The 72,089-nt window shown below is 44.6% G+C and overlaps 1 protein-coding gene and 1 long non-coding RNA gene across 2 annotated transcripts; one reads left to right on the plus strand and one right to left on the minus strand.

The window, feature by feature from the left end:
* Nucleotides 1-15,349: 15,349 nt before the first annotated feature.
* MSL2 (MSL complex subunit 2) lies at nt 15,350-27,308 on the minus strand. The gene is made up of 2 exons (XM_077488681.1): nt 26,102-27,308; nt 15,350-18,097 (listed from the first exon to the last, which is right to left on the minus strand). Exons 1-2 carry the CDS (start codon nt 26,241-26,243, stop codon nt 16,488-16,490), a joined length of 1,752 nt encoding a protein of 583 aa, XP_077344807.1. The 5' UTR covers nt 26,244-27,308; the 3' UTR covers nt 15,350-16,487.
* Nucleotides 27,309-34,818: 7,510 nt separating this feature from the next.
* Nucleotides 34,819-53,418, plus strand: LOC143990236 (uncharacterized). The gene is made up of 2 exons (XR_013277235.1): nt 34,819-35,015; nt 53,081-53,418. It is a non-coding gene; the product is annotated as an uncharacterized LOC143990236 (long non-coding RNA).
* The last annotated feature ends 18,671 nt before the right edge of the window (nt 53,419-72,089 follow it).

Raw genomic sequence — 72,089 nt, forward strand, 5'->3', positions numbered from 1 at the left:
CAGCGCCTGCAAGAAGAGGCCGGTTTGAAGATGTGTTGGTGACTTCGGATATGAGGTCATTCTTTCAGCCGACCCATCGACAGGTGTCATCCGGATCCAGCATCAGGGAACGCCTAGACCGTCAGGTGTCCGACTACATTGGGTTAACGGCCGATGTGGACGCTCTGAGGAGTGATGAACCCCTAGACTACTGGGTGGGCAGGCTTGACCTCTGGCCAGAGCTTGCCCAATTTGCAATCGAACTGTTGGCTTGCCCCTCATCCAGTGTCCTGTCCGAAAGGACGTTCAGCGCAGCAGGGGGGATTGTGACCGATAAGCGTACTCGCCTAGCTCACCACAGTGTTAACTACCTCACATTTCTAAAAATGAATGAGGCATGGATCTCGGAGGAATTCAACACATGTGATCAGTAGACCATGTATATGTCTATAAACAATTTTTGGAATCAAGCACACAGACCTTCTTAATTCATTTGGCTCACTTCCCTGACCCAAAAAAGCACACCGTACTATATGCCCCTACCCTCCTCTTTGAAGAGGTTGAGCGGTGTCATATTTCTACTGGGGCTGCTTATTATGAGGGGTTCCCACCATCCCTGTGCTGTGCTGACTTCCTCCTGGGTGTTCTTATTATGAGGGGCTCCCACCATCCCTGTGCTGTGCTGACTTCCTCCTGGGGGTTCTTATTATGAGGGGATCACACCATCCCTGTGCTGTGCTGACTTCCTCCTGGGGCTGCTTACGGTGCTGCTGTCAGCGCTGTATGTCACGGAGCTGCTGTCAGCGCTGTATGTCACGGAGCTGCTGTCAGCGCTGTATGTCACGGAGCTGCTGTCAGCGCTGTATGTCACGGAGCTGCTGTCAGCGCTGTATGTCACGGAGCTGCTGTCAGCGCTGTATGTCACGGAGCTGCTGTCAGCGCTGTATGTCACGGAGCTGCTGTCAGCGCTGTATGTCACGGAGCTGCTGTCAGCGCTGTATGTCACGGAGCTGCTGTCAGCGCTGTATGTCACGGAGCTGCTGTCAGCGCTGTATGTCACGGTGCTGCTGTCAGCGCTGTATGTCACGGAGCTGCTGTCAGCGCTGTATGTCACGGAGCTGCTGTCAGTGCTGTATGTCACGGAGCTGCTGTCAGCGCTGTATGTCACGGAGCTGCTGTCAGCGCTGTATGTCACGGAGCTGCTGTCAGCGCTGTATGTCACGGTGCTGCTGTCAGCGCTGTATGTCACGGAGCTGCTGTCAGCGCTGTATGTCACGGAGCTGCTGTCAGCGCTGTATGTCACGGAGCTGCTGTCAGCGCTGTATGTCACGGAGCTGCTGTCAGCGCTGTATGTCACGGAGCTGCTGTCAGCGCTGTATGTCACGGTGCTGATGTCAGTGCTCTGTATTACGGTGCTGCTGTCAGTGCTCTGTATCTCCTGCACCCTCTTGTTTGCCTACCCTGGTCCCTGACCTTCCCTCTCCTCCATTGCCTTCATTAGCTCCATAGTCCTGAATTGTCAGAACAATTTCCCAAATAAAAAAAAAATGCTTGTAGTTATCGATCCCAAATTCACCTCATACATGTATTATGCTATTGTCCAGGTGGTGGGACTACGTGCTACCCCCTAATAATTACCCCGTGGCCGCAAATTCGACCTAAAGGTTTGCGAAATTCGCCTCCCATTGAAGTCAATGGAGCCCGCGGCGAACGGTCGTTTTCGCGAACGTTTGTGTCCGTTCGCGTTTCGCGTTCGCGAAACGTCCCGTCGGAAGTTCGTCCATCACTACTGGTTAACCCCTGACTGCAACACCATCCTCACCGAATTGGTGCCGAAGAACTACAGGATCCTAACCGAACATTGGAAAGGAAAAAAAGGAGGAGGCCTAGCAGTGATCTTCAAATCTTAGCTGGTGCTCACCAAACCAACTTCACAGAACCCGGTGCCGTTTATGGAGACACTGATGCTACATCTTCAATCAACACCCCATGACACCACTCATATTCTACTATGCTACAGACCCCCGGGACCAAAGTCCAATCTCCTTTCACCCCTCACTGAATTCATTGCAATACACACCCTAAAATTCAAAAACTTCCTGGCACTAGGAGATTTCAACCTCTGGGCAAACGATCCCCAAGATCCTATCGCAACCGCCTGTATCAAGCAGCTGGAAGAGCTGGGTCTCCAACAACTGATAAAGACTCCCACACATGGGTCAGGACACACCCTGGACCTCATTTTCAAACAAAATATTGACATCAACATACTCGACAACATGACATTGCCATGGACGGACCACCGCGCCATCAAATTCAAAATCTCCTCCAACATCACCCACGAAAAACAGAAACCTGCAACAACAACGCATTGGACCAGATCACAGAAGAAACTGTACTCCGAAACCTTCAAAACCACTCTAAAAAGATATCTACAATGAATTTAAGCCATTCATTGGAGCAAACACTCAACTCCCTGAACAAGGCACTACTTCAAATCGGCAGACTCAGTAGCCCCTAAACGCAGGACTCTCATCAGGAAAAAAAAAAACTTGGGATGGTTTAATGGCTCCCTCAATCTACAAAAGCAAGAACGCAGAAGAGCTGAAAGAACATGGAGAAGAAATCCCACGAGGAAAACCACTCAAACTACAAAGGACTCACAGAGAATTATCGTAAAGCAATCTTCAAAGCTAAAAAGGATAATTTCTCATATACAATTTCAACAGCCTTAAACCGCCCTCGCAAACTTTTTAAAATAGTCACTCAATCATTGAACCCGGTATGCCTAGAGCCCCCACCAAACGAAACCCAAGATTACTGCAACAAACTGTCTGACTTTTTCATCGACAAAATCGAAACATCAGGAAAACTATTTATCAGAAGAAAACAGCCAATCTCAGCCATCAAAAGCAAAAAGAGAATATCTACACCAACATCCCACTACCGCCGAAGTTTTCGCTGACCCCAATTACCGCGGACACCACTAAAAAACATCACCAATAGACTCCACGACAGTACATCACCAATTGACATCATCCCCACAAAACTACTGAAAGAATGTTCCGACATCGTGGCTCCCACTATAACGCACCTCATTAACCAGTCATTCTAAGAAGGGATCGTTCCAAGCACCCTCAAACAAGGCATCGTCAAACCCCTGCTAAAGAAACCTAACCTCGACCCTCAGGACCCAAACAACCGTAGGCCTCAACACCATTTCCAAGATCATGGAGAAAGCGGTAGTACAACAGTTACAACGCCACCTGGATACACACGAACTCCTGGACCCACTGCAATCAGGCTTCCGCCCGGGCCATGGAACTGAAACAGCTCTCCTCAAGATTTGGGACGACGCCCTAGAGGCAGCGGATGATGGAGAATCATGTCTCCTGGTACTGTTAGACCTCAGCGCAGCATTTGATACAGTAGACCACATTACTCTACTCAGCCACCTCACAGAAGTTGCAGGAGTCAAAGGCTCAGATCTTCAATGGTTCGCGTCCTTCCTAGGAAATCGTTTGCAGACAGTAAAACTAGGAGAATTCCCGGGCATGTCGCTTGCGGAGTCCCTCAAGGATCGCCTTTGTTGCCAGTCCTCTTCAACATATACATCCGCCCACTCCTGCAAATCATCAGAGTTTCAGACCTCTGCTTCCACTCATACGCTGACGACACGCAACTTTACTTCCGTATCACCGTACAAAGAGACCATCACCAACTAGAAAATTGCCTCAATTTAATAGAAGACTGGATGACCACCAACTTGCTCAAACTCAACGAATCAAAAACAGAGCTTCTTATCCTACACTCAAACCATAACTACGTAACCAAGTCCTCCTGGACACCACCCGCCATCTTTGGGCAAACCATCTCCCCAAAGACCAAGGCTAAGAGTCTCGGGGTCATTTGGACAAATGTCAATGGATGCACAAATAGGAGCAGTAGTTAGTGGTGCTCACCATCTGCTATGCCTGCCACGCAGACTAATCCCGTTCATCCCACAGAAGGACAAAGCAGTGGTAGTTGGAACAGTCATTAATTCACGACTGGACTAAGCAAACTCACTATAGGATTACCCCAATATCAACTTGCACGATTACAACTTATCCAAAACACGGCGGCAAGGCTGATAACAGGAAAAAAAAACCCTGGGAATCAATCTCCCCTTCCCTGAGGAACCTACATTGGCTAACCGTAAAGAATCGGATCACATTCAAGACCCTCTGCCTCATCCACAAATGCGTGCATAAAGGCGCTCCTCAATACCTAATTGAGAAAATAATTTATTACACACCAAACCGCTGTCTACGATCATCTAACAAAAATCTCCTCCTCGTTCCCAAAGCACGGTACAAATCGAAGGGGGATCGGACATTCGCTGTCCAAGGACCTCGGCTATGGAACACTCTACCAACCAACATCCGCCTGGAAGAAAACCACCAGGCCTTTAGGAAAAAACTCAAGACCTTCCTCTTCTAGTTCATGACAACTAAGCTCTTCACAGCGCCTTGAGGCGATTCAGTTCGCATTGTGCACTTTACAAATATTTTCATTCATTCATTCATTAAAATAGTTTATTGCACAGCTATGTCTTCTCGCCGGACTTCTCCGCTATCTTCTGCTAGCTCTTTTACTAGCGGAGGAGCCCGGCTTTCTCCTTTGCCGCCGCCCTCTTCTTCCGACTTCAGGGTCTTGTCCCCCTCTTCGGTTCTTCTTGCCGGGCCACCGTGCCTTCTTCTATCTTTTTTTACAAGCAGTGGCCCAGGCTTCTGTCGCTGCTGTCTTCTGGCCTTCTCTTCTCGAGCTGTTGCCCCGTCGCTGTCTCTGGTCAAAATGACAGGGATGCGGCGTGCGGCAACCTATATAGGCACATCGCCGGATGATGTCCCCGCCCATTATGATGTCAGTCCCAGCATCCTCTGGGACTGGGACATCATCCGGCGATGTCCCTATATAAGACGCAGCGTCCCTGTCCTTGTGACCAGAGACAGCGACAGGGCAACAGCTCGAGAAGAGAAGAACAGAAGGCCAGAAGACAGCGGCGACAGAAGACCGGGCCACCGCATGTAAAAGAGCTAGAAGGCGGCTAAAAATCAAGTTCATTTTTTTTCCCCTCATTAATGTACACACAGCACCCCATATTGACAGAAAAACACAGAATTGTTGACATTTTTGCAGATTTATTAAAAAAGAAAAACTGAAATATCACATGGTCCTAAGTATTCAGACTCTTTGTTGTGACACTCATTTAATTCAGGTGCTGTCCATTTCTTCTGATCATTCTTGAGATAGTTCTACACCTTCATTTGAGTCCAGCTGTGCTTGATTATACTGATTGGACTTGATTAGGAAAGCCACACACCTGTCTATATAAAACCTCACAGTGCATGCCAGAGCAAATGAGAATCATGAGGTCAAAGGAACTGCTTGAAGAGCTCAGACAGAATGGTGGCAAGGCATAGATCTGGCCAAGGTTAAAAAAAAAAAAAAATCTGCTACACTTAAGGTTTCTAAGAGCACAGTGGCCTCCTTAAATAGAAGACGTTTGGGACGACCAGAACCCTTCCTAGAGCTGGCCATCTGGCCAAACTGAGCTATCGGGGGGAGAATAGCCTTGGTGAGAGGAGTAAAGAAGAACCCAAAGATCACTGTGGCTGAGCTCCAGAGATGCTATCGGGAGATGGGAGAAAGTTGTACAACATCAACCACACATGAAAGCCTGCATGGAGTTTGCCTAAAAAAAAAAAAAAAAAAAAAAAACCTGAAGGACTCCAAGATGGTGAGAAATAAGATTCTCTGGTCTGATCAAACCAAGATAGAACTTTTTGGCCTTAATTCTAAGCGGTATGTGTGGAGAAAACCAGGCACTGCTCATCACCTTTTTTTTTATAAAATCTGCAAAAATGTCAACAATTCTGTGTTTTTCTGTCAATATGGGGTGCTGTGTATACGTTCATGAGGAAAAAAAATAACTTAAATGATTTTAGCAAATGGCTGCAATATAACAAAGAGAAAAATTTAAGGGGAGCTGAATACTTTCCGTCCCGCTGTATATATGAAAATCACACATGCAGAGTGGTGCCAGCAGCAGGAAAGAATAAATCTTCAGGTCAGTGTGAAGCATTTCTGAAATGCAAGGAAACACAGATGTGAATGGAGCCTCATTGTTCTTGTGTTAACGCACCAACTTTCAGGACCCATTCACATCTAGCATAGTGGCAGAGCACGTTTTTTAATAGTTTTTCCCGTGCCACGCATAGGGCAGCCTGGTTGATTTCAATGGGCTGCACTACATGTGGCTCATGGGACATTTTGGCGTGTACCTGTACGTCGGTCTGTGCATGTAATAGGGTGGGTAAACCCGCTGCACGGCAGGGGAGCGCACGCGTAGGTCCGGCGAACTAGATGTCTGCCATCACAGTGAGGATCCCCGTTCTGACAGAAGACAACACTGAGATCTGCTATTCCTATTGATCAGGAACAGAAATCTCTGTGCTGTCCCAGTAAGCCCATCCCCCACACAGAACACACCCAGGGAACACAGTTTACCCCTTGATCGCCCCTTAGTGTTAACCCCTTCCCTGCCAGTGTCACTTATACATTGATCAGTGAATTTTTTTTTTTTTTTTTTTTTTTTAAGCATTGATCACTGTAATGTCCCTGATCCCAAAAAACTGCCACAATGTCACAGTCCTGCTAAAAAAAAGTCCCTAAATCTATCCATTATTTTGTAGACGCTATAACTTTTGTGCAAACCAATCGATATACGCTTACTGGGATTTATTTTTGTTAAAAAAAATAAGAAAAATAAAAATGTAGAGGTGATCTAATACCACCAAAAGAAAGCTCAATTTGTGGGGAAAAAAGTACATCAATTTTGTTTGGGTACAACGTCGAATGCCCGCGCAATTGTCAGTTAAAGCGACGCAGTGCCGTATCTCAAGGTCCTGGTAATTAAGGGGGTAAATACTTCTGGGGCTGAAGTGGTTAAAAAAAAAATGCACCTGGAAGTGGGTAGGTAGGAGGGTGGATGATGCAGGGTGTATGATGAGGTCAGCGGTCAACTTCTTCCTGTGTCATGAACTATAGCCTGTCCAGAAAGTAAGGCAGAATTAATGGATATGCGTTTTAGAAACAGCCATGAAGACCTTTAATAGAAAGCTTTGAATTTTTTTGCAAAAGAAGTACGTTAATGCTACATTGATACATAGGGGAGCTGGAAATTAGGAAAAAAAATTATATACTGCAATGTTAGAACTGAGGACGTTAAGGACATTAAATAAAAAGCCTTCCGTGTGGAGAAGCCCCCCTAACACTTACCTGAGTTCCAGCGATGTCCATGAATGTCTCAGCCGTCCGAGACTCCCTTTCCTGATTGGCTGAGACACAGCAGAAGTGCCATTGGCTCCTGCTGCCGTCAATCAAAGTCAGCTAGCCAATCAGGGGAGTGAGGGGGTGGGGCAGAGCAGGGCATCCGTATCTAAATGGACACCAGCTGGGTGTGCTGTATAAACTGTATGTAGCCTCAGCTTTATAATCATTTACAGCACTGTGTTCCGGGTACGAGACAAGACCTTTCCATCTCACACCTGGAACAAAATATGCAGAGTGGCACTCAGTCATTCACAGGCAGTTTTGTATACAAATATTCCTCTTGCAGAGTCAAAGCTACCTATGAATGGCTATGGGCCACTCAGCCTAATGCCGCATACACACAACTGGACTTTCCGGCAGACTAGATCCGACAGACTTTCTGAACGAACGGACTTGGTCACACAAAAGCACACCAAAGTCAGATGGATTTGAACGTGATGACGTATGACCGGAATAGAATAAGGAAGTTTATAGCCAGTAGCCAATAGCTGCCCTAGCGTCGGTTTTCGTCCAGACTAGCATACAGACAGATTTTTCGACCGGACTCAAGTCTGTCGAAAAGATTTGAAACATGTTTTAAACCTAAAGTCTGTCTGATTTTTAGACACCAAAGGTCTGATAAAGCCCACACATGATCGAATTGTCTGGCGGATTCGTTCCATCGGACCTTTGCTGCTGAAAAATCCAGTCGTGTGTACGCGGCATTACTATTTTGTTCCAGGAACACGACAGGAAGATCTCATCTTACCTCTGGAGCACAAGTCTGTATACCTTATGTAGCTGATGCTACATACAGTTTATAGAGGATACTCAGCAGCCACATAATAATTTAGGAAATAGTTTGGGGCAGCTTGGCCCAAACGATTTAACCACTAAATAGAACAAACAGTATTTTGTTTTATATAAAATTAGTTAGAACCCCCCAAACATTATGTTTTTTTTTTAAGGAGATCCCTGAAATCACACTTATTGAGGGAAGCCTTCCACACCTAACAACCGTCACCAAGCCACCCTCATCAAACCATTCCCCGCATCTATTACCTTTTGTAACACCTCCCCCCCCCCCCCCTTAGAATGTTAGCTCTACAAGCAGGGCCCTCCTGTCCCTTCTGTATTGAACTGTACTGTAATTGTGCTGTCCCCCCCTCTACACTGTAAAGCTCTGTGTAACCTGTTGGCTCTATAGAAATTGTGTGTAATTTATATTTACACTGTACCTTTACATCCCTCGTGACAGCAATAGGCATGTGACAAGTACTCTTTATGGAAAGATCTGGGGGTCTATAAGACCCCAAATAGCGCTTGTGCTCTTAAAAGCATTCGATCACACCAAAATCAGCATTTTAAAATGCTTTTGATTTTTGAAAATGGTGCTGTTGATATTCAGGTAAACTGGAAGTGATGTCCGATCCTCTCATCCAGATTACCAGGCTTTGTTTGGCCCTCTGATCAGGATGGTTGATTGGGTCTCAAGGTGGGATGGGAGAGCCAGAGCAAGTCACTAGGATTGCTTTTACAAGAGAGCCAACCACTGACTCAAAGACGGTAGTGGGATGATGCCTTCAGCAGCAGGCATCATCCTGGTATAACCACTTGAAGTTCAGCAACTTGTCGTCACGTGGTTAAAGTGAGCATAAAGCTGGATGGCAGCTTTAAGTGACTGTTTGCAAAGAAAGGGGAGGATGTCCTGATATGGAGTTTAGATGTCACCTTCTTCATCTCCATTTATTTTATTGTCCCATGAAGAATCGGGGATTCCTATATATTAAAGTAATTAAAAGGACCCTGATGTGGTTAGCTGGAGAGAACCTGCAAAAAACTTGAATCCAATCATTAAAATGTTAGCATTTCTGAACAAATCATAGAACTGTCCACTGCCCACAAATGAAGGAAATGTTTGGGAAACTCAGAAAACCACATCACGAAACATTAACGAAATACAATTTGGTTTTAATAAGACATCACAGAACCTCATATTTAATAATTAAAAATAAAATAAAAAGAAAGGTGCCGGTGCTGGCAAACAATGACAAGCAACACTAAAGTATTAATTTTCCACCATTTATGCATTATCAAAAATAGTTTAAACTCTTCTCACAAATAATAAAAAAATGAGAGGAAGGGTAGAGTGGGGCATTTATTACAGACCAGACATGTACATTACATCTTCCTATGGCTTTTGCCTTGACCTGCCCCTATGCACAGATATACATTAGGAATTATGTATAGCAGTCTACCTCAACACATTCACAAACAGGACAAAAACAAAAAAAAAACACCAAGAGTGTGTGACCAAGAACGTGTGGATCAGACTAAAGGTTCTCTCATAATTGGGGTATAATCTCTTAAATAAAATGGAAAACTTATTTGGGGGGGGGGGGGGGAGAGAAAGGGAAACAGTTCTGCTGGCACGTGACTGTGCATATGGTACAACTGTGGCTGCTGAGAGGTGCTCTGAAGGAATGCACAGTGCATTATGCTACATTCCAGCAGGAGGAATGCTATCCAATTTACACACAAGTACAATACTTACTGAAACCTACAGGCAACTGTAAGTCATAGGTAAAAGAAATTACAAAAGGGGGAAAAAATAAAATTGTAACACCCCCATCTGATCTTGACCCTGGTGAGGAGCTTTAATGGACAGCAACTTGATGTTTTGGATCATTTCATGTTGTCACCTTTGTAATTTGCTACCAAAGGTTTCATTTGTTTCACCATCTTATAGTACATTTCCACTTTTGTGGCCAAATTGTGATTATTTTCATTCGGGATTTATATGGTGCCACCAGTTTGTGTAGAGCTTTAGAATATACAGGCAGACTGTACAGTTATACTATTTAAGGCAAGAGGGCTCGCCAACACCTATTTAATGTTATTTTTTCCTATAGCAGCTTCTTACCTTTATACTTGTTGAAATATCTTACCCAGTCTTTCCCTTCTATATAATGTGAAGGAGGCTAGAGAGTTATATTTACCATATTTAACCCTGTCTGTACTGTGCGGGCAGATCACATTATTAGTTATAAACTAGATGTGCACACAGTCTGTCCTAAAACAGAGTTAAGGCCAACCATAGAGTGATTTTCTTTTCTGCAATCATGGATTGCAGGAAATAAAAGCGTTTGATTCCCCCATCAACACACAAAGCGTTAACAGGGGAATCCGTTTCCGCTGAGCTAAAACAGGCACTGGCCATAAGCACATATAAAATGGCAGGCTGGTTGTACTGAAGTCGATCAAGTTGGGTACATGCAGCCTGCCACCCATACATGGTTCGAATCTTGGCTGGTTTCTGCTGAACCGTCTCGATATTCAGAACAATGCAATCTGCCCATAGAGTCCAATGTATAAACCAGTTCCAAAAGACACAAATAGGATGGTAGGACATGTTTCTAGATTTTTATTTTTTATTTTTTTTTAACTATGCTGGGTGAATGGGAACGCAGACATACAGTAAGGGTTTCTCAACTTTGACTGCAAGGTGGAAATACACTTTAAGCCAACAAACTATTATATTCAAGGTAGAAATTTAAAGAAAACAACTATAGTGCCAGACGAAAGGCATATTCAATTAATCTTGATTTTGTTGCTCAAGTTGTGAACTAGTTGAAGTTAAGGGGAGTAGATTATTGTGAGTGAAAGTCAATGCAAAAACTGCACAAATACCAACTGTATAGACAATATAAGATTACCCATAGACATATGAAAGCGCCAACTAAAAGTGTGGATAATCTGGAGTGATCTTTCATAAATCATCTCTACTATACAAATAAAATAAAGTGTTTACTAAATATGCAGGCACTAGTGCCCAGTAATATCATATTGACAATTCCAGGTACAAGTAATGCAAGTGTAGTGTGATAGTTTTACTATCCCACTATGGCTAAACAGACATGCAAAAATATTGTTTGTCCCACAGAAATGTGCAAAAAGATTTGATCTGTACAGATCTTTTTTTTTTTCAAATATTCTGAAAATTGAAAGTTTCTTCAGATCACTGACTTATGTCTATGGATAGCCTTAGAATACGTGTCTGATAAACTGATAAGCATAAGAAATGTGACTATTTTACAAGAGCGCAAAAGGAGCGGACCTGCATTTCTTAAAAAAAAAAAAAAAAACTGTTCCAAGAGAGGAAAAAACTCACTCATTCCCTAACCAAAACCCACATCTGGAGGAAACTTCCGGGACTGATACTGCAGACAAGAACTACATTTGATACAGCAGGTTGTACCATTCTTGGACATAAGGAACCACACAGTCTCAACTTTGTTACATAACAAAGTCTAACCTGGAAATGTGAACTACTGATGAAAAATGATCAATTGGAAGAAAGAAATACTGCAATGGATGAGTAACGAAAACTCACAGTTAGGACACAATTTCATTTTTAAAATGAGTAGTTAGAGCCATGGATATAGCAACTTCGGTGTAGCTGGCAGGACCAGGAGAGAAAGCCAGACTACTTGCTTCTGTAGTAGATGCAGAGATGATTCTGAGAGAATACTAGCAGTGACATAATAAAGGCCACATGAAATGGATCCATAAACCCATTTCAAAGTTTGCTTTCTATCTGAAAAATGACGATAAGCCTTTCTCCAAACTACACCTAAAATATACTTCTCCAATATAGGTTTTATCATAATATATAAGATATATATATATGCTTTGTAAATATGTAATACACAGCTGGACAAATACCAAAATGCAGAGAACCCATGTGCCTAACAAGTTAGTTTGCCTTTTTTAGTCATTTATTTTTTTAAGGTGAAATGCAACCCTTGTACACTTTTCTGGCCAAGTCCACACTAGAAATCAAGGATGTAAAAAGTAATGTTTTGTAAACAGTAATTACCATTTTTTTGGTATTTTTTTTTCTTTTATAGCATTTTCATATTCTTGAAGTTTCCACTGCGCCCAGTCAAGAATGATCCAATGTTGCTAGTTGATGTGTGAAATGTAAAGCAGGGAACTGTAGATATAGACTGACCCCATGGCATTGCAAAAAGAACATTTCTAGTAGGGCACGTTCAGAAACTCATACAGATATAATAGAGGTTAGGGAATGAATATCTTTTACAAAAAAAAATAATTCATGGCCCAGCTTTACTGTATCAAATTTCATGAAATTAAGGCTAAAACCTCTACTACTGTGAATAGCAGCATATGCCTCTCTCATCAAACAGTGACAGTTGATGCCTATAATGGACTGTCTAGCTCCTGAGTTTTATATGATTTTGTCCACCACTGTAATAACACAATAGAAAGCTACCTGAGCTACTGGCCATACAATGCTTAAAATACTGCAATCACAATTAGAAAATGGACTCTGTACTTAAAGCAGAAGTAAACTGTTACATTCCTGCCACGTGCCAGGAATGTAACTGTCACATTAATTGTGCTCTCACCCAAACTGTCAAACCATCCAATGGCTGGAGACATAACTGATCACGTGGCATTCATAACAGTTGAAGATTAAACAGAGGCCAAGATGGCAAATTCCTTGGCTGAAAATAGGAGGGTTTACTTAAACTTTCATTTAAAAAAAATTGAAATTCCACTCAGACTTCCTGTAAGCCCCATTTTACCCAAAGGTTGACCTATTCGAGGCTTCCAACTGAACGATTATCCGCTATTGCGGAAATGATCCATCCTTTTACACTACAGCTTGTATGAGAAATGTATCAAATTTCTGAAGATTCAAACCGATATAACCTAGACGGTAGACTGCTTATTAAACACAATAACTCATTGATGCAGTTAAATACATTTTTGCAACTGAACAACATTCAATTTGTAAACAAGGTTTCCATGAATCCTCCATTCCTCTGCTTATGTAATTTGGGTCACTGCCTTTCCTGAAAGCCTGAAGAGAATTTGATGTAAAAATGATAGGCCGCCCATCGCACTCAGGATGCCCGACTGTGTCCTTAGTACTGAGTATTACAACACTGGGACTGATCAGGAGATTACAACAAAAAAGCAAAAAAACTCACTTGCCACTCATTAGGAAATATTGGAGCAAGGGCACACTAAATTCCTCATCTCAAACTGCAGAACCAATGCAGGTAAGATTCAAGTTTACTAAACTTTGTTTGCTAACTTGATGGGGATTGATTTTGTCCCATCACCAAAGCTAGGAGTTTCGCTTTTAAGTCAAAAGCAGTTCATTCTGGGATAGAGCAGGCTAACATCACTACCAGGTAAAATTAAAGCCGAGTTTCTAGAAATAGAGGCGTCTGTGACTTCTATCTTCAAGCCTAAACTCTGATACTTGGGAAAGGGGGGGGGGGGGATTTCCCTGCAGAAGCCCTGGACCATATTTGCATATGTATATCTGCCTGGACAAGGTCAATCTGCCCTTATTGTTTCTTTAAGGTATGATTACAACAACCAAGCAAACTCCATAATTAAAAAAAAAAAAGGAAGAAAGGGGGGGGGGGGCAGTGCAGTGCATACATAACCCACATATGCATGTCTGCCTTGCAGTGATGTGGTACCATTCATTTTGAATGAAATTGTGGAAATCATTTTGTAAGTATTATTCTATTTACTTGAGTTAAATATGACCCAGCTTAACATTCCTGACACTAAACCTCATCTATAGTCTGATAATAAACCTCACAATGAATCACCAATTATCACCACCCCCCCCCCCCCCCCCCCCCCCCCCGATGAAGATATAACCAAGGTAAATGTTTTGCTCTTCTGTACCATGCTATCCTGCACACATGCCTTACATTAATTTTTTTTCTGTTTTTAAAAGCACAATCTGATCAGTTAGGTTATAATGATTGAACGTTTTAAACCCGTGACCAAACCATCACTCTGCCTTTCATAAAATGTTAAATTGTGGATGGACTTCAAATGTAGACATTTTAGAGCCTATGGAGCCTGGGGCTAAATCTGGAAGTCATGCTGCAGGTAAATCAAGAGCTTGGACACTAAGGGGCTGATTTACCAAAACTGGAGAGTGCAAAATCTGGTGCTGCTCTGCAGAGAAACCAATCAGCTTCCATTTTTTTTTTTTTTTTGTCAAAGCTTAATTGAACAAGCTGAATTTAGAAGTGGATTGGCAAACACACACATCTGCACCAGATTTTGCACTCTTGAGTTTATCAAATCAACCCTTAAGCATCTGACTTCACTACTCTTAAAGTGTGTGGAGCACATACGTTTTACTAAAAGAGGTTGTTCAATTTGTAAATTGTATGACTGATGAAGGTGAACTTCGAATACTTTGAATTCCAAATCATGTGTGAAAGGAATGGAGAATGGGATGCGCTAGGATTTTTGCAAGCACATAATTGGTTGATTGAAGTGAACATAGCTTCATCGTATCTATTAAGCTCAAGTAACACTTTTCTAAGTAAAGAGTCTATTCCTTTTGTTAATCAACCCAAGGACTTCACAAAAAAAAAAAACCTTGCAGTAAAAATAAGTGAATAGACCAAATGTATAACCTTCAATGAATACTTGTTTTCTTTTAAACAAAACTGGAAGGGCTTTCTCTAGCTAAGCTCCAAATCATCAACATGGTCAGGCTGGGCTCACACATATGTGATGCAGGAATCAGCACGATTCCTGTGCCGGATCCCGCATCGCATGTCACTTGCTGACAGTTCCCACTGCCCTCTGCGAACATCTGCAGATGTCAATAGAAAGTTAATGAAACCCCCAGATCAGTTTGCAGTGCAAACTGTCAAATGGTACAGGAATTGGATCGCATGAGTGTGAACATTCATGCAATCCAATTCAATCGCGGCCCAAAAAAGGTTCTTGTACCATTTCAGTGCCAGTGTGATTTCAGCCAGTTTGTATAGCTGAATTTGCATCGCACAGACAGCACATGTGATCTGAACAGCAATGCGGTGAGAATCACATGTGAGGTCTATATTTGCAACAGTGCGAATCCAACATTTTTGCCAAGACATATCCAGAGGTGATGGCCTCCACCATGGTTAGTGTGCTCTAATGAATTGGCATCAACATACCACTGTCTTGCTGGATAAAGCAAGAGGCCAAAAAGATACCAGCTTCTAAAGCCATGCTTATTTAGAATATGGTGGCTGCCATGGGAAGTGCATCACATCTTCACAGCTACAACTGGAAGAGGAAAGCTTGTGTAAAGAGCCCCCTTTTAGAGCTGCTAAAAACTACACATGCCATTATAGTAAAATCAAAAATGTGTACTGAATAGTAACGTTATTAAAAACTGTTCAAATTCAAGACAGCTAATGTTCTCTTTAAAACATGTAGCTCTTTAAATTTAATACACCGCTGGGGGACTTTCTGCGCAAGTCACAATCACTCTGTAAACCTCAAAAACACATCAAAATGAACAGATAAACAAGCTGAAGTGGTGTAAAATTAAATCGGCTTTAGCGTGCTTTTTCTTTGGAATGCTGCGGGTATATTACAAAAAAGGTTTTAAACAGACTAGACCTGACACCTGAAAAAAAAAAAAAAAAAAAAGTACGAAATTTGCAGGTGGAACCTAAACCCCACAGCAACTTTTTAATCACTCTAGTAGCCCAACATTACACCTTCTTGCTGAGAGTCTGCAGCAAACTGAAGTCACATTGCTGCAAACAGCCAGCAACAAAGCAATAAAACGTTACTGTATTGGGTTATCTGAATTCGAAATGTGCACTGCAAGAGGTTCTAACAAAAAGGACATGGAATTTGCATTTTGATTTCTATAGAATGTAATAAGATTAGGGAGTCACCCTCACAAATATATTGGACAACAGATAAAACAAATGTATGACAGGATACAAGAGGTTGGTGTGTGGTTGCTTTTTCTTGCCAAAGATCATTTTCTATAAATCAGGTGCATCATAGTAAATTTGAAATCATATCAATAACCCTTGTAATGAAGTCAAGAAAACTGACAGACTTAAGGGTTAGAAATTCTCTTACAACCAAAGTTCCCCTCGTGCCATCCCAGTGCCTCCCACCCACCCTACCCAGCCCAAAACACATGAACACATAACTTAGCAATGAACACACTTGATACAAGTGATCTATATGCAGAAGCTCCGGCAAGTTAACCAAACAGAACCATAGCTGCCATAAAACTACAACCATTCTCCTGTCCTCAGAAAGCCAGAGAACAGTTAGCACAATTAACAGTCAAATCTCAAGTCTATAGCTTCATCTAAGCTTTTGTCATCGTGAGGACTGGCAGCTAAAAATGTTGCTACGGGTGATCCCGCAACGTTAATGACACTTGCGCTTGTGCTGGCATTCCGCACTGCAATGCTTGTCACATTAATGCCCAAAGTAAGCCGGGTCTGCTCTAACGCCTTCTCTGGCACTGCAAAAGCCTCCAATTTCTTCTCTCCGTTTGCCATGTAAGAGTTTTGGCAGCCACGGCAAATACAGTCAAGACAAGCCTTGCGATTTGAGTAGCAAGGACAGCGCTGGCCTCGGCATGTTAGAACACTTGGATTCTGAGTAGCACGTCCACATTTACAACCTTTCTTCTCTGGTGGTTTCTTATACACAGTTTTTGTTGGGCTCCCAGGAATCAAATTATTGCTGGGGATCTTCTCCTTAACCTTGTCTTTTGTTTTTAGTAAAGGGGGTTTGGTTTTTGGATGTGTTTTCTTATGCATGTGCTCTGGGTTCTTCTTTAGGGTTTTATTTGAAAGAAGAATGGTCTTGCTGATTTTGGATGAGCTACCCCCATTTGGGACAGTAACGATGGGCTGCAAAAAGTTCCTGTTTTCCCGAGTCAGTAGAAAAGGAGTCGGGGTACCCAATGCTGGTCCAAGTATGATGCTGGAGATTGGAAGTGGCAGAACCTTTTCGCTGTCACTTTCTGAGCGTGAACGCTTCCGGTTTGTTTTCACCATTTTTAGGGTTGCAGCTGTACAAGACACACCATGTGATGGAACGTGACTGTCAGACAATAAAACAGTGTGTGTGAGAGGCTGAGGGCAGATATCCAGGAAAGTGCCATTTGATACCGAAGTGTCCAGACTATGCTGTAGGTCACAGTCAGTAACCTCTGCACTGGAAACTGTCTCTAAGCTCTGAAGAACTTCCTCTACGCTAAGTAGCAATGGGTCACCACTTTTCAGGTCATCATTATAACTACATATATCAAGTCCAGCAGCACAAAGCTCACTAGTAGAAACTGGGTCACAGACAGTCTCCAAGCTTCCTGATAAATCTTCTGTTTTAATATCAACAGCTGTGCAACAAAGGTCGATGGGACTAGGACTCTCAGGAGAGGGAATATTTACAGCAAGTTCAGTTTCAGATAGTCCATTACAGTTTGGTAAACCATTAGCAATTGAGCATTTTGTCTCTAGCTCTGGTGTATCTTGAGTGATGTGACAGACATTGGCTTCAGTCTCTGTAATCAGTTCTGAATTGGGAAGTAAGGGGGACTGAGAAGGACACAGTGGTGAAGGGGGCTCTGAGGGGTTAGCATGGTCTTCAGGTGTAGGTTCTTCCACAGGTTCTTCAGGAAGAAATGCAGCAATGTCGGCAGAGCACTCCAAAGTATTTAATAAGTCTTGTGCCAGAGGGGTATGAGTGATATATTCACATAGTTTTTTATAGCAGCTCACCAGGATGCCCAACTGCTTGTTCTCCTCAAACTGATCATAGTCCTTACACCAGCTGCAGGAGGGCTTCATCATCATCTTTTTTCCTTTGCACTGCTTGCAAACATAATGCTGGCAAGTAGAATTGATTGGAGCTACAGGATCTTCAAGCAAATTTCCTGGGGAAAAAAAAAAAAAAAAAAGGGAAGATTATCTAAATTTTTTTTTTTTTTACAACAGTTGAATTGTTCATTACAAGTTATTTTTTTGACCAATAACACATATACATACACACACACCCACACCCCAAGGCTATGCTGAGAAAGCATTCTAACCTGCAGCGCAGACCTCTGTGTCACTGCATAGTTCTGTTAAATAAAAAAGGTGCCAATATATGTAGACGCATCCTGCAGGTTTGTGTACATTTGACAGGAGTTTAAAGTCGGTCTGAGTGCACAGCGTTCCATAATATCCACTGCACAATTTAAACATTGCACTCAATACCAGTCAAGAATGCCTCAAATTTTCAAAAGCAGAAAAACGCTATTTCCCCATTATATACTAGGCCTTATAGTAAGTACTCCCTGCACTCTGCAATGCAAATGGGCACTTGAGTGTACAAAGCAAGCTCCCATCATAAGGGCTACAATAGGTCAATATACCCAGAAATACAGGGGCAGTAAAAATCGGTACCCCCCCCCCCCCCCCCCCCAGGAACATAGTGAGTCAACTAAAACGCCAATTCCAGCACACCTATCAAATATTACAAAGACAAATGGACAGAGGGAGAAAAAATAAAAATTTAAAAAAAATGGTGCCACAAGTCTGTAACCTTGATAACTTTTTTTTTTTTTTTTTTTTTAATTAAAGCTTTTAAAGAAAATTCAAAGTACATCTGTAAAACAGACTTTTTATTGCATCACTTTCTCCCCACAGTGCACTCAGACATTAGCAGAGTTTATCCACAGGCTTTGTCAGCGTATGGATGGCTGCACACACATTGTTGTGTCTGTGAATTGACTAGAGTATCAAGTCAACAGCACTGACCCAGCTCTCTGCAGTCCTGCATCATAAACAGCCACTCCCACTAGCTGATGTACACAGGAAACTCAACAAATGCAGAACTAGCTGTTAGGATTTTGTAACCAAACATCTGATGCATACAATATTGTAGAAACAGAATGAGTGGGAAAAAAACCCCAGACAGGTGCTTACACTACATATATAGGTAGATCTAAAGGGAATTGTACAACAACATTGTAAACAGCAAGCTTAAAAGTCCTCCAATGAAAGAGACAGAGGTGCCATTGCTGACTAATATGCAAAAATTCCAGTTTCCCCGACTAACATGGTGACCCGCTACCTACAATATTTTGAGTCAGAGACCTTAAAGTGGTTGTATACCCAATTTTTTAACTTTTACCTACAGGAAAGCCTATAGTAAGGCTTACCTGTAGGTAAAAAAAAATATCTCCTAAACCTGTACGGTTTAGGAGATATTCCCCTCGGTATGCGCCGCTCACTGCAGCGGCGCATGCGCACAAGGGGATTCTCGGCCTGAAAATCCAGCAGTAGCCGACCGGCCGGAATGAAATCTCCCGCGCGCATGCGCGGGAGTGACGATATCGCGGCTCCGGCCACTCACAGCGCCGGAGCCGCGATACCCGGAAGAAACGCAGAGGGAGCATGTCGGCGTGGATCGGGCCAGATGTTGGGGCCTCGTTCTAAGGCAAGTATTTCATAATGAGCTAGTATGCGGTGCATACTAGCTCATTATGCCTTTTGCTTTGCAGGTTTAAAAAAAAGAAAATGTGCGGGTTTACTACCGCTTGCCATGAGGGCAGACATGTGGGCACACAGCATGGCTTGGCCCCGCCTCTCGCTACTCAGTGTAGTGCAGTGAGAGGGGGGAGAGACGACTAGCAGCGGCACACAGCATTAGATCAATGCAAGACTCAGGTAAGCATTTGGGAAGGGTGGCACAGCAAGTGGTCATTTTGTTTTTTTACCTTAAAGTGGATGTAAATCCTCACATATACCCAGTAAAGTGAACAGCCTCAGATGATACACAGATCTCCCTACATAAGTTTTACATATACATCGGCCATCTTCAACTTGCTATATTCTTTAGAAAGTACACATTTTACTAGTAAAGGCCATTAGATTCTCAAGCCATAAAAGCCAGAAGTGGCTTCTAAAAGTTTAAAGTATTGGATGTGTTAAAAAGTCAGTGGAAAAAAAGTGCAAACATTCATGAGAAATATACCTGGGCAATTTAATGCAAAAACATTGCAATGCCTAACACAATAATGGCTATGCAAGATCAATTTTAGTGCACCACATGGATGCATAACATTCTCCCTACATTCTACTACACATCTAGGGAGTCTCAACCACACACCGACCAGCCACCGCAGTTGTACTGTGGCAGAATGGCATGGCTGGGCAAAACGACATTATGTAACATTGCTTCGCCCTTTGGCCACTAGGGGAGCGCACCCCCTGCACACCCATGGAGCAGATGCGAGTGCACGGCGGTCGAGATCACCGCTGGGCTCCTGTGATCACTCGGGGGACACAGAGAACAGGGATCTGTGTCTGTGTGTGTCTCTGAGGGGAGAACTGTCAGATCGTCTGTTCAGAGTATGAAGAGCGATCTGTCATCTCCCCTGCAGTTAGAACACAATAGGGAACACATTAACCCCTTGATTGCCCCCCTAGTGGTTAACCCCTTCACTGCCCGTGACATTTTTACAGTAATCAGTGCATTTTCATAGCACTGATTGCTGTAAAAATGCCAATGGTCCCAAAAATGTGTCAAAATTCTCTGTTTCCTCCATGTCGCAGTCCTGATAAAAATCGCAAACCGCTGTAAAAAAAAAAAAAAATAAATAAAAAAAAAAAAAAAATTAAATTATATTATATATTATATATAAAAAAAATTTCAAAATAAACTGAGGGGAAAAAAAAGGGATATTTATTATAGCAAAATTTTTAAAAAAATGCCTTTTTTCAAAATTAACGCTTTTTTTTTTGTTTACAGCGCAGCGAAAAAAAAATAAAAAGCAGAGGTGATCAAATACCACCAAAAGAAAGCTCTATTTGTGGGGGGGGGGGGGGGGGAGAAAAAAGGACGTAAATTTTGTTCGCACGACTGCGCTATTGTCAGTTAAAGCGACGCAGTGCCGAATCACAAAGTGCTCTGGGGCTGAAGCAGTTAAAAGGAGGGATTAGCTATGATCAATCAGAACAGAGATTGGTTTTTGAAGAATGACAGAAGACCAAAAAAAATAACAAACCCTTTAAAGGGTTAGTAAAGCTAAACAAAAAAGCAAAGCAAAACAACAGAAGTTTATTCACAGTTGCATACATGCTGATGCCAAGAGGCTAGTTAAGGCTAAACATTTCCTGCTTTAAAAGTTCTGATTTGTTGGATATCTTAAAAAAAAAAAAAAAAAAAAAAAAAACATTTAATGGTGACTTGTACGCTTAAAAGTGGTTGTAAAGGCAGTTTTTTTTTATCTTAATGCATTCTATTAAGATAAAATGCCTTCTGTGTGCAGCAGTCCCCCTTGCCCACCGCCCCAATACTTACCCGAGTTCCCTCTCTGTCCAGCGATGCCCACAAGTCAAATGCAGCTAGTCAATCAGGGGAGAGAGAGGGAGCAGGGCCCAGGCTCTGTGTCTGAATGGACTCGACGTGGGTGCCCCCATAGTAAGCTGCTTGAGGTGGAGGCACTGAGCAGGAGGGCGTGGCCAGGAGCACCAAAAAGGGGGACCACAGAAGAGGAGGATCCAGGCTGCTCAGTGCAACTCCACTGCAACATAGCAGGCAAATATGTTTTTTTTCCCTCCCAATAAAAATAACAAACAAGACTTTACAATCGCTTTAAAAAGGTCATTCTATAAAGACCCCTTTCACACCAAGGTGCTTTACAGGCGATACAGTGCTAAGAATAGCACCAGCATAGCAATTGTAAAACGTCTCTCCAGTGTGAAAGTCGGAGGGGGCTTTGCGGGTCGTTTTAAACCTTTTTTGGCCACTAGAGGGGGTTAAAACTGCCCCACTGGTGGGCGAAAACCCTACAAGAACGACGGTAAGGCGCTGCTAAAAATATTGGTGCTTTACCGCCGATGGCCCCGACGCCCCAGTGTGAAAGGGGTCTAAGACTAGAATCTAATAGAATATTGAAAATACTGCAACTAAGCTAGACATCCCCTTCGTGCCAACAGTATGCAAATGTGGCCTCTTGGGAGGGGAGCCTTAACGCCGGGAGAACCTGCCCCTGCCTGCACCTGCCTAAACATTGTGTTCTCCCGGTGAGGGAGCCATAGCAGCCACAAGCAATAATTGCAAGCAAGTCCAGCAGGCTGGGTGTACCCAAGCTGATCGATCAACTTGGTACATCCACCATGCTCATACACAGTAGGAATCTTGGCTGGTACCTGCTGAAGCGGCCGAGATTCAAACAGTCTATGGCCAGCCTTAATGCTTTCTGGATACCAACTATAAAAAGATAAATGATAAGCCCCTATAACTGAAGAAAACTGTCACTCCAGTTCAGTTCACTGCCTGGATAACTACTAGATCTAAAACACTAGAAATTACCAGAGCTTTATATGCACATATGAACAAATATTCTATGAAAAACATCCTCCCCATGAACTTCAAGAACCTTGCAGGAAAAAAAAAGACATTTTGCTATTAGAAATAAAGTGCTCAAACTATCATAAAAATAGGAAATGTCTTTCATTTGGGGAAACTGCTACATTGCTGCTGGTAAAGGGACGTTTAGGAGCAGTTGGGCATTTTTTTCCAACTGCTCCTGACCTGAACTCTCATTTATGTTATCAGTATATGTACACAGGGTGGTTTATAGTTGTTTCTAAGCAGCTGCGTTTAAATCCTTTTTTTTTTTTTAGAACCCAAAAAAAATAAAAAAAAAATAAATAAAAAATAAAAAAAAAATGCATTCAGAATCTGTTTAGGAGGCATTTCAAAACGTGATAACACATTCAGCCACGTTTCGTTTACAGGCGTTTTTTTCATTTTTGACTATTTTGGAAAAAAAATATATAATACATTTTTTTTCAAGCGCTTCTAGACGCAAATGTGGCTAAACAGCCGTTTTTAGATGACGGTTTCTAGCTGTTAAGTTAAATCGTTGAGGAGAGGTTGAACAACATCCCGTGTATATGAAGCCCAAGCCTCAACTGTGCTGCTCACCAACCCTTTTTTTACCGATGCAAGAAAAATGATCTGAAAAAAAATAAAATCAGGTCAGTTGTAATCCCTTCTGTAATCATGATCTTTCAAGATGCACTATTTTTCAACCTCTAGCCTCATACTGGAGAAACAAAACAGTCCATCTATTCTTCAAGTGGAACCAGGGGCAGAAATACAAATGCCATATACTGCAGTTTCTCATCAGAATTAACATGACATTTATTGTCCGTGTCCCTCATGTTGATAAAGCCAGTAGATGTTATTTTTCCCACTTCCTATAACACAGTTATACCACAGTTATATACACTCTGCTGTGGAATCATGCAGCAGTGCTGTCACCCTGTTGATATTATATCAGCTAACAAATTTTAGGCAGATACAGCTATTGTTTGCTTTTAGTGTTATACAATAGTTTTCAATGTGCCTTGGTCACACAAGGCCAGGTCATAGAGGATATCATTTTCACTTTCATCCCTTGTGGGGGGGGGGGGTGTGAATTGCTTGTGTCCGCCCCCCCCATCAACACTGACTTTAGATGGGGGAATCCCTCCTGCAGAGCCATTGTGTCCTCCCGATGGGGGGGGGGGGAGCAATCAATGCTAGGAAAAAAAAACAAATTTTGACTAGAAGCTATAGCCACTGGCAAGAATCACATTATAAAATTACAACAAAGTTGATCAATGGATTGACTTGGGTACAATCACCCTGCCCATACATGGATCAAATCTCAGCCTGGTCTCTGCTAAACCAGCTGAGATTCCAACAGTCTATGGCTGCCTTAGGAAACAGACAGCAGGTGCAGAATGGACAAGTCTGGAAATCTGCATCATGTTTTTTTACCTCACACAGGAGCTCCAAACACCATGGCTAAGTTGCAGTGCATAAAAATGAATGAAGTGTCACTTTGTAACATTTCAATAAAGTTAGGAAAAAAAGGAAAGAAGCCAGCACTAACAGGAAGAAACAAGGCACCATCCTCTCATACAATGAGGACACCAGCCTGACCTAAACAGGAAAACTACTCATTTTCCTGTGTGGATTGTGTGAACTATTAAACCGTCACTAAGAGAAGACAAATATTTTCTGCTATAATGGTCCTTTTAGCATTAGAGGAATTCTGCCTTCCCTAATGGTTTTTTTTACAGTATGGTTTTACACAATAAACAGCGCTGTCCTGCTGTGCTCCAAACTGCATCCACCTTTCTGAACCAACTATCTCTTCCTAGATCTTGTAGCCAACCACCAAGGATGTTCGGCCATATCTACTCATCTCCCAATGCAGGTTTGACATTGTCCAGTTGCCAATACTACCTGGGATTTGTGACATGCATATCTCAGAAGGCTTCAGGAGCAGGGTACAAGTCGAGTGTTAAAGAGAATACTCCTGTCAGCTTTTCAAATTGCAGCAGGTGGGGATGGTTGCAGCGATGTAAAATATTTTTAGTAAAAGGTCCGCTTTAAACCTACGCACACAGTGGCTTAGTGATTAGCACTGGATCAAATTCCAACCTGGCACCACCTGTATGGAATTTGATTGTTCCCCGTGCTTGTGCGTTTCCTCTTGTAAACTTCCCCCCCAGAAAAAGACATCCTGGTAGGTTAGTTGGTCCTTGTCTAAACTGTACCTGTGCATTTATGTATGCATGTGACATAGGGACCTTAGATCATAACCTCCTTGAGAGCAGGGACTGATGTGAATGTACAATATGTAATTTACCGGGTATATTGTTAGCACTACATACAATAACAGAAGAAAAAAAATAAAAAACACACACACATAACTATGTCCCTGTGTATAAGCGTCAGAAAAGTAAAGTTTAAGGACAGATTCTGTGTCACTAAGATTATGGGTATACGTAAACATGGATGTTACAAACGGGACCCAAGGTTTAAAAATGAATGCATGGTCAGCTCTGCAGAATATACACTGAGAGGAATTTATCAAAACTGGAGCAGTTCTGCGTTGCAGCCAAACCCACTTCTAGCTTTAATTCTCAAAGCTGACTGGGTGCCATGCACAGCTGCATCAGTTATACACGATGAGCTACAGTATAAGTGGAGCATTTCAATTAAGACAAAATTCTAGACATGGTATACTTTTCCATAGTTACATGGGTCCAGCTTGCACTTGTGTAATTGTACCTAGCTGATGCTCCTGGAAGCTGAAAAATAAACACAGCTACTCCAGTAATCTCCACTTGCTTCCATGTTAAAGGCTGAGCAGCCAGTCCGATGCTGTGTGAACACAGGAGGTTGGCTGCTCGGCATGGTCACCAAAGAATACTTTGAATTTTCAGAGCATGCTCTGACTGGATGAGACTAAGAGCGTGACACTACTGCTCTGCCCTGTCCAATCACAGAATGCTTTGCATTCATTTAGAAAATGCAAAGCATTCTCTGAATGGGGCCCATGGTGAGCAGCTGAACTCCAGTGTTCAGTAAGGAGCACAGCTGTTTAGTGTGGGACCCGGAAGCGCATGGAAATCACTGGAGTATTGAGGTTTACTTCAATGGATTTCCAGCTACCAGGTGCATTGGCCAGGTATGGTAGATACAGAGCGAAACTGGTCCAGTCTGAATCAATGTAACCCATAGCCGTACCTAGAATTCTTTAAACCAAAGCTACATTCACATCTATGTTTTGACCTGAAAATTCACTGTGGGAGGCAGTTACGTTGCATGGAGGCAGCTGGCTCCCACAGCTCATTGTGGCTGCTTGCATGTAATCTCTGTGAGGTGGTCACCTACGAGTGTCGGCCCCGAACGTAGACTGTCTACGTCCAGGTCCAATAACTCACTGGTAATCTCCCAGCACACCGGTTACATGTGAGTGGCCGCATTTAGCTTCAGGAACCTCCCACTTCCAATTTCCCAGGCTCTCGCAGATGCATGCACTCAGGCCAAAACACGGGCATGAAAGGATCACCCAACAGTTCTGAAATCCCCCGGGGCTCACCGCAAACACAGCAGGCCAAGGCCTGTCTGAAGAAAGGCAGCATCTTGCAGATCTCGGCTGAAGCTTGTGGGTCCCCAGAGTCGTAGTTCAGCACCAGTCGGCTTGCTGCGATGTACAGAGTGGTGGCATTCACTGGGTTCATTGCAGACTCCTTATACTGCGGGCTCCAGCATACAGAAAATCAATGCAAATTTGTTATTGTTATATATCCATTCAGAAGGGAGGCAGAAGTACAGGTTGGGGTGCAGATGAAATAATCCCAGAACAGGAAGATAAAATGAGTGCATGAAAATGAAAAAGCATGCTCCTGATCTCCAGAATGGGTTCTTCTCATCCACAAACCTCCAAAAAGAAAAGAAATCAATGGGACAATCCAAGCACCCTCCCCCCCTCAGTCATCAAACAAGGGGTCCTTCTAATGATCCAGTTTTTTAGGGAGGGGAGGGCTCCAGATCTCACATGTCCCAGGGAGGGAGGAGGGGTAGAGGAAATGACAGGATCCAGGGGCCAGCCTAGGAGCCGGCACACGATTTCACGACAGCGGGGGCTTCAGAGCATCCATAGAGATCAATGGACATCACATAGTTCCTGGGTGCGCTGGTTACCATGGAGACGCTGAGGCCTGCACCTTACCCCCAGGTCATTGTCTCTGGGGGGAGAGGGGGGCTCGGGTGCCCCGAATTCACAGGCTGAGGGCTGGCCGGGTCCTCCTCTCCATCGGGCGGCTCCAGGGCTCACATGGAGATCGGCCTGTCACAGTCCACAGGTCCGGGGCCTACCCCACAACTGTAGGCCGCGCTCCGCTCCGTCCCGGCTCTTCCGTTCTCCGGCTCCTCTGCAGCCCCGGGTGACAGGAAACGACTGCGGCCTGCACGGCTAGCGCGGAGCCTTCCCGGGCCTACAAGGAGTCCTCCAGGGTGCGCCGCGGCCCAGATAACCGGAGGAAGGAGGTAGTCTCCGGAGGGCCAGGGGGTCTCTCTCTTCTCGCCGGTATTATGTGTGAAGGGAAGGAGGGAGGAAAGGGGGGGAGGGGTTGGTTTGGTTTGCTGGTTTCTCTCGCGCACGCGCCTGGCCTCCCTCGTTCTCGCTCCGGTGAAGCGCGCGACCAGTGGCGGGAAGTCGAAACAGACCACAGACGGCCGTGTGCGTGCGCGAGGACCGTCCACCGCGCCTGCGCACTCCGGACCCTTCTTGTGACTGACAAGGAAGAAGCGGAGTGGGTAGAGGGCGTGCCCAGAAGTGTTTGATCAATAAGCATGGTCACGCGTGCGTAGAAATAAGGAGGGGCGGGGCGAGGGATTGGGCGGGGATTTTGGTGGGGCATTGTTGTCTAGGGGGGAGTTGTGCGTGAGTACTGCGCATGCGCTCTGTTTGGTTGTGTAAGGTCTGTGTAGCTGCGTAGGCTAAGGAAATCATTCCAGATTTGCAGTCGGTGCGAATGGTGAGGAGGAAAAAGATAGAGCCGAGCCTGAGCTAACATTGCAGCTCCCCAGTCCCTGGAGGATCACTCAGGGCTCACCCCCCCCCCCATTAGCACGTATGGAGACATTAGGGTCACTTATTGAAGGCAAATAGACTGTTTTCTTTACTAGAGAATTTTCTCTTAGCTTAGTGAATTGGATGAAGCTGTGCTGACTTCCACCAATTCTTTGCACAGAAAATGCATTTTTTTTTTAAATCTACTTTTCTTGCACATGATTGGATATTCTTTGCAGAGTGAATTTTCACCTCATTCACTAAGCTAAGGGAAAATTCCCTTGCAAAATGAACAGCGTATTGACTCCCTTGTGCCGTAGCTACACTATCCAGATTCCTGAGCGTCTGGAGCAGAGCGAAGGGGATTTACCAAAGCCTAAATAGAATGTGGAGGAGCTGTGCATAGCAGCCAATCGGCTCCTAGCTTCAGCTTGCTCAGGTAAGAAAATGAAAGTTCCAAGCTGATTGGTCGCCATGCACAATTGCTCCACAGTCAGTCTGCTCCAGTCTTTGTAAGTTCCCCTCATAGGCTTTCATTGCCCATAGTTTCTTCATCAGCAAGGCCTGCACATCTCTCTCCTGTCCCACGGGTGACTGATACCTATTAGATTGTAAGCTCTTCTGAGCAGTATCCCATTGTATCTTATTGTATTATAACTCTATTGTCTCCCATTTATATTGCAAAGCATTGCGTAAACTTTTGGTGCTATATAAATCCTGTATAATAATAATAGTTCCTTTTCTGGAACTGCATCCATCTGTACCTATGTCCCCTTAATGGTCCATTCACATGGTGCTGCTCTGCTCCATTCAGAGAATATGTGGACCGACCCCCCCCCCCCCCGCTGAATGGACACTCCAGACCCCCAAAAGTACATACTTGTTTACAACAGATCTGTAAATCTCTCGCCCACACTGACTTTTGTCATGAAATTTTAAGGAATGTCAGAAACGCTCTTTATGTATCCCCCTGATAGTGTGCAATGCTGAAATGTCGAGTATTGCATGTACAGCCATGGCCAAAAGTATTGAGACTGACACAAATATTAACCACCTCCCGCCTGCGATATAGCCGAAAGACGGCTACAGCACAGCCCTTAAAGTGGTTGTAAACCCTTACAAACCGCTTTGACCTACATGTAAACCTAGATTAAGGCTTACCTGTAGGTTTAGGAGATATTTGGCAAAAGACAGGTACCTCTGTCTACAGCGCATGCCCCGTAGACAGCGGTGCGCAGGCGCACTGAGCGCGCCCTTGTTAACGGTGATGTGCCGCGAGTGGCGGCTCCCGTGCGCATGCGCGGGAGTGACATCATCGCGGCTCTGACGAATGACAGCGCCGGAGCAGCGAGACCCACCAAGAAGATGGAGGCTCCGTACACAAGGGGACAGCGGTGACTTCTCTGGCTCCTGGGTCAGGTAAGTGACACATAATGGACTACTATGCGATGCATAGTAGTCCATTATGCTTTACCTTTGCAGGGAATCAAAGAGGAAGTAAACCCATCAGGGTTTACTTCCTCTTTAATTGCTGGGAAGGTGTCTATGTATGCCCTCCCAAGAATGCCCGCTGGCTGATCGGAGTAAGGGGCCGGGGTTACCGCATGGTCAGCTGTCAGCCAATGGCAGTTGATCACATGATGTAAACAGAGATAGTAGTCAGCTTTTATTTTTCCTCACGCTGAGAAAAAAAAAGCTGATTACCGGCTTCTGTCAGAGGGACATTGGTCCCTAAGGCATCCTCTCCACTTGTTGGGCAGATGACGAGACGAGCGGCCACACAAAGTTTTGTAATAAAAAGAACTACGATCTTGTAAAATTCAAGGCCCTCAGTGCAGGCAGTAGGTCAACCTCCACAGGGCTTTCTTTTTGCTCCTGACCCCAGTGTGCCCTTTGTCTTTCTCCGCCTTCCGCGGTGTATATGCAATCCTCCCCATTAGTGGAGGAGAGGGAGCTGTCATCTAGACACTTGGCGGTTCTTCTGTCAGTTGACGGGCATAGACTTTCTATCTGTGCATGCTCTCTGGGGATCTCTAAAGTGAAGACCAGGGAACGCATCTGTCCTAGCATATGGTTTTAAATCATTGAAGTGTTATTGCATATACCGTTTAAGCATCTGGTTTCTCTTGCATTCTCCCCCCTGAAGAAGGAGGGATTTATAGTCTGCGAAACGCGTCGGTTGTGAGAAACCATTTGACTATAGTGTATATTTACATGCTGTACTTACTTTGAGAGATGTTCAAACATTTCATGCTTTTAATGCATACATGTACATGTCTCTGTTTTTTGTAATAAATAACTTATAATTGTTTAAAATATACTGTCCAATTCCTTTTTTCATGTAAAAAACTTTGTGCCTTAAAAGTCAACTTAGTGAATATAGGGGGGCTCAGTGTGGCCTGTGATATGTGCCGAGGGTCACACAATAGTTTAGTTTGGAAAAATTTGTATTCTGTTATAAGGAGTGGTAAAACATGTCTTGCCTTGTGTTACACATTGTATTTTGTGCACTGCAGTGCTTGTGTTGTGGTGCCATTTGATTTAAATGACACTCCAGCTCACTGTTACAACACAATGAGCATGCTGTGCTGCATTAAAAAAATAGTGTCAGATTTTTAATGTGTTAAAGAGGAACTGCAGCTGACCTCCCCATTTTTTTTTTTTTCTGCCCCACTTACCTGATGGCATTATCTGCAGATTTCAGATAGTCACCCATCCAGTGGATCCAGCGTTGAATTGCTAAGATCATCTCATGCCTGGCCACAGCTCCACTGTGCGCCACCATGTTTTCTCTGAAATCATTGAGAGGCCGTTGACTCTTCAGGGTTCAGCAGGTGGGTCCACTCGATTATAGGCCTGCCCCTCCTTCTGTTCTTCAATGAAAGGCTATGCCTCCTGGGGTATGTGGCGTACAAATCCTGGGAGGCACAGCAGGCAGTGTGCACATCATTTGCCTAAGGCAAGTCACGTGCATGGTGAGGCAGGGTGGACTGTCAAAACAAAAAGGAAAAAAAATGCCCTATTCCTGCAGAGGAGGAGTGGAAATGCAAGATCTTCCTCGGGAGGGCGAAGGTCCACTTTAACCACTTGTTTACTGGGCACTTAAACCCCCCTCTTATCCAGACCAATTTTCAGCTTTCAGCGCTGTCGCACTTTGAATGACAATTGCGCAGTCATACAACACTGTACCCAAATTACATTTTTATAATTTTTTTTCCCCCAAATAGAGCTTTCTTTTGGTGGTATTTGATCACCTGTGCGATTATGTAAAAAGACCGAATGAAAAAAAAAAAATGTATTTTGTGTTAAAATTTTATAACGGGTAATTTTTGTCCATCATCATTGATGTACGCTGATGAGGCGGCACTGATGGGCACGAGAGGTGGTAGTGATGGGCACTAATCGGTTACACTGATAGGCAGCACTTCTAGGTGGCACTGATTGGCACCACTGGTGGGCTTTGATAGGAGGCACTGGAGGGCATCGATAGGTGGCACTTGTGGGCACTGTTAGACTCTATAAATGAGGCATAATTGCCTCTTCCTTTTCGGGGCCAATGTCCCTTTAAGATAAGCTGGTGATCTGCTTTTTTTTTTTTTTTTTTCTCCTCCACTGTCAGCGTGAGGAGAAAAAAAACGATCACAAGCTTTTGTTTTGATCATGTGATCAGCTGCTCACATGGTAAGGGGCCGGGACCGAGCCCTTACTCAGACCGGTGATCACCCGAGTCTCAGTGATTCTGTGATCACAGCGCGCTCCGTGCGTGCCCTGTAGGGCGTGCACACGGGGGGCATCATATGACGGCCTCCCGGGAATTCACATCGGCCCTATGGCCGTCATTCGGCCATTGCGCGGATGTCAGGTGGTTAAAGGGTAACTCCACTTTCGTGGGAGAAAAAATAGCAAATATAAAAAAAAATAATGTAGCATATACAATTGATATATATATATATTATTATTATTATTATATATATATATACAAGTCATATTGTAATTGAATTATTTGAAAAAAATACCTTTCCTTTTCAATCTGCAGCTCTGTAATTTTCTGAAAATGCAATGCAATATGGCTACCTGGAGGTGTTCTGCAAACAGAATGTGTACAGAACGCCCCCCCCCCAGATTTGTAATTTTTTGCTTGTGCGATTGGCACACTGATTTTCCCAGAATTCTGCAACAAGATACAAGTTCAGGCATTCCCTGCAACAAAAATGTAATTTTTGGTGAGATACTTCCAATAGCAAATTACGTCTAAAGGGATACAGACCCTGCAGTTTTCCTCATTAGAGCTTTACAGGTGGGGCAGCTGGTTGATAATTAAGAAACCACACCCATTAGATTCACTAAGAACATGGGCACAAACACACAGGGACTTCTTCAGAAGGTAGGAATCTGCAGCAAAGTTTGTAATGTACAGGGATTACCCAGAGGGCAATGTTTTTTTTAGCACCAAAAATATTTAGAAGAATACATATCGGCCTAAACTGAGGAAAAAATAGCTTTTTAAAAAAACTGGGGCTATTTATTACAACAAAAAAAGTGCAAAATATTGTGTTTTTTTTTTTTTTTGTTCTTGTCTTTTTACAAAATTGTCGCTTTTTTTTATAGCGCAAAAAATAAAAACTGCAGAGATGATCAAATACCACCAAAAGAAAGCTCCATTTGTAGGAAAAAAAGGAAGTCAATTGTTTGTGCACAGCATCGCACGACCGCGCAATTGTCAGTTAAAGACGCACAGTGCTGTATTGCAAAAAATGGCCTGGTCATTGAGCAGCCAATTCTTCCTGGGGCTGAAGTGGTTCTCAAGTTAAAATGTTTTTTTTTTTTTTAGCTTAGTGCATGCCCTGCATAAAGGTTTTACCATGTTTTGTAACCCCCTCTCCCACCACCTACCTGAGTCCTCTATTGTCCTCTCTGGATCCAATGTTGTCCCCGGTTGCAGTTCCTCTCTCCAGGGCCATGGAGAATAGCCGTCTTCTAGACTCTTAACCGCCTGGGTGAGGCCCGCTAGGTGCCTACAGAGTTCATCCATAGGGGAGGCCCCCTGCCCGGACTCGGTCATGGCTGCCTGATACTATCAGAGCCCTACGTACCTGACCGGTGAGTCCGCTTGGGCAGAGAGGTCTCCCTTACGTATCCGACTCGTGGCTCCTGGTAGAGAAGACAGGAGGCACAGGAGTATGAGAGCCTGGTAAAGTAAGTCCTGTTGCTGGAAGTGAAGGATCTTCAGATAGCAAGCTGGTAAGCAGGAATGCAGGCAGCGGATACTGAGCAGAAGCGTGTTAGGCAGTCCAGGTACAGGCCGAGTTCAGCAACGTGCGGTCAGCGAAGTACAAAGGAGCAGGCAGAAGCAAGGTCGAAAACGAGGCAGAGGTCAGATGCGGGCAGAAATCCAGGAAGTCCGAAGGGCAAGCCGAGTCAATAGGTAGTCAAGCTGGAATTCAGGTTCAGGGAGCAAGGTCACGGGGAGCTGTTGATCAGGCAGCACGTGTCAATGGGCTTAGCCATACTAAATAGACCAATCAGCACCAAACAGCGCGCACGTGTGTGCGCCAACGTGCGCACCGGTGTCCACAGAAGCACGCGAGTCGATGCCCACAGGAACGCACGCACCATTGCGCATCCGCGCACCAACACTCACATCGAGGTCAGCCGGGACACGCACGTGACTGCCCACAGGAGAGCGCACAGGAACACGTGCCAACGCGCGTGCCAAAGCACACCGGCACGAGACAGAGCGGCCGACCATCCGTCCAGCCAGGTAACCTCTCTGACATGCCACCATAGCACACAGCTTGCTATGGGGTACGTGCAGGAGAGGAAGAGGGGCAGCTCTGTGCAATACCATTAAGCAGAGCAGGTAAGTATAACTAAAAGGCTTTACACTCATCACTTAAAGCTGCACAAGCAGCTTCAATAAATACTGCTACAAAGTGGAAATCACACAGTCAAACTTCCTCCTGCTACCATCCAATAAGACAAAAATATACAAAAAAGACAAATTACAAGCAAAAGGTATCTCACCCCTATAAAGCTAAGATACATTGTATCAAAATGTAATCATATCAAAGACTTATTGTATAAACTTATGTCACCCACACTGATTCATACCAAAGAATCCAAAAATCAGCTGTCATAAGACCCCTTTCACACAGATGGCGTGTTGCAGGCGCTATAGCATTAAAAATAGCGCCTGCAATCCGCCCTTAAACTGCTGCTCCATTGTTTCCAGTGTGAAAGCCTGAGGGCTTTCACACTGGAGCGGGGCGCTGGCAGGACGTCAGGAAAAATCCTGCCAGCAGCTTCTTTGGAGCAGTGGAGGAGCGGTGTGTTTACTGCTCCTCCCCTGCTGCTCCCCATTGAAATCAATGGGGCAGCGCTGCATTACCGCCAGCAAAACGCTGCTATTGTGCCATATTGCGGGCGGTTTTAACCCTTTCTCGGCCGCTAGCGGGGGTAAAATCTGAAATGCGATATAAATCCGATGGTAAAACACAGCTAAAAATAGTGGCGTTTTACCGCCGACGCTATGGGCGGCTTGGTGGGAAAGACGTCTAAGAATAAATGCAACTCATGTTCTGACCATCAGGATGAATTGACATTAATCTCTTTATCCACCACACTTATTTTTTCAATAGGAAAATGGGGTTGCCTCCTCTTTTTGTTTTTGGCACATATCCAAGGTAATGAAACGGAACGCTGGCAATGCGCTTAATTTTTAATAACTGACTGTGAATCACCAACTGGAACACATATGAGGAATAAAAGCTGTCAAATTTTAATAACTGTTTCAGTGGGTTTGGTATAGATATCAGTGTGCAATCAGCCCTCCTACAAATATACAAATGTTCAAAAATTTAATTTGTTTACACTTTAAATTCATTACATGAACTCGATAAACATAGCATCAAGTTGCACCAACAATGTTGTAAATATCTTGTGAGAGTGTTCAGATTCATTCATAAACATGACATGAGCAATGGTGGAACCCATAGCAACTCCATATCACTGTAGAAAGAAATATTCCTAAAATAGAAAAAATAATAATGACAGCAGTTCTCCAAATATCTATCACTCATTTTAATCAACTTAAAGTGTTACTAAACCCACAACAGTAAAATCAGCCTGTATATGCAGTAAAGCATGCTTGTTATACTCACTGTGGGACCTAAGGGGTTAATCCTTTGCAACGGCTGTTTGATCCTCCTCTTCTTCCACTGTCTCCAAAAAATAACCCGATATTTACAGAGGCAGTAGATGGCTGCACATGTACTGTTTGGTGTGTATTGCTAGAGTTTTTTTTTTTTTTTTCTTGGAAGGGTGCATGTTATCAGCACTGTCCAGACAGAGGATCAGGGGAGAATGAAAACTCTTTCTACAAGTTTAACTAGGAACTGATAGAAGTCACAAGACTGCTATATACTGCTGATGAGAAAAGGTATTTAACAGTTTATATTTACTAAAATAATTGCATTTACCGTCCGTAGTACGAGGATGATACGATGTCCGTGATAGGCGGAACACAGGCTGCTGGGAAATTCAGTGTTCCGCCTATCACAGGCGAAGGCGGAGCCGGAGGCGCGGCTTTTGAATAGAATGGCCGCTGTCTGTCTGCTCGACACGCTGATCGAGCAGTCAGACAGCGGTGACTCGAGTATAAGCCGAGGGGGGCACTTTCAGCCTCAAAAAAGAGGCTGAAAATCTCGGCTTATACTCGAGTATATACGGTACATGTTCTGTGGGAGACCAGATATAGTGAATGCAGGTTCTGGATTTGGTAACACTAAATATAGCCTACAGCCTACAGAGGTGTGGAGGATGGAGACGTCCCATGTTACTAGAAGGGATCCCAATGTCACATCTGTGAGACCATGTAATCTTTTCAAAAATACATTTGTATCTTTATTATATGTCCTAGTTCCTTGCACTAGTGGAGAAAGTATCTTGTCTAAAGCAATAGGGACAAAAGTCATGACCAGAAATGATTGGAGTCCTTCTGTGTCTTGGATACCATATATAACACTGGAATATATTTACTGGTTGAAGATAATCATGAAAATATCTGGCAATAATACCTGATCTTAACACTCATCCTAGTATTTCAACAATTACCCTTTTCACTGCTCAAGTTGTCTGAAGATTTCATCTCTATATGCTATGGGGTCCATTACTACAATGGAACCTAATTTATCTGCTAGTTTACAATGTCAGTTTTTTTTGACCAAGATCATCTAATGCAGTGGTTCTCAACTCCTGTCCTCAGGACCCACTAATAGGCCAGGTTTGCAAGATAACTGAAATGCATCACAGGTGATATAATTTTCTGCTCAGTGATTGCAGTATTCTAGTCTGCATCTCCCCAAGGTAATACTTAAAATCTGGCCTGTTAGTGGGTCCTGAGAACAGGAGTTGAGAACCACTGATCTAATGCCTTTCTTTCTCCCAGTCCCATGTTCCCAGGTATATGATCCCTATGATCCTTCTCAACAAGAAAAGCTTTCACATCTTTAGAAATGTTATAAATAAGGGGGCGCGGCCTGACGTGCACGGCAACAGACGGTCTTGCAGAGAACTCCAGATACCCTGGGATTAATCTATCACCAGCCGTGCATTTGACCATCTACAAAGTTCAAATAAACCTGCCATCCGCGTCAGCGTGGCACACTGCAGAGTCCCAGGCCGGTATTTTGTGTTAAGTTCGTCCCTGGACACCCGTATTGTGGCCTCTGGACTCCCGCGGCCGCCGCCATCTTTCCTATCTGGGGCCTCCCTCGTGGACTGTGCTGTTGCGGCTTCGGGAGGTAAGGGACCCCCATCCATCCCCTCCTGTCATCCACCTGCCTGCCCGGGGTGCTCCGGAGGCCGTTCCAGGCTTCTGGGATGTCCGTGGAGGCCGCAGCTGGGCTCGGACTTTCTCAGCCTAGTGGGGCCTGTGAATCCCCGGTCTTTCCTGGAGCTGCTGCCCTGCTGGGGCACTTTTAACCCCATCCCCCACCTGAGCCCCCCGACCAGACGAAGCGTTTCCCCTCTATACGGAGAATAAGCGGCTGCGGCAGTCCAGACCCCATAGCATCGCAGGTCAATCATCCTGCCACAATCAACCTTAAATAGTCTAGCCTGCAATCTATTTCTGAAATCACCACCAGAAGAACCCCTCTATTTTTATGCCGCAAACAGAACAAGTCCCTGGTGGTGATCTGGAGCAGAGCAGCTATATTGCTACACCACAGTGAGAACCCCGCTCAGATTATAAAAGCCGATTTAGATGCCAGCCTAAGATCTGTGAAAAACTTGTGGATAAAATACAATTTGAGCTCCAAAAAACAATGAGCACACTTACACAAGAAATAGCATCCCTCAGGGGTCGCACAGACGTACTTGAAACCAAACATGATGAGCTATCACTCGCACATAATGATCTTAGGAAAGACTTTGAACTTCTAGCTGAATACTACTCATATCTGCAATCTCAAGTGGAAGATTTGGATAATCGAAACCACAGGAACAACCTAAGGATTCGCGGTATCCCAGAGTCAGTCTCTGACCTAATGCCTGCTGTACCTAAATTATTCCACAATCTCCTCCCGGAGTCACCACCGTCTGCATTTGCGTGTGACAGAATCCATAGGGCTTTGCGTCCTAAACCACCACCTGACAAACCTCCACGGGACATCATTCTGTGCATGAAAGACTTCATCACAAAGAAGAGCATATTAAGAGCTTCCAGAAACATGCACAACATCACATTAGATGGCACAAAAATCCAAATATTTCCTGATATTTCACAGGCCACCCTAAAAAGAAGGCTCAAAATGAAGGAAATAACCTCGATGTTACAATCGGCTCACATCAGATACAGATGGGGATTTCCCTTTAAATGAACAGTGCCCCACAATGGCACTACCTACACCGTCTTTAATGTCTCGGAAGGTAAAGATCTTCTGGTGAAGCTGGGACTCTTGGATGCGGTTGCGGAGGCAAGACCTGCTACTCCCCATGCTTCACCTATCTGGGCCACTCCTGCAACACGACGGGATCAAAGAAGATGGCGACAATCCTTCAGAAATATTGATGCCTGAAAAAGCTGTCTTATTCAAAGTTTTGCACTTACTTTTTCAAGTTAAAAGAAAGGTTATTAAAATTCTAGAAAGCTGCAAGTTATTACAGTATCTGAAAAGTAAACAGTTGATATACCCATCTAGAAGGACACTAGTCGGTATTTTATATTACCTTTTATATGAAGTTATATATATATATATTATTTTTTTTCACTTTTTCAATATATGATTCACGGCATGCACATACTTTTTCTGTTTTACAGATTCTTCGCTTAGGCTGATCTGCTCCGTCTCGGTTAGTTTGTCCCCCTACTCGCAATGGGTTCCCAAGATATGGTTCAGTCTGAGGCATTTTTTATGTAACTGATCATATTATCTGTTATTTTTATGGACAGGGCTCCCTTTGTGCGTTTTGGACAATTTTGTCCACACCGAAATGGTTTTTGGTCAGATGGTGACCCTCACCCTGACTCCCTACTTTATAGAAAATGTTTTTACAAGTTCTCTTATATAAAAAGGTCAACCATAGTAAATCTACAGTTACAAATGTTTTTTTTAAGAATGTGGTATACAAGTGACAATTTACAGTGATGACAATAGCAATTCTATATCTTTATACATGTGTGGTGTGCCCTGGGCCTCGTGGGCTTTTTCTATCACACAATAGCTACTACAGTTACCCCCCCCCCCCCATCTGCTCAATGGGGCTTAGGGTGATATCTCACAATGACCAGGGCATCAACTCTCCTCAAAATAGGAAAAAAGCTTTCCGTCACTACAAGAGATTGGGGGCTGACATTATTCTGTTGCAGGAAACTCATTTTGCAACAGATAAACATCCAAAATTTTTTTGACAAGGGTTACAGTCAATTCTATTGCACAACATATAACACTAAATCTAGGGGCACAGCAATCTTTGTAAAGAACTCAGTGGTATTTGAAACCCAAAGTGTTTTTAAAGACCCAGACAGCCGATATCTGATTTTGAAAGGCTCAATTAAGTGACGCTTGGTGACCATTGCCTCAATATATGCTCCCAATGACGCACAAACAAGCTTTTTTTCTAAATTCTTTGAAACCTTAGATAGATTTCACTCCACACACTTAATAATAGGAGGGGATTTTAACCTAGCGGCACATTCAGCTTTAGACAGAAGCCGAGTAGTTCCATCCTCCAAAGCTTTCCCTAAATCACTGAATTGATCATTATACAACCACCAACTAGTAGATAGATGGAGAGCCCACAATGTAGGTACCAAAGCCTACACATTCTATTCTCACCCACACGACAGCTATGCTCGGCTGGAGTGTATATTTTGTACCCCAATCTTACTAGCCAAATCCTCAAAAGCAGAGATCCACCCATGTCCCTGGTCAGACCACCACATAGTTTCCTTTAACACCTCACACATAGGCCTAGTATCCACAACGCATGAATGGCGAATAAATGACTCCCTGTTAACTGACCCGATAATCTCTCAAGAAGTCTCGTAACACCTTGAGCAGTACTTCACACTTAACATAGTACCAGACATGCCACCCACAACTTTATGGATGGCTCATAAGGTGGTCATGAGAGGCTATTTGATCAATATTGCCTCAACCAAAAACAAATCTAAACTTGCTGATATAAGATCTCTCTCAAGAGATCTCTTGTATCATAGGAACAACCAAAATCCCTCTATCAATCTTTTCAAACAAGTTCAAGAAAAACGCACAGCCTTAGACTCATTACTTACATTAGATACAGAAAAAGTCCTCAGATGGTCTAAAGCTAGATTTTTGCTCAGTTGGAATTCTAAGGCCGCGTACACACGGGCGGACTGTTGGCTCAACTTTGTGCGCTGAACAGTGTTTCAGCGGACAGTCCGCTCGTGTGTGGGGCTTCAGCGGACAGTTTCAGCGGACAGTTTGACGAACAAAGTTTTTCGGAAATTCCGAAAAACTGTCCGCTGAAACTTGGTTTGAGCGAACAGTCCGCCCGTGTGTAGGCTACTTTCGAAATGAGCAAACTGTTCCCGCTCGGAGGGAAGTCTGCTCATTTCGAGCGCGTGTGCAGGTAGGCGGGGCCCGCGACGGAGACGTCGCGGGCTCCGCCGCCTGGAATGGACTTAAAGGGGAACCCCAACGCCGAAAAAAATCGGCGTGGGGGTCCCCCCAAAGTCCACAACAGACCCTTGTCCGACCACGCTACCCGGCCGGCCAGGAAAGGGGGGCGAGCGAGCGCGCCCCCCCTCCTGAGCCGTACCAGGCCGCGTGCCCTCAACATGGGGGGTGCCTTGGGGAAGGGGGGGCCGCGCGGCCCCCCCACCCCAAAGCACCTTGTCCCCATGTTGATGAGGACAAGGGCCTCTTCCCGACAACCCTGGCCGTTGGTTGTCGGGGTCTGCGGGCGGGGGGCTTATCGGAATCCGGGAGCCCCCTTTAATAAGGGGGCCCCCGGATACCGGCCCCCCACCCTATGTGAATGAGTATGGGGTACAATGTACCCCTACCCATTCACCTGTAAAATAAAAGTACCCAAAAAAAAACAACACACGAGATAAAATATTTTATTGCACAGCTCCGGGGGTCTTCCGTCTTCGGGGGTCTTCTCGCCGGACTCCTCCGCTATCTTCTTGTAGCTCTTTTGCTAGCGGAGGAGTCCGGCTTTCTTCCTCCCCGCCGCCGGCCTCTTCTCCCGACTTCGGGGGTCTTGTCCCCCTCTTCGGTTCTTCTGCCGGGCCACCGCGCCTTCTTATAGCTCTTTTGCAGGCGGTGGCCCGGTCTTCTGTCGCCGCCTTCCGTCGCCGCCTTCCGTTCTTCTGCCGGGCCACCGCACCTTCTTATAGCTCTTTTGCAGGCGGTGGCCCGGTCTTCTGTCGCCGCTGTCGCCGCCGCCTTCCGTTCTTGTTCTTCTTCTTGTTCTTCTTGTTCTTCTCCAGGAGATGTTGACACGTCGCTCTCTCCGGCCGGAATGCCAGAGCCGCGCTGAGCGGCCACTTATATAGTGACAATGGGGCGGTGTCACATGGTATATGTCACATGGGTTGGTCACATGGTGACCCCGCCCCCTTACGATGTCATAGTCCCCATGTGACATCAACCCATGTGACCAACCCATGTGACATATACCATGTGACACCGCCCCATTGTCACTATATAAGTGGCTGCTCAGCGCGGCTCTGGCATTCCGGCCGGAGAGAGCGACGTGTCAACATCTCCTGGAGAAGAACAAGAAGAACAAGAACAAGAACGGAAGGCGGCGATGGAAGGCGGCGACGGAAGGCGGCGACAGAAGACCGGGCCACCGCCTGCAAAAGAGCTATAAGAAGGCGCGGTGGCCCGGCAGAAGAACCGAAGAGGGGGACAAGACCCCCCAAGTCGGGAGAAGAGGCCGGCGGCGGGGAGGAAGAAAGCCGGACTCCTCCGCTAGCAAAAGAGCTACAAGAAGATAGCGGAGGAGTCCGGCGAGAAGACCCCCGAAGACGGAAGACCCCCGGAGCTGTGCAATAAAATATTTTATCTCGTGTGTTGTTTTTTTTTGGGTACTTTTATTTTACAGGTGAATGGGTAGGGGTACATTGTACCCCATACTCATTCACATAGGGTGGGGGGCCGGTATCCGGGGGCCCCCTTATTAAAGGGGGCTCTCGGATTCCGATAAGCCCCCTGCCCGCAGACCCCGACAACCAACGGCCAGGGTTGTCGGGAAGAGGCCCTTGTCCTCATCAACATGGGGACAAGGTGCTTTGGGGTGGCACCCCCCATGTTGAGGGCACGCGGCCTGGTACGGCTCAGGAGGGGGGGCGCGCTCGCTCGCCCCCCTTTCCTGGCCGGCCGGGTAGCGTGCTCGGCCAAGGGTCTGTTGTGGACTTTGGGGGGACCCCCACGCCGATTTTTTTAGGCGTTGGGGTTCCCCTTTAAGTCCATTCCAGGCGGCGGAGCCCGCGACGTCTCCGTCGCGGGCCCCGCCTACCTGCACACGCGCTCGAAATGAGCGGACTGTTGCCTCGTGTGTGGGCGAGTCCGCTCATTTCAAAAGTTGCGCGGACTTAGTACGACGAACAAAGTTTGCCGTATTTGTCCGCTCAAAAAGTGCCGTGTGTGGGCGTGTTCGTTCATTCAAAAGTTTGAGCGGACTGTTTGACGAACTTAGTTTCGGCAGACAGTCCCCGCGTGTGTACGCCGCCTTACTCAACCGTGTTCACCAGAAAACTAAATCAATCAACAAAACCTCCTCATACCTATAAATTAAGGAACTCAGCAGGCAACTTAGTTTCCCATCCCAAAGAAATTATGAACATATTTTTAGATTTCTACAAAAAGCTTCTCTCTACTCCCCCATCCCCACCCAAACAATCTTCCCTGAACTGGCTTAATGATATCACACTACCCAATTTATCTAACCAACAAATAGAGATGCTCAACGCTCCCTGCACAGACATACAAATGAATAGATATATAAGCCCGTTAGAAACCTCCACAGCTCCAGACCCTGATGGATACCCATATTCCTATTATAAAAAAAATTGCCTCCACATTAACCCCTCACCTTACAAAATGATACAATCATATCCTACAAGGAAACAAATTCATATCAGAAATGCTCCTAGAAAATATGTCCCTTCTCCCCAAACCAAATTAAAGATCATTCTACCCCTCAAAATTATCGCTCGATTTCAGTCATTGATAACAATCTAAAAATATTCGGCCGAATGCTAGCTGACAGACTAGCTGCAGTTATTCCCCCTCAATAAATCCAGACCAAACAGGATTCATCCCTAAAGCCTCATACACACGATAGGACTTTGTACAAACTTTCCCTTGGATTTTTGTACAAAGGGCGTCGGCCCTGAACTTGCATTGCATACACACAGCAGGACTTTTTCAGCCAACTTTCACCAAATCACATGGTTTTTCTGCTCTTTACCGCCACCTTTGGTCAACTTATGTATTGTTGTCTGATCTTTTGCATTGGTTCTGAGCATGCGTGTTTGTACTTTGTACAAAAGTCCTATGGTTTTCTGTACACACGATCAGACTTTGCTCCATCTGACTTTTGTTGCCAGAAAGTTTGTCCGTTCGCACAGCCAACAGAAGTCCGATGAAAACCAAAAAAGTTTGTCCGATGGAGCGTACACACGGTCGGATGTTGCTCCAAAACAGCTAATTTGCATGTTTGTTGTCAAAAAGTCTGATCGTGTGTATGGGCCTTAACAGACAAATAACGGATAACATAAGACTGACTACAAACATAATTCAAGATTCTAACCTACACTCTAAATCTACATTCCTACTCAGTCTTGATATCCACAAAGCTTTCAACAGCATCAGCTGGTCATACTTAAGCCTCATACACACGATAGGACTTTGTACAAACTTTCCCTTGGATTTTTGTACAAAGGGCGTCGGCCCTGAACTTGTATTGCATACACACAGCAGGACTTTTTCAGCCAACTTTCACCAAACCACATGGTTTTTCTGCTCTTTACCGCCACCTTTGGTTAACTTCTGTATTGTTGTCTGATCTTTTGCATTGGTTCTGAGCATGCCTGTTTGTACTTTGTACAAAAGTCCTATGGTTTTCTGTACACACGATCAGACTTTGCTCCATCGGACTTTTGTTGCCAGAAAGTTTGTCCGTTCGCACAGCCAACAAAAGTCCGATGAAAACCAAAAAAGTTTGTCCGATGGAGCGTACACACAGTCGGATGTTGCTCCAAAACAGCTAATTTGCATGTTTGTTGTCAAAAAGTCTGATAGTGTGTATGGGCCTTTAGACATACTACTCCCTAGATATGGCATAAACAGAAAATTCCTTCATGGTTTCAAAGCCCTCTACCATAACCCACAAATACGCATCAAACTCCCCGGCAACAACTATAACTTTTTCCCTTTGCCCAAGATGCCCACTTTCTCCGCTCCTCTTTGCACTGGATATAGAGCCCCTTGCCTGTGCGATTAGAAACAATACAGATATAAAAGAATTCACTAAAGGGTCCAAGGAATTCAAACTAAGCCTCTATGCCAATGATGTCCTTCTCTTTCTAACAGATCCCCTCATCTCTTTACCAAATCTGACCAAAACACTGGACATTTTCCATGACCTGACTGCCTTAAGTGTAACCTTGTCTAAATGCTCAGCCCTACCCATTAATATCCCAACAGCCCTAATAACAACACTCAAAGATAATTTTCCATTCAATTGGTGCATGGATTCATTTAGATACCTAGGAATTCATATTACACCTTCTGACAAAACACTATTCCACGCAAATTATACACCAATATATAATAACATCAAAAAATATAATGAAATTATGGTCATCATACCAAATATCATTCTCGGAAGAATAGAGGCAACGAAAATGGTTATACTACCCAAACTCCTATTCTTCTTCAGAGCCCTTCCTCTCACATTGCCTAAAAACACATTAGACTCTCTCCAAAGAGAAATCAACAAATTAATTTGGTAAAACAAAAAAACAAGGTTTAGTTACCCCTTAATGTTTAGGCCCCAACTAAAAGGAGGTCTAAACATCCCAAACCTATGGATATATTATCTGTCAGCCAGATTCCCTCAACTAGCACAATGGTATGCCCCAGCCTCCCAAATTCCCTGGCTCTTGTTCGAAGAACAATCAGTCCTCCCTAACCACCTACAAGGGCTACTCTGGTCCAAGTCTATTTTTACCACAGAAAATAAGACCACTAAATGTAATTGTAACACATACCATACAACTGTGGAACAGACAAAATAACAAATTTAACATGTCCTCTGACATCCCTCCCCTAGCATCCTTTCTAGGAGACCCTTACATCACTTCCTTAGATAATAACCAAAACTCATTACCAATATGGAAACGACATACTCTAACAAACTTAAAAGCACTTACCCATAACAATACATTCTACCCTTTCACTGAACTACAAAGAAAATATGACCTTGAACCGACAGAACATGAAAATTAAACGAAAATAAAACACTTCTACCAAAAATACTACTCACTCTATGTACCCCCTCTCACAATTCAAACAAATTTGTATTTCCTCCCCATGTGACAAAGGATTCATTTCCAAAATTTATAAAAATCTTAACAAGTTCAATATGCTTGAAAAATCACACCCAATGCTTCAATGGGAATCAGACTTAAACGTTTCATTTTCCCCCGAACAATGGGATACCATATTTGAAAACTTACACAAATTCACCAAAACTACCACCATTAGGGAATCTGCCATCAAACTGCTCTATAGGTGGTATCTTACCCCCGTCAAACTCAACTCATTCTACCCATCAACATCTCCACTCTGTTTCAGGGGCTGCCCCACTCATGGGACACTACTACACAAATTTTGGGACTGCCCCCATCTAAAAAACATTTGGCACAATGCTAATCTCATGACTGATAAAATTTCAGGCAGAAAGATCCTATTAACACCCCAAATATGCCTTCTATTCTTCCCCTTACAGGATATACCTATAGCCAGTTCTAGACTAATCCATACTCTACTTAGCTCTATCCACTGGACCATCGCTTTCAATTGGTGTTCATCCAACGTACCATGGCCGCAGGTTCTCAACCGTATGGCAAACATCAAATTATCAGAAAGAATACACCATACGTTATATGACACCATGCATATATACCAAAAAAATGGACTCTATGGGAAACTTCACTTTTGGTGTAATATTCTCTACTGTTATTTTACTTAAGCACACCTACAGTTCCTTCCCTACATTTGCTATATAGTTTTATAATCAAATGTGTATATTTTGTCATATGATATGTCATTACCTAGCTATAAGGTATTACCTAATTTAATATTTTACTTGTACATCTTCTACTACTGTCAAAATCTTGTATTATGACCTTACCCATAATAAAAACCATTTGTAAACAAAAAAAATAAATGTTATCGATAAAGACCTCAACAAGGGCATATGTCGTAAGGGGGACAGTCCTGCTTTTAGAAAAAAGACACAATGTTTATAGTGCAACACAGCCTTTTTCAACAGGGTACCTTCAGGTTTCCTTGAAGGTGCCTTGGCAAAATGCCTAAAAATTGCCCAAAAATTGTATACAAGCCAGCGGGTAGATCAAGCCTACTTTTTAGTTACACGAATCCACGGGTTTAATTATGCACCATTACAACCTTCTAGCTACTGGTGTCCTAACAACCACTGATGACATTGGTTGATAAGGAAGACATTGGGCGCCTGCACCCCGTGCCTGCGTGAATTTGTCTGGAAGTTGATTGAGGTTCTTTATCCAAAATTCGAATAATGCTTTGTTGCAATCTTTGATCAAATTTTCTCTTTAGTCCACGTCCAAGATTAGCTACAGTGCCATGGGCTGTAATCTTCCTGACAATGTTGCGCACAGTGGACACAGGAACATTAAGATCTCTGGAGATTGTTTTGTAACCTTGAGATTGTCCATGCTTTTCCACTCTTTTTGTTCTCAAATCCTCGGACAATTCTTTGCTGCTCTTTCTCTTCTTCATGCTCCATGTGACACACAGAGACACACGACAGAAAGGTTGAGTCAATTTTTGACCAGTTTAACTGGCTGCCAGTGTGATTTCTATATTGTCAGCACCTGTTAATTGATGCAGGTGAGTTTAGTTACAAATTGCAGGAGCATCACAAACTTGGAATCCGATTATTTTTTCCAATTTTGAAAAGGTGCCAATAATTTTGTCCAGTCCATTTGTGGAGTCAACTGTTAACTCTATAGCCTGTACCAAAAAAAATATATATATATATACATTTTGGGTAAACTGTTTATGGGCACTGTCATTGAATACTGCTTTTTGCATTCCAATCCAATGCATGTGTTTTAGCAGCTCTGTATTACACACTAGTGGGCGAATCTGACCTGGTGTGCCTGAAATGAAAATATATCTCACTAAGACGTCCTGCGTTCAAAGAAATGCAAAGCATTTTAATCTTATGCAGCTATAAAACAGGACTCATAAAGCACTACAGATTTTCTAAAGAGAGATCACAGCATTAACTGTTTGTCTCTACACTTTCTTTAACTAAAAGTGTGAATGGTCAGTCTGAATATATTTTGGGGTGGGGGGGATAACACATCTTCTGACTCATTTAGTCATAGGTGTGTAGCACACCCTATCTAGGAGCTGCAAATAAACAGGGATCTCCCTACCCCTGCATATCCAGGCACACCAAATCTTCACAGGCACACAGAGTCAGGGAACAGTCCGTAGCTTTTTTTTTGGTTTATTTATTAGGCGGGTTAACAACTTGGATAGGAACGGGAAGTTATGGGATGCAGTGTTTAAGTGGTTAGCACTTCCGCCTTGTGGCACCAAGGTTGTCGGTTTGCAGGGGTGGACTGACAACTCATGGGGCCCCCAGGCATTCAGAGATTATGGGGCCACACAGTATACAATCACACAGTATACACAGACATGTTTCTATTGGCTGAGAAGGTACTGGAGAGGTGGGGCAGCTATAATCTTCGGATTTTTAGACCAAAAGGATGTCGGTAAGCAACATTTGAGAGACAGATGTAAATAAAACACAGATTTTTACATACTGTCCCTGGTTTTACTGAGGCTGTCAACCCTGATGGGGCCCCCTAGTGGCCCGGGGCCCATGGGCAGTGCCCGAGTGGCCAAATGGTCAGTCCGCCCCTGGGTTTGAATACATAGCACTTCCTGCCTGTGTGTATACTCTCCCTGTGCCAGCATGGGATATTTTTCCCATACACTAAGACTTATGCTGGTAGGTTTATTGGCTCCTGTGTAAATTGGCCTGTGTATGCATGAATGTGAGTTATGGACCTTAGATTGTAAGCCCCTTGAGGGTGGAGACTGATGTGAATGTACAATAATATGAAAAGCTCTACATTTTTTTGCACTATATAAGTACCTGTAATAAATAAAAAGTATATATTAGAGAACTTAACCACTTCTGCCCCGGAAGGATTTACTCCCCTTCCTGACCAGAGCACTTTTTGTGATACAGCACTGCGTCGCTTTAACTGACAATTGCACGGTCATGCGACGTTGCACCCAAACAACATTGACATTGAGTCCATGGGACAGGTGGGCACGGTCACGGAGCACGTGTGCACCAACAATGCCGTGATTTAAAGGGGACATACCTGTACACCCATTCACCTAGCTGTGCCATTGTGCCGATACATCGTTGTGCGCTGGTCAGCTAGTGGTTAAAGTTATACTAAAGTCTCGTTGTTTTTTTTAAGCAACAAACATGTTATACTTACCTGCTCTGTGCAGTGGTTTTGCACAGGGAAGCTCAGATCCTCCTCTTCTCAGGTCCCTCTTTGGCACTCCTGGCCTCTCCCTCCTGGTGAGGGCACCCGAGCCGAGCCACATCTCTGTGTATCTATTCAGACTTGGCCCCACCCCCTCTCTCCTCATTGGCTCACTGACTTTGATTGACAGCAGCAGGAGCCAATGGCACTTTGCTGCTGTCTCAGCCAATGAAGATGGAGCAACATCGCTGGACCGAGATAGGGTTCAGGTAAGTATTAGGGGGGCTGAGGGGGACTGCGGCACACAGAAAGATTTTTATCTTAATGCATTAAGATAAAGTGGTTGTCAAAAAATATCATATATCCAGTCATGTGAAATGCAAATTCACGTTTATTTATTTAATCTGTACATTATTGGGTAATCAAAGTGAACACAACTTAATTTTTTCCTATAGACCAATTTCTCTATTATCTACAGACGTTAAAATTCTTGCGAAGATACTTGCAACTAGACTAAATCAGGTTATTAACAGTATTATTCATACAGATCAGGTAGGATTTATGTATAACAAATCAACCGCATTTAATATCAGACATGCATATTTAAATATGCCGTTTCAGGCCGTGCTTTCTTAGCATTAGACACAATCAAGACCTTTGATTGTGTTGAATGGCCATATCTGTGGGCGATTCTTGATACATTCGGGCTTGGCTCTGGTTTTTGTAAGTGAGTCTGGTTGATATACACCGCTCTGGGGGCATCAGTTAGGATGAATGGCTTTCAATCTCCTAGGTTCAGACTTTTCCGGGGCACTAGGTAGGGGTGTCCGCTGTCTCCCCTGCTTTTTGCCTTGGCCATAGAGCCTTTGGCATGCCTTATACGAGCCTCTCCTAATGTTACTGGTCTGATTAGAGGGGGCATGGAGGAAAAGATATCACTATATGCGGATGATCTTCTCTTTTTTCACGTCTAATGTCTGTTCATCCCTGCTGTTAGCAATGGAACACGTTAAGGAGTTTGGAAGGTTTCCGGTTTAGGCATAAACTGGAAAAAAAAAATGTTGATGCCTTTAGACCCCCTTCTGGATCCACTACCACCTATACTTTCTCATTTTAGGGCTGTATCATCTATAAAATACTTGGGTATAACTATGTTGGACTCCCACAGGCATATAGTGTGGAAAATATATTTCCATTACTTATTAGAGTTCAAAATCAGAGTAAAACCTGGACTAAGCTCCCTTTATCACTAATAGGTTGTATCAATGCCTCAGCTCCTCTATTTTTTACATAATACACCGATTTGGATACCTATCTGGATCTTTATTAAAATAAACACTATATTTAGGAGATTAATATGGCAAACAAAACTCCTCGTATCAAACTGGAGACTTTACAGCATCCCACAAATGCCAGCGGGCTGGCAGTTCCTAATCCAAGGCTAGATTTTCTTGCCTCCCAATTACAGCATTTTTCTGGATGAGAGTCTGAACAGATATTCTTTCCTGCTCAACGATTATTCTCTTTTGCATTTAAGGGTCGGTCTCCACTCTTTGTCCTCGGTGGTGCAAGAGGGGGTGTCTCACTTGCTGATATGTCTACTTGTATGTTAATCTGTAAGTATGGGATACAGTTAAAAAAATGCTGAGTGTCCCATATCCCACTAGATACATTCCCATATGAGAAAATGATAGACTTTCTCAAATTTCGGCTCTTAGAGGCTTTCAGAGATGGGCAAAATTAGGAATAACTACTTTAGCTCAGTTATATTAGAAAGGTTTACTTAAATCTTTTGAAGATCTGAGGGGAGACTTCTCCATAGAATCCAATTGGTTTTACCAATTCCTTCGAATAAGACATGCTCTACATGCCCAGTTTTCTTCTGCTAAGATATTTTTCCCCTCTATCCCTGTATTAGTTAAAATAGTACAGGCAGGGTCAACAAAGGGTCAGTTACTTACAGGGTACTGTCAGATGGGTTCATCCTAGTCCAGGGTGTCTCTTACTCCATCACACAGACTGACCCAGATTTTTATTCTCCATAGGGTCTATAGAACTCCGCAGTTTCTCTGTGCAATTGGACTGAAATCTGAGACAGCCTGTGCTAGCTGCAGTAACACAGGTACATTAATACATCTTTTGTGGCGATGTCCGCAATTCCAAAGATACTGGGTGGAGGTGATTGGTACCTTAAATAGGGTATTGAATATTAACATTCCAGCTGAACTGCTTATATGTATATTGGGTTACTGTATTACCTCTATCTACACCTCCCCTACTGGTAATACTATATGGTGCGCACTTTTTGTTGCCCGTAGACAGATTGCACTTAAGTGGACCTCTCCACATCCAATGACTGTGTCCGATTGGATTGTAGATGTCAATAGGATAATTCTCTTTGAAAAGCATACGTATTACTTAAGGAACTCCCTGAATAAGTTTGATGTTGATGTATGGTCTAGATAGCTTCAATCTATGACTTAGGTATCATGTCAACCAATGGGTACTGTGTATTTTGTAATACTGGATATTGTTATTCTTTTTTATTGTGTGTCATATATACTCCGAGTGAGTGGGGGGGGGGGGGTGGCGGGGTTTGTTGAAGGGGGGTGGACTGTTTTTTTTTTCCGGTGTAGCACTACCCCAGAAGGAGCTGCTGATTAGATTTGGGCCTATCGTTACCTTCTGCTCCACTCGCTTCACGTCTAGGGGTGTCCCGTGGTAAATTGCCCAGTACCTTGAGAGACCGACAACAGATCCACTTGAATGGATTTTATTTGCAAAAATGTAGACAATGAACATTCTCTTAAATTGGGATGAGAGGGTTGAAAAGGAAGTTCAGGTACTCTTAATGTCAAAGTCAAAATGTTGACGAACTTGCTTACTTTGACTGCATCCAGAAAATAGCCATTCACAACTGGATGTTCAAGTTGGACAGTCCTACTCTCACAAGGCCTAGCAGCCAACAAGGTGCTTACTCAGGAACAAGTCTCTGCCACAGATGTTGTTGTAGAACATACAAGATAATGTCTCTGCCACAGACGCTGTTGTAGAACATGTAGGGAAACTAAACTTGAAGAACACTCGTAGGATACCTGGATCTTTCAGCCAGCTTGGCCATATCCACGAGACCGGATTCTCTTGGGTACTTCAGCCCTTCCAGGCTCTTACTAAGAAACCAACCCGTACGTGGTCTTCTTCTGAAGAGTCCTCCCATGGAATGCTTAAAGTCATTGGGTCTCTCCTAAACCAGAGACGGCACCCAACCACCTCATAATCTTCCTTTAGTTTCCTTGCCTCGGGCCAGCCAGCCCCAAGATCTCAAGATCGGGTGGATCCGCACCCCAGGCCGTAGCCCACCTGGGGGCTGGTCAGGAGGACCAGGACCATGAAGTTAGTGCATCATTCTGGACCGGAACCCCGAACCACGTGACATCTACATCTTAAATACCCTCTCTCAGAAAGTACAGCAAAAGCGCCAGTCCCACTGGGCGGGCTCAGAGAGAGAGTAACTTAAGCACCTAACCAGACCATAGTTCCATACCTGCCAGAAGAGACAGTGCCCCCCTGTGGCCAGGATGAACATCTCACAGTCCAGTCAGACTGATGCTGAAGTCCAAATTGGGACAATTGTACCCAAACCAAACTGCAGTTCAGGTATAACCTTAACTTTGAAAAACGCATAGCTCGTGCTCTTCAGGAGCCGCCTCTACATTTGTTTTTTTGGGGGTTTTGGTTTGGTGTGATTTCTATTTTTGTGGTTTTGTCTGTATTGTGTCAATGTTGTTTTCATATAAAATAATAAAAAGGATTTGATTTAAAAAAAAACAAAAAAACAAACAAATATGTTATACTTGCCTGCTCTGTGCAGTGGTTTTGCTCCTCCTCTTTTCAGGTCCATCTTTGGCACTCCTGGCCCCTCCCTCCTGCTGAGTGCCCTCATAGCAAGCAGCTTGCTATGGGGGCACCCAAGCCCAGCCACAGCTCCGTGTATCCATTCAGACTTGGCCTCACCCTCTCTCTCTCCCCATTGGCTCACTGACTTTGATTGACAGCAGCAGGAGCCAAAGGCACTTTGCTGCTGTCTCAGCCAATGAAGATGGAGTGTCTCGGACAGCCGAATCTCTCATGCAGCATCCCTGGACCGAGATAAGGCTCAGGTAAGTATTAGGGGAGCTGAGGGGGACTGCTGCACACAGAAGGCTTATCATCTAAATGCATAGAATGCATTAAGATAAAGTGGTTGTAAAGTCAGAAGTTTTTTTTTAAGAATTTTCATTCAAAAAATGTCATATATCCAGTCATGTGAAATGCAAATTCCTGTTTATTTATTTAATCTGTACATTATCGGGTAATCAAAGTGAACATAACTTAATTTATTGAGTGATGATCCTCAACTCCTTTAGTACTGTAAATCACCCTTAGGCCTCTTGCACACTGCAGCTTGAAAAGGCTCAGTACAGGGTTTTTTTTTCTCTACTGATCTAAAATGAGTAACAAAAAAAATATATAGAGAAATTTGCTTTTCCAATCAGTATTTTGCACCAGTGAGCATAAATATTGTACTCACAAATACACATGGCAGCGGCAGACGTGAAGACGGAGGACCGCTTCGGGGGCTTCGTTTTCTCAGGTAAGTTATTCATAATGAGCTAGTATGCTATGCCTTGCAGGTTGCTTCCCCCCCCCCCCCCCATGGGTTTACAACCCCTTTAAATGCCTGAAATTACAGCCAAAAATGCTGATGCTTAAACATCAGGGCCATGTGCAAGAGGCCTTAAATTTTGTGTCCCAAGTGTTCTGTTGCGCCCATTTCTTCCTTTGTTTAATTTATAATGACTTCCTTCATATTTTTCAGCCACTGATCATTTTTCTACCATGTTACTGCAGTGTAGCATCTACCAGTTGTCTCAACTTGCATTATTTAACAATGAATGCAACAAGGAATGTAGTCCAGCATGACTAAGAGAAAACTGGAAGCCCTAGAGCAGCCCTAAATGAAAGGAAATACTTCATACAACAGGTGGAAGGCTGTAGTAACCTTTTTGTTTAATTAATAATTGATATTGCCATGTAATATGTATTAGCATAGCAAGTAATGCCAAATTCAAGGTTATATACAGTACTTCACACATTAAGGGCATATTCCATGACTAGGTGTGGAATTAAAATTGAGTTGAATTAAAATGCTAATACATTTTTGATCAACCTAGGTGAATAGGACAATAAAAAGAAGTATGGATAAAGCTTACTTTTGCACTCCTGTGACCCAAAATCACTGGACAGTGGGCTAAAGCCTGCTGTCAGCTGCATCACAAGACCACTCTAGGCTCTGGAAGGATCCTGACCATATCAACACGATCGACAGTTGGCCCACGCCATTGGATCAACGAAACAGAACAAAACAAAGTAAATCTTCAATCCACACAAGTGAGAGGGGTGGAGGAACCCCCTCACTAAGTGACATGCCTGATGAAGGGGTCCTGCGTGGCTCCGAAACATTGCTTCTATTTATTTTTTTGATACTATGTGATTAAAGTTTTGGACCCAATTTTGGAGATACTGGTGTGCTGGTGACACTTCCTTCTCATTATTCCTCCCACTGACACCAATGATGGGACACTATTCCACTTACACCAATGATATGATCAGTGGTGGCTGGTGCTCGATAATTCGGGGGCGGCACCCTATGCCACCCGACCCCTACCCCAGAGACGGACATGAATGCGGCCAACACCCCCCGCAGGAGATTGATGGCCTCCTTACCATAGGAGGCAGATGTCCTGCCTGCCTGAGATGACTCCAATCTCCCGTTCTCCTGCCTCCCCTGTCCTAGCTGGGGAGTAGAGCCGCTACAGGTGAGCCATCATTGCAGCTGGTGAGTTGGTATTCCCCTTGCTTCTCCGTGCATCCCCTCCCTCCCCCCCTCCCCTTGGCCAATAAGATTGCTTCTCATTTCGGCCAATTGGGAAATGGGTCTCATGATCCGCTTCCTGATTGGCGGGGAGGAGATTTAGTGTGAAAATAGTGAATATTCATTTGCTATTGTTACACAACTGGGTGGGCTTGGGGCGCAGTGAATTGCGCCCTGAGCCCACCCATTTTTAATCCTATTAGAGCTTCTGTCTCTAATGGGGCTAAACCCCCCCCATTAGAATACATGCATCGGACACCTGGAAGTGTATATTAGGGGCCCGATGCATGGATGGGGGGCAGCGCTGTGCACCCCTAGTGGACAGGCCGCCACTGGATGGGACACTATTCCTCCCACAGACACCAATGATGGAGTACTAATCCTCCTACTGACATCAATGATGGGACACTATTCCTCCCACTGACACCAATGATGGGGCACTTATCCTCCCACTGACACCAATGATGGGGCATTTATCCTCCCACTGACACCAATGATGGGGCATTTATCCTCCCACTGACACCAATGATGGGGCCCTATTCCTCCTATTGATACTAATGATGGGACGCCATTCCTCCCACTGACACCAGTGATGGGGCACTATTCAAATGATAGGGCTTTGTTTACTCCCGCTGATGCCAGGACATTTTCTTCTCCCACTGTTCTTAGTCCGGCCCTCCCTAAAGTTTTAAGGACGGTAAACTGGGCCTTTGTTTAGAAAGTTTGGAAACTCCTGGTCTAGAGGATTATCTTTCCTCCTGAGCTCTGCCTTGGCATGATGTGTATTTAAACTGTCCCTTCATTTGGCCCTTGCTTCAGCGTGTGGCATGTGCGAGTAGGCCGAGGACGTAAAGCAGAACTAAATTTAAAAAAAAATAGGCAGGTTCTTTATTGCAGAAAAGAATTGCAATGTCTCTTCTGCAATAAAATAAACACACTGCAGTCTGCATGTCTGTAACGGATATTCACAGATGTAAAAATAACAGATTTTACAAACTGTCTGTGAACTTAGGCTAGGTTCACACTACTGCGGATGCAGGAATTGTGGCTGTTCCTGCATCTGCAACCACCTGCAGCCAAAACGCTACTCTTACAGATGTGCGGGGCTGCCATTCATTCTTAATGGCAACCCCACGCATCTAAAAACACACTTTTTCAGCTATGGCAACCAATGAGAAATTGCATGGTGGAAAAGCATCATGAGATTTCCCGGCTGCTGCGTTTCAAAAACGATGCAGAAACCTTTGTCCTGCATGAAACGCAGGCAATGAATAGCCAATGAATAGGCTGCTGTGCCCGAGCAAATGTGGCCCAAGACCATTCTTCTTCTTCAAGTGTGGCCCAGGAAGGTCAAAAGGTGGACACCCCTGCTCTAAGGGCTTATTTACACTTGTCTTGCCCTCTGAAGAGCAAACTGCAGTGGATCGCTTTTCAGAGGGCGTTTGACAGGTGTTATGTCACCTCCTCACTACCTATTTTAACCCCTAAAACCCCACATCAATATGCTGCAACCACATGTATTGTACACAGTTGAGGCTCAGCCACAATTATTTTATTGGGGTGCATTCAGTGGGCAGCACTGCTTGCCTAACATGACAGAGGGGATCATTTGTCTTTGTAGCTTAACCACTTGTCTACTAAGGTACGATGATAAACGTCATGTTAGACAAGTGATTAAATCAAGCTCACAGCTCTAGAGCCATCTAATCACTTTTACAGGACTCTAAGCCCCTGTACACACGGTCGGAGATTCCGACAACCAAATCCGTCAGATTTTGTCTGACGGATCTTGTCCGAAACTGTTGCATACACACGGTCGGACAAAGTTGTTGGAAAATCCGATCTTTCAGAACGTGATGACGTAATTTTGTTACGATGGGACTACGTTCAGGCTAGTAGCCAATAGCTTTGATGTAGGAATTTGATCTGAGCATGCGTGGCACTTTGTCCGATCGGAATTCTCTACACATGATCGGAGTATGTCCGATCAGAGCAGTTTGTCTAAAAATATTTCCAGCAAGTTGGAAAATTTGGTCCGACGGATATTCCGACAGAAATAGTCCGATGCATATCACACACAGTCGGAATATCAGACAAACCGCTCCGATCGGACACATTCCGACGGAATCTCCGACCGTGTGTACAAGGGCTAAAAGGGCACTCCTGTAACTAATGACTGCAGAAGTGATGTGTATTATGTCACTTTCCAGTTTACAGCTGTCATTCCTCAGTGAGAGGGGTCTGGCTGCAGACTGGAGCTCCACTAAATGCAGGAAACATGTGGCCTCCACTCAAAGTTTTTTTTTTTTTTAATCAAAATAGTGCTTATATTGTGCAGTATTTTTTAACAAAATCGAGTAAAACCAATAGACACGAATCAAGTATTTTTTTTAAAACAACTTTAATGTAACAAACAACCAATAGACAGGACTCGAGTAAGCTGAGGTCACGTTTCCTGTCTAGAGTGGAGCTCTAGTAGCTCCCATCTGCAGCCAGATAACATTGCATGCAAGCAGTGATCAGACAGCAGTGAAGGGTTTCATTTTGTGAAAAATGTAAGGGGGTGCTAAAGGGACTTTTATTACTGTAATTCAAAGTCTTCACTTTACAGGAACACTTAGAATTAAACTTTCTTTCCCAGTTTGCAGCTCTCAGCTCAGTGAGAGCTGCTGTGACAGGGAGATCTGAGTTTCTCAAGGCACAATGATTGCCGTGCTTGGCTCCGCAGCGATCATTGTGCTGTGAGATCCCAGTTTGGGGGTGTCCGTGTGCCTCAGACCCTGAGGCACACAGACACCCCAATTAACCCCCATTCTGGTAAACAACCAGTTGTGTCTATTGTTTGTTACTGTAGCACTACCCTCACAGGAGTTGCTGAAGTCAGATTCCCCACAGCTGCACAGCCAGTCACACCGCATTTCCTTCTTTTATCCGGAAACAGAAATCAGCCTTTGGTCTGTTTTTGTAGTTTTATTAGGGGATAACTTGGATAGGGTAAGGGATTATGGGATCCCCAGTATGACAACAATTCAACACTTCTTCCATATCTACAGACTCCCCTTTTCCTTCCACCTGCACAACCTTTGTTCCTCTTTGTACAGCTTCTGCTGATTCACTCCTGAGGGAATCGACAGGCTTTTATGAGTTCAGTAACAGCCCATTACAGGCAGGAACTCTGTCTCTTGGCAAATCAACACTTAAGGAGTGATCAGCATATAACATTGCCTTCTGCCTTCCTGTGGCCACTTATCCCAGGGCCACCACTTGCAGAAAATGCTAACCTGCCTGGCTGCCACCATCCGCACCCGGCTGCTTCTCTCTTCCCAGTCCTCCTGACTGACACACAAATGGAGACTCCCCAGGGCAAGGTTAGATGAAGACTTGGCAGACCGCGGTCTTCAAGAGAGACCTGCTACAGCTGGCAGTCTCTCATTTTTGTCTGTCCCTGCACCATGCTGATCTAGAGAAGAGAAAGTCTCACCGCTCCAGAAACACACATAGAGATAGTGAACTCCTCTCTCGGCCCGGAGGCCACAGGTGCTGGCAATTGCCGATAGCAACAAACGGAAGTAGACTCTGGGCTGCCGCACTCTTCAGAAAAAACGCCTTTCTTTATTAAAAAATCACATCAAAAACCCAAAGAACACAGCAGACAAAAAAAGCTGACGTTTCGCACTAGCAGTAGTGCTTAACCACTTGAGGACCGCCGTATTGCCATTGTACGTCAGCACAATGGCACAGGCAGGCACAATCACGTACATCTACGTGATTGCCTTCCAGCGGGTGGGGGGTCCGATCGGACCCCCTCCCGCTGTTTACGGCGGTCCGATTCGGTCCAGGAGCGCTCCGTGATGAGGGGATGGCCGTTGGTTTTCGGCCACCCCCTCTGGATCGCTCCTGGCCAATGAGAAGCTTCCTCCCCTGTGTATTGTTTACACAGGAAGGAGGAAGTGATGTCATTCTCCTCGGGGCGGTCTTTTTGACCGGACTACGAGGAGAAGAGTAAAAGTAAGTGTGCACCAACACTACACTGACATGTAGGTACACACAGGCACACAAACCCCCCCCGATCCCCCCCCCGATCGCCCCCCGATCCCCCCCCCGCCCCCCCTCCCCCCCCAGTCACAGTGTCACTGATTGCATTGATCATTTCTTTACTGATCAATGCATTCAGTGTCAGTTGTGACAGTAAAAACTGTCAGGACAGTTAGTGTTAGGTCCAGGGTAGCCCCCTATCACCCCCCAATAAAGATTTAACCCCCTGATTGCCCCTAGAGTTAACCCTTTCACCCCCTTTTGCCAGTGTCACTAAGCGATCATTTTTCTGATCGCTGCATGTGTCGCTAGTGTCGCTAGGTAGCTAGTTATTTTTTTAGGTTCACCGCCAGGTTTTTATATCGCTAGGTACCCCGATATACTACCCAATAATGTTTTTAACCCCCTGATTGCCGCTAGTTAACCCTTTCACCCCCTTTTGCCAGTGTCACTAAGCGATCGTTTTTCTGATCGCTGCATTAGTGTCGCTACAGTCGCTAGGTAGCTAGTTATTTTTTTAGGTTCACCGCCAGGTTTTTATAGCGCTAGGTACCCTGATATACTACCCAATAATGTTTTTAACCCCCTGATTGCCGCTAGTTAACCCTTTCACCCCCTTTTGCCAGTGTCACTAAGCGATCATTTTTCTGATCGCTGCATGTGTCGCTAGGTAGCTAGTTATTTTTTTAGGTTCACCGCCAGGTTTTTATATCGCTAGGTACCCCGATATACTACCCAATAATGGTTTTAACCCCCTGATTGCCGCTAGTTAACCCTTTCACCCCCTTTTGCCAGTGTCACTAAGCGATCGTTTTTCTGATCGCTGCATTAGTGTCGCTACAGTCGCTAGGTAGCTAGTTATTTTTTTAGGTTCACCGCCAGGTTTTTATAGCGCTAGGTACCCCGATATACTACCCAATAATGGTTTTAACCCCCTGATTTCCGCTAGTTAACCCTTTCACCCCCTTTTGCCAGTGTCACTAAGCGATAATTTTTCTGAACGCTGCATCAGTGTCGCTAGTGTCGCTAGGTAGCTAGTTATTTTTTTAGGTTCACCGCCAGGTTTTTATAGCGCTAGGTACCCCGATATACTACCCAATAATGGTTTTAACCCCCTGATTGCTGCTAGTTAACCCTTTCACCCCCTTTCACCAGCGATCACAGTATAAGTGTCACTGGTGACGCTGGTTAGCCAGTTAGTTATTTAGGTTCCCCGTCAGGTTTTTATATAGCGCCAGGGACCCCCATATACTACCTAATAAAAATTTGAACCCCCTGATTGCCCCTAGTTAACCCTTTCACCACTGATCACCGTATAAGTGTTACGGGTGACTCTGGTTAGTTTGTTTTTTATAGCATTTTATATTCAAATCCGGAAGGCAGTGCTTGGTTTTCGGGGTCCCGTACGTGGCTAGGCTCCCAAAAAGTCCCCCACATGTGGTATCCCCGTACTCGGGAGAAGCAGCAGAATTTATTTTGGGGTGTAATTTGACTTCTGCCCATAGCATGTGTGAGCAATATATCATTTAGTGACAACTTTGTGCAAAAAAAAAAAAAGTTTGTAATATTCCCGCAACTTTTGGCAAAATATAAAATATTCCATGGACTCAACATGCCTCTCAGTAAATAGCTTGGGGTGTCTACTTTCCAAAATGGGGTCATTTGGGGGGGTTTTGTGCTATTTTGGCATTTTATGGCCTTCGAAACTGTGATAGGTAGTGAGGAGTTAAATCAAAAATTTGCACCCTTAGAAATCCTGAAGGTGGTGATTGGTTTTCGGGGTGCCGTGCGCGACTAGACTCCCAAAAAGTCCCACACATGTGGTATCCCCGTACTCGGGAGAAGCAGCAGAATGTATTTTGGGGTGTCATTTCACATATGCCCATAGCATGTGTGAGCAATATATCATTTAGTGACAACTTGGTGCAAAAAAAAAAAATTTTCTAATATTCCCGCAACTTGTGGCAAAATATAAAATATTCCATGGACTCAACATGCCTCTCAGTAAATAGCTTGGGGTGTCTACTTTCCAAAATGGGGTCATTTTGGGGGGTTTTGTGCTATTTTGGCATTTTATGGCCTTCGAAACTGTGATAGGTAGTGAGGAGTTAAATCAAAAATTTGCACCCTTAGAAATCCTGAAGGTGGCGATTGGTTTTCGGGGTGCCGTGCGCGACTAGACTCCCAAAAAGTCCCACACACGTGGTATCGCCATACTCGGGAGAAGTAGCGGAATATATTTTGGGGTGCAATTCCACATATAACCATGGCATGTGTGAGCAATATATCATTTAGTGACAACTTTTTTTTTTTGTCGTTATTCAATCCCTTAGGACAAAAAAAATAAATATTCAATGGGCTCAACATACCCATCAGCAATTTCCTTGGGGTGTCTACTTTCCAAAATGGGGTCATTTGGGGGGGATTTGTACTGCCCTGCCATTTTAGCACCTCAAGAAATGAGATCGGCAGTCATAAATTAAAAGCTGTGTAAATTCCAGAAAATGTACTCTAGTTTGTAGACGCTATAACTTTTGCGCAAACCAAAAAATATACGCTTATTGACATTTTTTTTACTAAAGACATGTGGCTGAATAAATTTTGCCCTCAATGTATGACTAAAATTTAGTTTATTCGATTTTTCTTATAACAAAAAGAAGAAAATATCTTTTTTTTTCAAAATGTTCGCTCTTTTTCCATTTATATCGCAAAAAAAAAAAATCGCAGAGGCAATCAAATACCATCAAAAGAAAGCTCTATTTGTGGGAAGAAAAGGACGCAAATTTCGTTTGGGTGCAATATTGCATGACCGCGCAATTACCAGTTAAAGCAGCGCAGTGCGAAATTGCAAAAAGACCTCTGGTCCTTAAGGTGTTTATTGGTCCGGAGCTGAAGTGGTTAATCATAGCTTAGCTATGATTAAGTGTTTCCCGAGGAGAGACAAGTTCTGCTTGCATGCAACAGTATCTGGCTGCAGATGGGAGCTACTGGAGCTCCACTCTAGACAGGAAACATGTGACCTCCACTTACCCATGTCTATTGGTTGTTTGCTACATTAACCGCTTCCCGACCGCATCACGTATGTGGCCCTATAGCCTGGATTCACACCTATGCATTTTTCAGATTTGCACTACAGAACGTGTCCCATAGCAAACCATGTTAAATGGACTGCAGTGCAAATCTGCAAAAAGCACAAAAAAATGCATAGGTGTGAATCCAGCCTGAAGAGGCGGCTTGCGGGCATGCACCCGCCAGGAGCTCCGTGATTGCGGGTCCCGCGGACTCGATATCTGTGGGCATACCCGCGATCGTCTCACGGTGAGGAAGAACTTGGAGATGCTAATGTAAACAAGCATCTTCCCGTTCTGCCTAATGACACTGTCACTGATCACAGCTCCTTGTAAGCGGGAGCAGTGATCAGTGTCGTTTCACACACAGACCCTCCCGCCGACAGTTAGAATCACTCCCTAGGACACAATTAACCCCATACAGCACCACCTAGTGGTTAACCCCTTCACTGCCAGTGACATTTTTACAGTAATCAATGCAATTGTTTTGCATTGGTCGCTGTATTTATGCCATTGGTCCCAAAAATGTGTCAAAATTTTCCGATGTGTCCGCCATAATGTCGCAGTCACGATAAAAATCGCTGATCGCCGCCATTACTAGTAAAAAATAAATTATCAATAAAAATGTCATAAAACTATCCCCTATTTTGTAGACGCGATAACTTTTGTGCAAAAAAATCAATAAACGCTTATTGCAATTTTTTTTTTTTTTAAACAAAAATATGTAGAAGAATACATATCGGCCTGAGGGGAAAAAAAATTATATATATTTTTTGTGGATATTTATTCTAGCAAAAAGTAAAAAATAATGCCTTTTTTTTCAAAATTGTCAGTATTTTTTTGTTTATAGCACAAAAAATAAAAACCACAGAGGTGATCAAATACTACCAAAAGAAAGCTCTATTTGTGGTAAAAAAAAAAAGAACGTCAATTTTGTTTGGGAGCCACGTCGCAGTGCCGAATCGTAAAAAGTTCTCTGGTCAGGAAGGGGGTAAAATCTTCTGGGGCTGAAGTGGTTAAAGTTGATTTTAAAAAAAATACTTGAGTTGTGTCTATTGTTTTTTTTTCGATTTTAAATAAAATACTGCACAATATAAGCACTTTTATGGGCTCCTTGTGGTAGGTTTCTTTCACATGCAGCTTATCGTTTCCTCAGATGATCCCCTCATTTGATAAACAAGAGGAGCTGGGAAGGAGTGTATTGAGGCTTACATTTATTTTACCTTTGATGAGTGCATATGTTGGTGGAGGCTCTCATGCAGTGACTGTTTGTTAAACCTGGTGAAGTGTATCGGCTGTCATTTTTCTGTTTGCTTGCATGTCTTTGGTGAGTGCATAGCTGTTGCAGAATTTAAAGAGGAAGTAAAGGCAAAAATGTTTTTTTTTTTTTAAAAAGCACACCCTGTAAGGCAAAGGCATAATGAGCTAGTATGCATAGCATACTAGCTCATTATGAATAACTTACCTGAGAACGAAGCCCCCGAAGCGGTCCTCCGTCTTCCTCTTCGTCGCTGCCATGGATCCCGGAGCAAGGTCCGGGTCTCGCGGCTCCGGCGCTGTGATTCGCGGGAGCCACGATGATGTCACTCCCGTGCATGCGCAGGGGAGCTGACACTCGCTGCATATCGCCGTGATCTGCGGCCTGCCCAGTGCGCCTGCGCACCGCTGTCTACGGCGGTGGCTGTGTTCGGGTAAATATCTCCTAAACCGTATAGGTTTAGGAGATATTTCTTGGACCTACAGGTAAGCCTTAATCTAGGCTTACCTGTAGGTCAAAGTTGGTTGTAAGGGTTTACAACCACTTTAAACGCTGGATGGAAGCTTGAACACATGACAGATACCTATTTTATGTCAAGGACTTATCTACACTAATAATATTGGGACTCATGTACGTTTGAATTTTTAATATATTTATCTTGCCATTTTTTCTTTTTATAATCTTCAGTTTGTATATCACATAGCGCTGCACTTGTATTGTTTTGTGTGTCTATTGGTTGTTTGTTACATTAAAGTTGATTACCATATTTATGGGCGTATAACACGCACCCCAAGTTTAGGAGGGAAGTTTAAGGAAAAAAACTTACATTAAAATGCCCATCAATGCAGCCTTGTCAGTGTCCATCTGCAGCCTTGTCCATCATTGCAGCCTAGCCCAGTGTCCATCTGCAGCCTTGTCCATCATTGCAGCCTAGCCCAGTGTCCATCTGCAGCCTTGTCCATCATTATAGCCTTGCCCAGTACCTTTGCAGCCTTGCTAGTCTCTTTGCAGCATTTGCCTGATTTAAATTTGGCACCGATTTCCGCTGACTGTGAGCGGACAGCGGAGAGGAGCTCTCAGTCCCGCCCATCTCCACTGATTGCGAAGGGAGAGGAGTGAGCGCCGCTGACATACAGAAAGCTGAATGTACTTCGGCTAGACTCGGCTCTGCTCACAGTCAGGGGCGGGACTGCGAGAGGAGCAGAGACTAAATGAAGTACATTCGGCTTTCTGTATGTCAGCGGCGCTCGCTCCTCTCACAATCAGTGGAGGTGGGCGGGACTGCGAGAGGAGCCAAGTAAAGCCGAGTGGCTTTGTGTATCTCGGCTCCGCTCGCTCGTTACCTTAAAATCAGCGGGGGATCGGTGTATAACACGCACCCACGGGTTTCCCCTGATTTTAAGGGGAAAAAATTGCGTGTTATAGGCTGATAAATATGGTAAGTTGATACCCTTGTCCTTAGCTAGTGCAGCTGAGGATCATTGGGAGTCCAATAGATCCTCCAATAGATGTCTTCATAAAGAGGAGCTGTCAACTGCCCATGCTATCACATAGGGGACTTGTTAGCACCTCTGTAACAGAAATAAAGTAAAAAATGAAAAAGTGTTAAAAAAAATTGTATAATACCCCTGCAAAGACCCCAAATTAAAAAAGCACAGTGTAGGACAAGCAATGATATGTGCACCTCGGTTTCACCATATGAGCTACCGTAATGAACGTTGGAGTGACAGCAATAATTCTATAGTCATTGTTCATGGTTAACTCTAAACTAGTAACCTGTAAATGCTTTCAAAGCTTCACTTTTGGGTACCATAGTTTTTTTTTTATGATACCATGGGTGCGTGTAATTTTAAAACTTGATGTGCTTGGTATCTATTTACTCGACGCAACCCCATCTTTAATGTTTTACCAAAAAAAAAAAAAAAAAAGCTATAGCTTCCTCTGAAGACTCCTGCACACCAGATAAAACACAGGTGGGCCGGTGTCTGTTGTGAAGTGGTGGTGCTTTAGGTTGTTACCATACAAAGCATTGTTTACCTTTCGTCATTTTTTAAATTTTATTTGTCACTCCATTCAGTGACACTGGAACACACGCATTCCGTGCATTGCTTTTCCTACAGCCCATTCATGGAACGTGGATAAGTAATGCAAACAATCAAACTGCATAGTACTGCGGCGCCATGCAGCCACGTGTTTGAGCTGCAGGCAAATTGCAAAGGGCTGCTGTGTTGTGAGAAATGCACACGAAACACACCTTTCCTACACCAACCTTAGGCTTGAAGCAGCCCCCAGGCTGCCATCACACCTGTGTGTTTCATAAATGCGCAACAAAACACACAAACAAAATCCTGCATTTTGCCACGGGTTTCAGAAACATGCTGCAATAGCAAATTGTACAGAACGAGACAGGGGAATCAAATTGAACACCACACAATAGACTAGAGAAAAATATAGGGAAATAGAGGTAACAAACCTCGGGAATTTTAAGGTGTTTCAGTATGAAAAATATAGTAAACAATTACACAATAGATAAAATTTTATATTTATTACAAAGATAAAAAACATGAGAACAATGTTTCATTCATATCCAAAATGAATTGTTCTGTAGAAAGGCATATATACAGACACTACCACTCAACATGTTTTGCTTTACCCAAAGCTTCTTCAGGAGGGTCCGGTGTGACGTGTTATATGCTATAGACAACAAAAGGATTGAAATAAGTACTCATGTTAATTTGTTTTGATACACAAAACATATTTAACAATGTTAGCATAGAACAAATATGAATGGCATAGAACAAATATGCAAGTATTCAGCGATAATATAATCCATATCATGAAAGGGCATTAGAGATATACATATAGAGAAAGATGAACCTCACCCAGACTGCTGTAGATCAACAGTAGGGATGAGCTTCGTGTTCGAGCCGAACATACGATCGATTTGAACATTGGCTGTTTGCCCGTTCGGCGAATACCGAACGTTATAGGCTGTTCGTGCCAAATTCGTGTGGCGCTCACGGCCCACAATGCACTGCGCCATCGCAGTGCATTGCTGGCTCATGATTGGCCAAGCATGCACTGTGACCCCGCATGCTTGGCCAATCACAGCGCCGGCAGCGAGGAGAGCCATGATTGGCCACAGGCAGGATGCCTGTGGCCAATCATAGCTCAGGCTGTGTAGTACACGCCCCACACTATATAAGGCCGCCAGCGCAGCGGCCTTGTGTAGTGTGTTGGCGTCTGTAGGAGTTAGTGGGTATTTTCTGTGTACCTTCAACACAGTATACACTATTCATTATCGGCCGATTTTGCATTCTTGCTCTTCTGTAATTGAGCTGTTAGCAATCTGCAGGAGTTTGTGCCTGTTGTCTGCGTGCCCTGACCGCAGTATACACCGTTATATCCACCTATATAGCTAGCTATATTGCTCTTTTGTAATAGAGCTTGCAGTCAGTTGTAGGAGATTGTGCCTGTTGTCTGTGTGCCCTGACCGCAGTATACGCCGTTATATCCACCTATATAGCTAGCTATATTGCTCTTTTGCAATAGAGCTTGCAGTTAGTTGTAGGAGATTGTGCCTGTTGTCTGCGTGCCCTGACCGCAGTATACGCCGTTATATCCACCTACATAGCTAGCTATATTGCTCTTTTGTGATAGAGCTTGCAGTCAGTTGTAGGAGATTGTGCATGTTGTCTGCGTGCCCTGACCGCAGTATACACCGTTATATACACCTATATAGCTAGCTATATTGCTCTTTTGTAATAGAGCTTGCAGTCAGTTGTAGGAGATTGTGCGTGTTGTCTGCGTGCCCTGACCGCAGTATACACCGTTATATCCACCTATATAGCTAGCTATATTGCTCTTCTGTAATAGAGCTTGTCGTCAGTTGTAGGAGATTGTGCGTGTTGTCTGCGTGCCCCGACCACAGTATACACCGTTATATCCACCTGTATAGCTCTTCTCTAATTGAGCCATCTGCAGGAGTTAGTGGGTGTTGTGTGCCTCCAGCACAATATACACTACCCAATTGCTGGTTTTCCCATCTCCCTTCAGGCCATTACCATGTCTGGAAGGCCAACAAGGAGAGGCAGACAGGCGCGAGCCAATAAAAGAGGGCAAGCAGGCTCTGTGTCTAGAGACAACAGTGCTGGTCGTGGACGCGGTGCATCGTCATCATCAGCACGTGGCCATGGGACACGCTTGTCCTTCTTTTCAGCAGCTGGACGTGTTGAGTCGAATCATGCCGGAGACTTGGTAGAGTGGATGACCAAGCCCTCTCCATCCTCCTCATTCTCTCTCACCCAGGCTCAGGGTACTAGCAAAGCAGCTGCCAACGCATCGTCTTCCCTCCTCTCAATGTCATCATCAGTGACTCCTTCCCTAGACCCACCACGTCCTCCTGAGGAGTCTCCTGAACTCTTTGAGCACAGCGTTGGGTACATGCTCAAGGAGGATGCCCAGTGTTTTGTAGGCTCTAATGATGATACTCAGCTAGAGGAAGGCAGTAGCGTAAGCACAGAGAGAGGGGATGCTCAAGAAGGACAGCAATCTGGCAGTCATGTTCCACAAGCTGCAGCATACTGCCAGGTTTGCTCCAGCGATTAAGAGGGAGGGGATGATGAGGGCACTGACTCCACGTGGGTGCCTGGTAGGAGGGAGGAGGAGGAGGAGGCACATGTCCAACGAGGCAGGATGCCCTCCGGGGGCCAGCTTAGGGGCAGCACACCGACTGAATCACACCGCAGAGCTCCGCCTGTGCAGGGCGCTGCCCCTGCGCGTTATTCTAAAAGTTCTATGGTGTGGGCCTTTTTTGAGACGAGTGCATCAGATCGCACCGCTGCTATTTGCAACATATGTCTCAAGCGTATCTCGCGTGGCCAAAACATCAGCCGCTTGGGCACCACATGCTTGACCAGACATATGTTGACCTGCCATGTAGCTCGTTGGCAAGCGTACCTCAAAGACCCACACCAAAGAACAAAGCGGACCCCTCCTTGCTCCTCATCAGCTGGGATCTCCAACCCCACTAGACCTTCAGTGCTCTCTGAAACCTGCTCTGAGAGGAATGAAGGTGTAGAATTAGGTGTGTCACAGCCAAGTGCTTCCGGGCACTCTGCTAGCAGTACTCCCACGTCCGATTATAGCAGGCAAATTTCCCTGCCCCAGCTGCTGGACTAAAGAAGTTCACTCCCAGCCATCCACATGCCCAGCAGTTGAATGCTAGCTTGGCTAAATTGTTAGCACTTCAACTGCTGCCTTTTCAGTTTGTAGACTCAATGTGCGGTTCCTCAGTGGCAGGTCCCCAAGTGCCACTTTTTCTCACGGAAGGTGATTCTGGCTCTCTACCGGCATGTGGAAGGCAAAGTCCTTGCCTCGCTGGACAGGGCGGTCAGCGGTAAGGTGCATATTACCGCTGACTCATGGTCCAGCAGGCATGGACAGGGAGGTTACATGTCTTTCACGGCCCATTGGGTCACTTTTCTGGCAGCTGGGAAGGATGCAGGACAAGGTGCAGTAGTGTTGGAGGTTATTCCGCCACCACGCCTCCAAAATGCTACTACTGGTTGTGACACACCTCTCTCCTCCACCCCCTCCTCTTCTTCTTCCTCCATGGCCTCTCCCAGTGCTCTTTCCTCAGAACCAGCAATGCTCCGTAGGCGTTCCAGGGGCTACGCAAGTACGCAGGCAAAACGATGCCATGCCGTGCTTGCACTGGTTTGTTTGGGGGACAGGAGCCACACTCGGGCAGATATTTTGTCAGCTCTGCAGGGGCAGGCCGAGAGGTGGTTGACGCCATGCCAGCTTAAGCCAGGAATGGTGGTTTGCGACAATAGCACCAACCTCCTCTCTGCCCTCTGACAGGGACAACTGACCCATGTGCCCTGTGTGGCTCACGTCCTTAACCTGGTGGTGCAGTGGTTCTTGGGCAGGTACCCAGGCTTACAGGATGTCCTGAAGCAGGCCAGGAAAGTCTGTGTGCATTTCCGCCGATCATTTAATGCCTGTGCTCGGCTGGCTGAGCTCCAAAAGGAGTTGAACCTGCCCAAGAACCGCCTTATATGTGACATGCCCACCAGGTGGAACTCAACGTTGGCCATGCTGCAGCGGCTGCACATGCAGCAGAGGGCCATCAATGAGTACCTGTGCGACTACGGCACCAGCACAGGGTCAGGGGAGCTCGGGTTTTTCTCACCACGCCAGTGGGGCATGATCAGGGATGCATACACTGTCCTGTCACTGTTTGAGGAGGCCACAAGGATGGTGAGCAGTGAAAGTGCATGCATCAGTGACACTGTACCTCTTGTCCACCTGTTGGAGCATACGCTGCATGGAATAATGGACAGGGCACTTGAGGCAGAACAGAGGCAGGAAGAGGAGGACTTCCTTGCCTCTCAAGGCCCCCTTTATCCAGACAGTGTTCCTGCTGTCCCACCCATCACACAGGAAGAGGATGAGGAGGAGGAGGAGGAGGATGATTGTGTCAGCATGGAGGTGGAGGCTGGCACTCAGCATCAGCAGCAGTCTTGTAGGGATGATTTACAGTCCCAAGAAACCCGTGGACTTGTACGTGGCTGGGAGGAGGTAGCTGCGGATCATGTTGTCCTTAGTGACCCAGAGGACTCCGGAATGAATGCCTCAGCTAACCTACGCTGCATGGCCTCCCTGATCCTGCAAAGCCTGCGGAAGGATCTTCATATTCTTTGGATAAAGGAGAGGGACCATTACCGGCTGGCCACTCTCCTTGATCCACGGTACAAGGGTAAGGTTACCGACCTTATCTTGCCGTCGCAGAGGATGAGACATCTCCGTGAGGCCTTGCAGAAAGGTCTGTGCAAGACGTTCCCAGAAACTGGGAGGTTACAAACTCCTGGTCCTGGACAACGTGTTGCTGAGGCATCGGTCAGAAGGAGTGGTGGAGAAGGTGGCCGTCTGACCGATGCGTTCAGACAATTTTTTAGTCCGCAGCCCCAAGGTATGATCGGTTCCAGCAACCATCGCCAGCGTCTGATTTACATGGTGCAGGAATACCTAGGGGCAAGGTCAGACTTGGACACCTTTCCCACTGAAAATCCTCTGGCTTACTGGGTCTTGAAGATGGATCACTGGCCAGAGCTTGCACAGTATGCAATTGAGCTACTGGCCTGTCCTGCATCCACCGTTCTTTGGGAACGCACCTTCAGTGCTGCTGGTGGCTTTGTTACCGATCACAGGGTGCGCCTGTCCACCGACTCAGTTGATCGACTGACCTTCATCAAGATGAATCAGTCTTGGATCACCCACAGCTACCAAGCACCTGAAGCTGATGTAACCGAATATTTTTTTTTTTTAAATATCACATCCCTTCAAGACTGCCTATGCTGATGCTGAGTGACTGTCCTGTTTTGTTGATTGTCTATCCTCTTCCTCCTCCGCTGATATGTTGGAAAAACATTTTTGGTTCTGGGTGATGCCACCAGCCCAATTTTTCAGCCCCTGTTTAACAGGGGCGTTTAATTACAATTTTTGATGCAATGTTTTGCAGCAGGGCTCATTCCTGCACCACAACTAGAGTATATGGGAGAGGTTGCAGTGTCGTGGCACCAGCACCTAAGGCCCAATTTTTCAGCCCCTGTTTAACAGGGGCGTTTAATTACAATTTTTGATGCAATGCTTTGCAGCAGGGCTCATTCCTGCACTACAACTAGAGTATATGGGAGAGGTTGCAGTGTCGTGGCACCAGCACCAGTGCCTAAGGCCCAATTTTTCAGCCCCTGTTTAACAGGGGCATGCAATTACAATTCTTGATATAATATTTCACAGCAGGGCCCGTTCCTGTTCCCACCCAGAGTAACTGTGAGGACTTACAGTGTTGTGGCACCAGCACCAGCACCACAACCACCAAAGGTCAATTTTTCTACCACTGTTCAACAATGGCATGTAATTACAATTCTTGATATAATCATTCACAGCAGGGCGCTCCAGCGCCCACCAAGAGTTACTTTGAGGGCTTACAATGTTGTGGCAACACCAACACCTTGTTCCGCCATTTCTGCAGAGCATATAGGGCAGGCCCCTACTTTCAAACATCCAACTTACAAACGTCTCCTACTTGCAAACGGAAGGAGACAACAGGAAGTGAGATGAAAAAAGACGGACGGCAAAACAAATTATACAGGGGTGATAACCCTTCCCTATGTTTTCCAAAAAGCTTAAAAATAAAAATTTTGACTGGAGCTACACTTTAAAAATGTACCAGTTCAAAATTACAAACAGATTCTACTTAAGGCTAGGTTCACATTGCTGCGATGCGGGAACGCCGCGAATCCGCAGCGTTTTCCCGCATCGCATACCTCCCGCCGGCAGTTCACACTGCCCTATGCGGACGGCTGGGGGTGTCAATGTTATGTTAATGACACCCCCAGATCCGTCGGCATATCGCAGTGCGATCTGCCGACTCGCACAGGAATCGGATCGCATGGTGTGAACCCCCATGCGATCCGATTCCGTTGCGGACCCAAAAAAGGGTCCCGTGCGAGTTTGCTGCGGGACCGCTGCGAGTTCAGCCATACTATCTGTATGGCTGAACTCGCAGCGCTACGGAGATCGGATGTGATTTGCTGTGCGAATCACATCCGGTTCTCCCCCCGCAGCGGTGTGAACCCAGCCTTACACAACAAATCTATACAGTCCCTGTCTTGTTTGCACCGCCTGTATACTGCTGTTCTGAGTATATAGGGCCTAGGGGCCCCACGTCTTTCCTTTTTTTAATATGGGTACGGGGGTTCCCCTTAATATCCGTACAAGACCCAAAGGGGCTGGTAATGGGCAGGGGGGGCTACCCATGCCATTTTTCTCAATGATTTTCATCCATATTGCCGGAACCAGATATTACATTAAAAACGCAAGCAGTTTGAAATGACTTTTTTTCCGTTAAATGTCATTTTGTGCAGGGACTGTTCTAAACACGGGAAACACGTGGCACTTCACAGGCATACTATAGACACCCCCAGGCACGATATTTAAAGGAATATTTCACTTTTTTTTCACTTTAATCATCATTAAAATCAGTACTCCCGCCAAAACTGCCATTTTTAAAAACATTTTAGGCATTGACCCATGTCCCCTGGGGCAGGAGCCAGGTCCCCAAACCCTTTTTAGGACAGTATCTTGCATATTAGCCATTAAAATTAGCACTTTTTATTTCGAACGTTCGAGTCCCATAGACTTCAATGGGGTTCTAACGTTCGTACGAATTTGCGGTCCGTTCAAAAGTTCTGGTGTGAAACAAACCGGGGGGTGTTCGGCTCATCCCTAATCAACAGATAGCTTAGAATTTAAATTTAGATAGAAAAGTATATGTCCCATATGTGCGCAAAGCGTCCCATTATAGAATTGTCCTTCCGGCGTCTGCAAAAGGAGTATGAGCTAATAGCAAAAAAAAAAAACTTTGCAGGTCTCGCTTATGATGTTGTTAATGGCACCCCAAGTGGGGGTAGCAGATGTACGGTTTGCCGTGTACCCTGAAAAACAGCCCCACGTTCCACAACCAAAAATGTTATGGAGTTACTTTGGGGCATTTGTCGCGTGCACATGATAAATGCCCCAAAAAAATGTAAGCAGGAATGCACATTCTCTATACACTCAGGTGTGAGTGGGGCCTTAAAGTGGTAGTAAACTGCTGTTGTTTTTTTTTAATCCTGCAAGGCAATGCCATACAATGCTAGTATGCATTGCATACTAGCACATTATGAGAAACTTACCTAAAAGTGATTGTAAAGTCTCATCTTTTTTTACTATTCAAATAACAAACATGTTATACTTACTTGCTCTGTGCAGGGTTTTGCACAAAGCAGCCTGGACCCTCCTCCTTCTCAGGTCCCTGGCTGGAGCTCCTGGCCCCTCCCTCCTGTCGAGTGCCCCCAGAGCAAACAGCTTGCTGTGGGGGCACCCAAGCTGAGCCACAG

The sequence above is a fragment of the Lithobates pipiens genome, unplaced genomic scaffold (assembly GCF_037356315.1).
Source record: "Lithobates pipiens isolate NorthernLeopardFrog02 unplaced genomic scaffold, aLitPip1_a1.2 Scaffold_18, whole genome shotgun sequence".
Lineage (NCBI taxonomy): Eukaryota > Metazoa > Chordata > Amphibia > Anura > Ranidae > Lithobates > Lithobates pipiens.

What these genes read in the sequence shown, in the direction of transcription:
- MSL2 (XM_077488681.1), bottom strand. Translation starts at nt 26,243, where the DNA reads ATGAACCCAGTGAATGCCACCACTCTGTACATCGCAGCAAGCCGACTG. An exon ending in CTTGGCCTGCTGTGTTTGCG is followed by an intron (nt 18,098 to 26,101) that starts GTGAGCCCCGGG and finishes TTTTTTCCCCAG; the next exon opens with GAAATTTGCTTGAAGATCCT.